The sequence below is a fragment of the Lathyrus oleraceus genome, chromosome 2 (assembly GCF_024323335.1).
Source record: "Lathyrus oleraceus cultivar Zhongwan6 chromosome 2, CAAS_Psat_ZW6_1.0, whole genome shotgun sequence".
Classification (NCBI taxonomy): Eukaryota; Viridiplantae; Streptophyta; class Magnoliopsida; order Fabales; family Fabaceae; genus Lathyrus; species Lathyrus oleraceus.
Window position 1 is genome coordinate 441454621 of NC_066580.1, and position 72089 is coordinate 441526709.

The window sequence follows — 72089 nt, forward strand, 5'->3', positions numbered from 1 at the left end:
TTGGTACTAAGGTGTATCTTTTGTGTTTTCCTCTGTTATAGACCATAGCAATCAATAATGGGGAGTTGTGCCAAAAGAGAAAAAGGTTTTCTCTCCATTAAGACCATTTTGGCACATAGAATTAGGTGGATTAGTTTACAACTTAACTGGGTTAGTTTACAAGCAAGAGAACCAGATAAATTGCTTTATCCTACTTTTAGATTACAGATCCTTCTCCCAACATGAATCAAGATGAAGCTAGTGGGAGCAAGATTGTTAAAGAGATTGAGGCTTCATAGGAGTTTATCACTATGTTGGAGTTATGGTTGACCAAAGCTGGGGAGGCTAGAGAGGTTAAGAAGTACAATACAATTGTTGAAACGTCTAGTGAAACTGGAACCAAGAAGATTTTGGTCAAGAGTATGAATGTTGAACAGATAAGGAAGGTATAGGCTATTGCAAAGGACCCAATGAATCTGGATGCAACTGATTCTGAATCAAATTAAGTCCTTGAGAACTGCATGGATTCAACTAGGCATGAATGTTTAAGACCGCCCTTCAAGGATCTTATGATCCTATCGGGTCAGATTGGTGGTCCTTGTTTGTTGGACATGTTTTTTTACTATTTTTTCTATAAGGGATTTATAACCTTTTGGGACTGGGTTGTGTAATGATGATTGTGCATTTGTTGATGTTGATTATGGTAGTTTTTTTTCATGATATAGGTGTGTATGAGTTAACATAACCCTTGCACGACTTACCTTGTGTATGTTATTCTATATGCATGCTGACTTCGTTAAATGACTAACCATTTTCCAAATTATGGTAAAAAGGGGGAGTAGTGAGATAAATTCGTGTATCTATTATGTGCAGATAAACTTGGTGATTGTTTAGTACTGACTTTTCAGAAAGTACTAATGTTATGGTCCATGCTAGATCATCGGGCAAGACATTTGTGTGCATGACTAAGTATGTGAATCATTGTGTACTGATATATGTTAGTTAGTAGGATTGTATGCTACTTATCATGTGATACTAGATTCATGCATGACTAAGTTTGTGAATGATTGCATGATTGTCTGTTTGGTTTGGAGCAACTGAATAAATTATATGTAAGCATTCGTATATTGATGCTTCTGACTTCTGTTGTTGCTTGTGCTTAACTCTGATAAATGAAAGTTGCAGCTGCTACTGGCTGACACTTGTTCTCATGGAAGATTTGTTATGTATCTTGAAGAGTTGTTTTGCCACAATTTTCCAAATGGGGAGATTGTTGTTCCTAGTGGATTGGTCATTTGGATTGGCTGCATTTTAGCAAAACAAGAACTTGGAGAAGTGTCCAAGTATTTAAGATTGGTCTAGTTTGCTAAACTTGTATGAAGCTGCAGAAAGGACACGTGTCAGGTTCGATGCTCCAACATGTTGGTACAACATATGAGCCTTGCTCAACAAGGGCCAAAATGTTTCATTTTGGGATATGTTTTACAGAAGATTTGCTCAGGATTTTATTGTTATTGATTTAACAATATGATTAGGTGATTTGTTTGACAGTTGGATGAAGATGAACTCAGATTTAAATGAAAATTTGAATTTGAATTTAAATTAAAACAAATCATATATTGTTGGAGATATCCAAGGAACAAATCAAATATCAAACAGATTCTGCATTAATTTTAGAAGAAATTAAAGACATTATTCAATGAGAAAATCTCATAGTTATTTTGCCATATAAGGAGCTCAAACTTACATTGGAAAGCAAGCACTCCCATTGAAGATCTTAGAGTGTTACATTTTATTCTGTTATTCTACGCTAGTGCCCCAATAGGATTAGTGTAGAATTGTTTATGTACACCTCTATGTCTCAGTAACATGGCATTGAAGGTTTGTCTAGTTGAGTTGTAATCTATAATTTTATGTACACCTCTATCTTGTAGTAACTTGGCATAGAAGGTTTGTCTAGATGGGTTGTAATATTCAATATTCTTTCATCTTGTTAAGATTGAAGTTGATCACTAAGGGTTTAGTGATTGTTTGCCTCTGTCACTGATTTTGTGGTAGAGAAGAAAGTGAGTAGATTTTCATATTTAGGAGGAGACTTTAAATACAAAGTCATTGGGTAGTGTTAGGTAGAGGCATTGAACAACATAGAATTTGTTGTTGCTTGTAAATCTAATTGTACTAAACTACTATTAGTGAATTTCTTTTCTTTGATTGTGGACTCAATTCCCCAAATGTAGGTGTAGTTTCACCGAACTGGGTAAACAATTGATTGTGTTCTTTATTACTTTTCTGCTCCATCATATATTACTTGTTAGTGTAGTAGTTCTGGTGTATCTTGTCGAACATGTTGTTGAAGCATCAAGTTCGACATTTGTCCCCTGAGAAACAAAATTTCAATCATCTTCAACATCACATGATTTAACATCATCCTCCATTTCATCTGCTTTAACATCCATATACACAGTAATTTTAGAAAAGTATCAGGGTGCACCATATTTATAGTCAAGCTTAACAAAAAAAAATAGATTTAAGATCTAATATTTAAGCTTAACATTGACAATATCTGAATATGCATTTCTTAAATATTTTTAATTAATTTCGGAGATACATTTTTAAACTCAACGTTCATATCTACAAACAAAAATCATATTAATGCAAGTAATGCATAAGGAAAAGCATGTTCTTCACTTGAAATTATTGATGTGATCAAACACAAATATGATATTTTGGAGTGCAAAAATTGATTGAGAATGAATGAAATTTTTTTTAAGAATTTTGATAGAATAGTTATCTTTGATCAAGAAGAATATGAAAGTGTTGTTTCATTTATTTTTTCGCCATTTATCTCCATAAATATCATTGAATTAATTTAGTTAATTAAGGATGACTCACTTGCCACATTCTTTATGTGTATATTGAAAATACTATATAGTGTTGATTCTAAATATGTGTCTCTTAAAAAAAAATTACCCAAATAAAATGTGACTCACTTGCCAAACTCTTTATTAAGTGCATCCGAAGATACATCTCCAAAATAGGAAAGAACAAAATCAGATTCCAAAATATTCACTCACACCCCGTAGAATGGATAAGGTAATGCCCTCAAACCCAAAAATGTAGTTGCAAGTAAAATGGCAAATAACAGATGAATGAATTGAATATGAAGATTCAGTTTATAAAATAAAACCTTTATGAAAGACCTATCATCTCAAATTTAGGATTTTAGTTTAATATTGAAAGATGGATCATTCACTTGATTGAAATTCAATTTAAAGAATTCAACCACCTTAGAAATGTTGTGATTGTTGAATCAAAATCAAACTTTAAAGTTGCATCTCCCGAAAGAAGTTTAACATTATGTTACAAATATTCTAAATTTATTTATAATCTACTGCTATATAACAAGACAGATTATATTGACTTCCTTTAATTTTCAATTGAAAATAATTTTTAAAGAGCTTTTGTCATCAACAAATTATTGTTGATTTTATTTATTTTTTAAATGAAAAAAAATAAAAAATAAGAGCATAATTTTATATATTCATGTTGGGAAGTCAAAATCACAGGGTCATCCATGTTTATGCATGCCATATAGGTATAAGCATAGTGTTCTTTACTAGAGTAAGCAATCATTCAAATTATACACATCAAAAAGGGTAAAACCCCACTACATTTCCACAAAACAATGATCTCTACCTACCTACTCAGTCATATTCCTGTAATTAATGTTCTACAGCGGATTCTAACCCTTAAAAATAGGGACCCAAGTTTCAGATTCACCCTTGGGTTTCAATTAATACTAGTATTGCTCACATTAGCTGGAATATGTACACATATGTACACAGACAGTACTGCTAGATATATCTTAGAACCAGGGATGCCATGTCGGATCCATCATGCACAAGTTCCTTGGGTTTAAGGCAGCTTCAACCAACTCAGTAACACCCCGCTGTACAGATTGGGGTGGCTCCATGACATTCTCCTCCTATATCAACATCAATTAAAGGTAAATACTAGACAATGTATAATCTAATCTACCATGTTAATTGTGATGTACTTCAGAACATGAAATGGCAAACATGTTGGTCAATAAAGGAGTGAGAAATTTGGAAAAGAAAAAAAGGATAAGTATCAATCAATGAACTGAAAGTGGCAAGACAAGAGAAGGAGACAGAAACTTGTACAGTAGAGTTTATTTTAAAAAGATTAAAAAAAATCATCCCCTTATTTTAAAAAGATTTGTCCAGAAGATCAAACTGGATCGTTGAATTTTTGGTAGAACAGCGCATAAATGTCTTGGAAATTTGTTATATAACCATTTATCTCCACTAATTAGCAATAAAAATGGAAATCTGGTCTTATTATTTCCAATCATATTAGAACAATGCATAAAAATTTAGAAAAATAAACAATGGCACAATATTTTAGTTACTCACCTCGTCAGAAAAATTCTGCGGTGCTATTCCCTTAACCCTTGCAACGACATGTTCCACATTTGTCATAACCTTTTGTTTAAAGTCAACAGGACTCATGGTACCGCCTGCAGCCATAGGGGCCATGGGCATCCCAAGTGGTCTTCTCCAAGACCAAGACAGTAGCTCATCTCGGAAAAACATTGCTAGATGATGCCATAGATGTTGACTTTGCTGCAACACAGCAGTTTAAGAACAAATCAGTCGTATGTCATGCATTGTATGACTAACATTAAAATAACTAAAGCATCTAGGTTTATATACTGTGTGTGTCATATAAGTTCTCACTTTAGGTGAAGCCACAGCCTGTGCAGCTGCACACATCGAAGATACAATAAGGCCTTCGACTCCATGGGAGAAGAATGCTTGCATATTCCTTGTTAGCCTGAATGGGACTGGCTCATTAAACTCGATCAGTCCATTTGCATCATATGCAGGATGAAAATCAGTTTGAAATATTTTTCCAGTGTTCTTTGCAAACAAAATTTTGTTGGGAGACCTCCCACCAATTTGTAGCATAAAGGACATGAAACTTGAAAGAGCCAACTGGATGGCAAATTGCTTCTTGAAAGCCCACGTATGGTTGCCACTGGGTAGGGTTTTGTACATGTACTGTGAAAAGATGTTGTCATTAACAAGATTTTTTGTTATTTCGTTATAGGCTTGCAGACGAAGATCAACAACAGCTTCTGGGGATATTTGCCCAGATATAGCCTGATTCAACTGCTCCTTGAAATAGGTTATTGGAAGGTCTGCTTCTCGGTCGTTTCTAGAACAATGGTTCTCATAGACCTCAAGGAAAGTACTGTACATCAAATCATCTTCTACCATGCGAACCTGACCATAATTTTTCAAGCAAGATTAGTGGAACCTTTTATAAGTAGGCAATGACCGGTGAATGAACATAAAAAGAAAAACAAGAAACACTGTGCTTAATGAAAATTGTTCTAACCTGAGACCAAACAGGAATAATTATTGGTGTGTGAATGCATATGTGACGGCGTCTCGATTCCTTGTGCTTCTCAAACATTTGGTTCATCACACGGAAGAGCTGTAATATGCGCTCATCACTTCGGGCATTGGGAGTCAAAGACGTCTGTACAATAAAATGGCGTTGGGAACCATCAGAACCAATTAGAGTCAGACGCCGAAAACTGCTCCCATGCCTCCGCACAATTGGAATATCAGCTGCAACCCTATCCAACTTCACAGTATGATCAGGTGTAATTTCCTGAAACATGGTAAAATGAATAAATGAGAATAAGTATAGGAGGCACCATAAACTCAGGTTAACTACAAGTTATTTTATCCCAATCAATCCGATAATATCAAACAAATAAACTTTTAAGGTCTTGGCATTGTTTGAAAAAATAAATTCAAAAGTAATCACCTGATCAGTGAAATACTGCCCTGGAACTTCAACATCAACAACATGGAAGTCCCGCAATACCCTACTCTCTTCTTCTAGCTTTAATACTGCTGGAAACCTGTCCTCAACATTACTTTGAAGTACATTCTTCCAGTGTTTCAACCTCTCAGTCAGTTGAGAGAGGGTAGATGGGAAAGTGGCAGTGCTTTCTGGATCAAGATCACGTTCAAAATCCTGTTTGTATTCCCTAACAAAATCAACATGCTTATTTACAGCGTCTGCTGAAAAGCAAGCCCTGCAAACACCTGAGAGCTCTTTCTTGAGAGATTGAGGAACTTCTGCAGTTGTAGCTGTTGGATATTTGTAGCAGCGGTGGAGCAAAGCGTTAACCACAGCCAAAAGCCTCTCCTCAGGCAGAGTAACAAACCTTGAACCAATTTCTGTTAATAGAACCTGAAAAAGAACCGTAATCTAGTTTAGGAAGGACGTGGTTTAAATCTTATTCTCAGATAGACTGGTGCAATTCACACCATATATACAAATCATTTTTATGCATGGCGGATTGGTGGTAGTTTAATTGATAAAATACTACTTATTGCCAACAAACATGAAAGATGAGCTGCCGGGAAGTATTTAACAAGTATACACTAAATATACCCCTCCTTTTCATGGGCATGTGCATGTGTTCTTAGAGTTGTTATATCTTAGAATTAGAGCTGGGTATAAATCCAAAAAGTTAGCTCTTGAGGTGAAGATTTTCCAAGCCTTATAAGGAATATACTGTGACCATATCCTTAATCAATGTGACATCTCAATTATCAACAACGCCAATGTCTGCTATACAGATTCCTAGGTCCATTCAATAAATGCATACAGCCGTTTCATAGTTTATCCCAAGTGCTACTAGTTCTAGTCCTAGGGCCACCAATTATTACCTTTTTTTAGTTTGCTCTTATCATTTGGTATTTATTTGTTGATAAATTATCTTACTTTACTTTTATTGCATATGAAACCTCTAACAGCATAAAAAATAATGTTTCAATAAATAATAATGGCATTTCTTCTAAATTTTGAATGCACACCTTAAAAGAGATTAAAGGTTTATACTTTCTAAATTAGGTTTAGCGGATATAGAAAATTAGGTAGATAAAATTCAAAATCAGCCGTTTGTGGCTGTTAACAAAGGAGATGTCAGAATGGTTATTCACTCAGAAAAACACAAACCAAGCTGGTTTGGTTTATTAAAGCTCACCAAACTGAACTCCTAGAAATGTGCAGTTAATAAACCTAATCAACATGACAGTTCAGTTTGAAAACTTTAATTAAAAGTTTGGTTTATTTAGTAATGGTTCAGTGCAGTTTACATTTGGTTTGGTTTGGTTTTTGAGTGAATCATGAACAGGCCTAGATACTACCGCCTATACCAGAAATAATATAGTTCAATTCTGAGACTGAGAGCAGACCATTTAAGTATGGAGCCAGGAGAAGTGGTGGTCGGGTGGAGAGGGTGAGGCTGTATAGATTTCCTATTAGTTATACAAAAGCAAATAAAAAAGTCTTAATAAAATCACCTCAAGTTCACTGGCCAAATTGGCGTGCTTTCCCCTAAGAGCCTCCATTATATCCTTTGCAGCATCAAAGGCACTGGCAGCTGAAGCCACAAAACCCAATGCCCCAGCACGCCTTAAAGTGTTCTGATCACCTTCACTGAGGCTTGCAGAACCTTGCTGCGATCGTTGGTCATTTGCATTGTGAATGTTGCTTTCTGCACTGGTGGACCTTTCAGGTTCTTGCCCATGCGAGTTTCCACCATCATGAGATCCAATTCCACCAGTGGACTGGGAGCCTTGGTGAGCTTGATTATCAGATGATAAGGTACTCCCACCTGGACCTTGCACTCTTGTATTTCCATCAGCAATACCACCATGAGAACCTCCACCAGTACCAGAAACACTTTGCTGTGCTCTTTGCTGAGCCATTGCTATTCTTCCATTTTCAGATTTATTGGCAACATCACGTCGTTCCAGCAAGTATGTGCGCAGCCAATAATAAAGAGCCTGACATTCGGGAGAAGAAACTCGAGATAAAAATTTGGGATCCATATAATTTGCAATGGGAAAAAAATAACACTTACTTGAGGATACAAGGTTGCAATCTTCAGAAGAACAAGTTTACAGTGAGGAGCTTCTGTCCTCTGAAGGGAGAGCAAGAGTTGTGGAATCCAAGACAACCAAACCCAATGTGGAATGTGTTCATAGTACTTATCAAATGCCCTTCCGACAGGCTCATTAGGAGTATCAAAACTAAGAAGATAAAGAACACGAGCTAAATGGCTTCTTGAATTGGACACGCCAAATTTTATACCTTGCAAGAAGCAGCTGACAGCATATTCCAACCAAACTTCTTCATTAGATTCTTTGTAAGCCTATTCATAGTTGATGGTGAATAAGTATCAAGTTCAAGTTAATGGTAATAAAAAGTAAAAGCATGAAAAGTATGATAGTGGATACCGATTCACAATAGTTTCCCCAACTTATCCATCCCTTAGGCAGGTTTTTAAAGAGACTAATTGCATTTGAATAAGCAAGATTTGCATTCTCAGAGTCATTCAACTTTAAGAAGAAGTCCCCTTTCAGCCGGAAAATTTCAGCCTTGTGCTTTGCAGGAAAGTACTCCAGATTAGTGCTATTGATCAAATTAAGACCGGCCGTAACTTCTCCTTTTGTTTCTAAATATGCCTTTGCCTGCTCAGCTATCTTAACAAATGCTTCCTGTAAATACATAAAAGAAAAAGATCAGATACACTTAACAGATGTTCCCAGACAGCAGAGCTTGCTGTAGTTAAAAATAATGCAAGATCAAGAAAAAACACAGGTATGATAATACTATTTCTGTATGAGTATAAACACAAATATTGTGAAGTACGACACTAATTTACAAATACTGTTCAGATTAATCAAAACCAATACTTGGCATTTGATAATGATAAGGTCCAGAATGTATCAGAAGAACCACCCAAAAGATGGTGGTGAAGTCAAATCACACTAAAGACTAGCCTCATCTATAATTCAAAAGACTTGAATAGATTGACATAATAGAAAAAATAAGCAGTTCTCTGTGAAACCTTTAACCAGAAGTTCACAACAGAGGTAGTTATCATCATACCTGTACTTCCATGGTTGAGTATCCATATAATTTTTCGAGTACGTTGACACAAACTTCAAATAGGCCTTGTTTGCGGGCAATATGAGCAAGCCTGTTGACAGTCCAAGCTTTGTCACGGTATCCAAGATGATGAAGTGCCGAATTTGTGGTGCTAAAATCTTTGAAAGCTTCGATGACAGAGTTGTATGTATCATTCCTCCACTGCAGCAAATCATACCAAACAGACATGTTATCCCATTCATTTGGAGTTCTTAACCTCCATGTTTCAAGGATATCCTTCAGATCAGCATAAAGGTTTCCTTGCACGCCAACAGCTGAATTCCCAGAGAGTTTATTTCCATTAGAAATATCTATTAGGACCCTAGCTGACTCTTGAACTTCAACTAATTGTTGGAATTGCTGCAGAAGGGGGATCCTGGAATGAACAGACATTTCTGGCAGCTGCCACCATTGTTCTAAAGCAAGATCAACCCCTTTACCCACCATGTTCTCAGCATCCCCCACTCCATTCGTATTTTTTTCATGAAGAGCAAAGTATGCTTGAATCAAACGAAGTTTCGGAGTCTCTTCTACTTGAGCTTTAGGAATAACTTGCTCCTTCATATATGTCCAATCAGGCAATTTCCATAGACTATCGAGCAGAATTTCATAATTATCAACACTCTTGCCAAATTCTACCAGTGCATCCCATTGACTAAGTTGACTGGCACAGCATAGCCATTGCTCTTCCCATAGACACATCTCGGCCTTGGGTACAGTGTTGTTATATGTTCCTTGAGTTGCCTTCACCATGGCTTGATAAAAGAGACTTTGAGCACGTTGCCAGTAACCATGCTGAACAAGAGAGAGCCCTGCCCTGGTTTCAGCAGTGATTGACCTCTTCTTCCAAAGCCCGCATCTCATATCCTCTTCATTTAGCAATCGATAGAGCTCAGCCAGAGACTCACAGCATTTGGAATCATTCGGGAACAGCATAACATGACTTTCCAGCAAAGCCAATGCAATGTGCCATGCATTATATGTCTTCCCAATATATTTAATGAGCTCGCTCGGCATTCTAGGTTGAGGATGGCTCAACTGAAGCCCTTCTAATAGTGCCTGCACAACATTTGGCCTGCTGGCTTGCTGCCTCTTATGGTAATCTTTAGACAGAAGTGTAATCATAGGTTTAGCAAGTTGTACTTGTTCTTCTTTATGTAATGTAACCCAGACAATTGGAAATACCAGAACCCACAAATGGTATGCAACATTAGCATCTGTGTGGGCCAATTCTCTCAACGGAGTTAATAGATCGACCACCTGAAAAATTTGTTATCGTTGTATAAGTACAAAACTGTAAAATGCCTTCCACTAACTGCAATGCAGAAAACTTATCAACAACTTGTCAAACTCAAAGGCAAAAAAAAAGTTTGACTTTTTCTATGTAATACCATATTGTTTCCTTTTATTTTTTGCTAAGTTTTGATAGTTTTTACATAGATAATTTTAGGCAGTTCCTGATTTCATCCTTAAAGTATGTGTTTCGACTCTGCTCCCTTCATAAATATATATACAGTCTTACTGTGAATAGCATACAATATTAAGATTTGTGTATCATCATAAAGTATTCTATAAATATATGACATGTTCTCCACATAGTACAACTGTACAAGTGTGCCACCGGCATCTGTTAACACATTTTTGATGTAAGTAGTAACATAATAACCTGGGTAAGAAAATTAAAAATATAGTAGAAAAACCTCAAATATGACAGTCAATCATTGAACTGAAAAGAAAAAACTAAAAAACAAGTGGTTTACCTCGAGTTTGCTCATACTGTTAAGAAACTGAGTATGCTTAACCACAAGGGTCTCAAATGTTAGTGGTGCATCCTCAGCTCCTTCAGATGTATCATTAACCTTGTGCTGCATTCCAGATGTTTCAAGAAGAGAGCTGGATACCAGAAGTGGTTGAACCCTGGCAGAGTTTGGAGCTAGTGTAATAGGTTTATCATCAACTAATATTGCCAAGAGAAGATCAAGACCTTGTTTGAGCCAGAAGACATCACTCAAAGCTCCCCAGTCTTGAACTTGGATGATGAATTGAAGCCTGGTGAAAAGAGTTTTCCCAAGAGACTCATGATACAGAGAGAAGAACTTCATCCTAATGTCAGGATCTCTAGCTCGTAAACCAAGCATAAACATCCTTTCTACCTTCTGGAAAACCTCTTGACGCAAGGATAAAGGGTACCTGGAAACCAATAAAAATTAATAAAAAACAATACAATTCAAGCATAACAAAATATACTTAAGATGCTTTACTTACTTATCTGAATCAGAACAAATCCCAAAAAGAAGTTCAAGATATTTCCGGTCCCATTCATCCAGATGACTTGCTGTGAAATTTTGTTTATCAACTTGTGAAAGCTTCTGAAGAAAAGAAACTATCTCCTTTGGAGTGAGAAAGGTACTTGTTGTGACTGAAGTTCCTTGTTTAGTGAAATCATCTTCAATCCACCCTTTAATCACATCAAGTATGCACAGAAGTACACTAGCATCAATACCTTTCTCTGAGAGTAAAGCATTCAATATTTGAGATACAGATCGCTTGCACTCAGGAACAATCATCACTCTTTCTGTGATAAGTTTTAAGATCGATTTTAGATTTGAAATAACTGCTCCAACATCAACACCTTGACGAGAAGATGTGACTGCTGAATCTGGATCAGTTCTTTGACCCTATTAAAATTGGACAAAATTAGTCAAGCAATGTTGGCATAGATTAAAATTGAAAACCAAAAACATATCATGTAATCAGGCAAAATATGTTATAAATAACAATGAAATGACTTCAATAGACTTGATTTAACATGTAGTCATTACTGTCAAAGAAAAAAAACATTGAGGGGACATCAAAAGAGCATAGGAAAAGGTTGCATTACCTTAAAAAAAAACGTATATTATATATAGTTAATAGAATCAACATGTCTTTGTTTTAAACCAATGTACAGATCACATTTCTGTGCTTACCTATGAAAGTCAGATCGCAGGGAAGGTATTACCAAAATGAACCATAAAACTTTATATGAGTATTTAAAAGATGAAAAAAGAAATCAGCACGAATCTTGAAGAGGAAAATTGGAACGGCATGACGAGAGTGGTGCATTATCTGATATAGACTAAGTTGATTAGTACCTAGAGTCTACTGAATTAGTGATAAGCTCTAATATACAAGAACTATTATACCTTATCCCACTAAGTACGGTCGGCTACATGGTCCAACTTCTGCCATAATGTTTTATTCAGGACCATCCATCTATCCAAATCGTTAATCTTGATATCTTAATAACTTCTTTTATAGTCTAGTTGTTTGACTCCTCTCAATCTGATCTACTATCTTTATCACAGAATCTAAAGGTCTTCTCTCTACATGCACAAACCACTTAAATCTATTTTCCACCGTCTTTTCTACTATAGGTACTACCCCAACACTCTAATATTGTCATTTCTAATCATATCGTGTCTAGTCTTGTCACACATCCAATGTAACATCCTTATCTCTGCTACACTTACTTTATTCTCATGTTGATTCTTAACAATCCAACATTTTATTCCGTACAACATCGCAGGTTTACCACAGTCCGATAAAAATTTCCCTTCAACTTAAGTGGTATCTTTTTGTCCTATAAAATCCTTGAAGAACTCATCCATTTCAACCACCCAACTTGAATTTGATGGTTTACATCCCCTTCTATTTCTCCATCGTTTTGTATTACGGACCCAAGATATTTAAACTGCGAGACTTGTGCGATAATATGGTCTCCAACTTTCACCTCTAGGTTAGAAACGCTTATTCTTTTTTTGAACATACATTCCTTATACTCCACCTTACTTCTACTTAGGTGAAATCCATGTGTTTCTAAAGCTCGACCTTAAGTCTCCAAACTCTCATTTAAATCCTCTTTGACTCTCCAAATAGGACTATGTCATCTGCAAAAAGTATGCATATCGGTCCTATCTCTGGAATGTGTTTCGTGAGTACATTCAAAATTAAAGTAAAAAGTTTGCTTATCCACTATGTGTTCGCACATTAGTCGATACCCCTTCATACATATCTTGAATAGCTCGAATATATGCAATCCTAACTCCTTTCTTCTTGCTCAATCCGAATTGCTTCGAATAAGAAGTTTCTTTTTCTTTTTTTTTCTTCGGAATAGATTTTTACTTGTTCATGTTCTGGAAATAAATAAAATCCGTCAAAATTAAGATACTAATTTTTCCGAAAATTTACTGATTAAATTTTTAAAAAATCCAATTTCAGTTAATAATAATTTTCTATCAAATCGACCTTTTTGTGTTCAAATTCTGAAGAATTACTATTAATATAAAGAAGGATACCATGAATCTTATTTATGAAAATGGAGTTTGTTGTGTAAGTTTCATTTGTTAGGGTTTTCCACAAAAACTCTCTAGGCACTTTATCATATGTCTTCTCCAAGTCAATAAGAATTAAGAGCAAGTCTTGTTGGTCCATCCGAATACTGCTCCATCACACGTCATTGTAGATAGATTGCTTTCATGGTCGACCTCTCAGGCATAAAACCAGGTTTTCAGTGACTTGACTCTCTTTTCTTAATCTCTGTTCAATCACTATTTCCCATAACTTCATAGTAAGTCTCATAAGTTTAATTCCTCTATAATTTGAACAATTTTGTATATCCATTCATCTGGCTTTTACTTTAACCTCATAATTTCTTTAAAGAGTTGGTTAGCAACTTAATGCCTCTATCTCCAAGAATTTTTCACACTTCAATAGATATGTTGTCTGATCCAGCCGCCTTATTGATATTCATCATTTTCAACGCTTCTTTTATTTACCTCTTATTTCTGAATCTGACAGTAGTAATTACAGTTTTGATACTCTTCTCTAATGTCGAGTCAGCTAGAGTATGATGAGATATCATATCCTTCATTTAAATAAATTGTAAAAATATGTCTTTCACTTATCCTTTATATCATTTTCTTGAATCAAGATTTTGTCTTCTTCATCTTCAATACACTTCACTTGATTCAAATTTCTTATCTTTCTCTCTCTTCCTTGGTGTTACATGGTGTGAAGCACCTAAATCAAGGTACCCCGTGATGTTACATGGTGTGAAGCACCTAAATCAAGGTACCCCGTGATTGTTGACGTGAAGATAAGTAATAGTGAGAAGTATGTGAGTTTGTTGAGGTCGTTGTGTAAAATTTTAGAAACAATACGAGGGCCGTTGAAATTACCACCATATTGTGGGGAATACAAAGGCCTTGGTAATGGAAGTGCACCCCAAGTAGCATAGTGACCTTGGCATGTGCTGTTGTAGTAGCAACCTTTGGCATCATGAGCGATAACCATTTCCATAACTACCCGTTATTCACAGCGAAATGACTTATTTTGTTTAGGAAATTAGGTCTTTGAGACGAACGAGAATGATCATCATTACTTGAATCCATAGACGGACCTTGAGAAGGATCTTGAGCAAGATTTATTGTAGCCACGTCATCAAGAAGAAGACTTTTCTTGTTCTTTTCAAGCTTCATTTCACGCGCAAGAAAAGTTTCAAGTTCATCAAGTGCAAGGTTTATCGTTGCTATTAACAGCTGCAATAACCAAATTATAATCCTTTGGAAGTACTTCAAGAGCAATCCCAATGAGATTGCGATGAGGAACACTCCAGTCAACTGAAGCGATTCTTGAATTTGTCAAATATGTAGAATGAATTCTTCAATGGTGAGAGAACCTTTAGTGAGACAGCGCAGTTCCAATTGCAGCTGACGCGACTTGGTGTTAAGCAAAGTGTGAAAACATTTGTAATTTTTGCTCAAACTTCCCAAGAAAAGTGACAATCAACAGCTTTCAGAAGAATTGAAGCAGACAGCAGACATTGTTGATAACAACCAAGTGCGTATGAGTGCATCATGTTGTTCCCATTCAAGAATCAAAGGATTGACAAGATCAGCAACATGATCTTGACCTGTGATTGATCAGTGATGAATCTATGCAATTTGTGGCCTCTGATCACACCATCAATTTGTTGTTTCCATTGCTTGAAATTCTTGTCTTTAAGCTTTACAGAGTTTAGATGAGAGAGTTTTACAGAGATCAGATGAGAGAGTTTAACTTGAGAAGAGGGAAAGCTGTGGATTGGAGAAAGCCATGGATACATGCTAAAATCGAGGGAGAACTAAACTGATACCATATTGAAATTTCAGAATATAATATTATGATTTTATTATTACTGAATACAATAGATTCAACTCTATTTATAGAGTTATAGTTAGGCAAAATTAACTTCTAACTAACTCCTTTAAATCAAGGGAATAGTTCCTGAATTCAAGGAGTTGTTATAACAGAAACAAACTGCATGCCAACTGGCACGGGCGCCAGCTGGAACAGGCGCCAGCTGCCATGCCTTTACTAAAAGTATCTCTAACATTAATAATAGCAACACATGAAGGGAAAATTCAACATACTTGTCTTATATGAGAACCGGATGATGAACCCATATCACGTTGCAGCCGCTGAAGAAGGCGAACCAAAACTAAAGGATCAATAAAATTCCTCTGTACCTCGGTCAAGGTTTTAATGACAAGCAATAAAAAACTAATTGCACCGGCATTATTATCATCACTAGATGTTTGAGGAGCTGTGACTGTAGAAACATGCTTTTGTATCAAATCGTCAACCTTCTGGTACAACAGCTTAACGTCAGCAGGTGTTGAAGCTGCTTCTTGAGGAAAAGCAACACAAATCATTCTCAACAGTGAGCAAAAAGACTTGCCAGCATCTAAAAGTTTATGCTTGAAACATGGTTCAAGAATCTGGAAGGAAAAACAATTACATCACTAGAAACATTGAAGCATTTGGAAAATCAGACAAAAATATGGCATGATAATAGGCCTACTTGAGAAATTTGGTTAATGTTGTTTCTTATGAACAGGTGAGGCTGTTTCTCTAAAACTTTGTTCATGACATCCAAACCCTGTGCCAGCGCAGTGGGAGGGTCTTTTGCTTGAGATGGTTGTATACTGCTCAACAACTTCTCCAAATAATTAAATTTTACATTTGCATTTGGCCACACCTCTAAAGCTTGTGAAAGTAGCTCCAAAGCTTGTTTGTACATGGCACTTGCTTCCTTGTCCTTGGGTTCAATAACCAAAGCAACCTAATTACAGAAAGCAGAGTTAATCCTCAATGTCATCTTGACAAACAAAATGGTTTGGGAGGGGGATGTTGAACGTGAAATGAGGAACTTTAATAAACTGATTAAACTTTCGCCGCAAAATAGAAGTGCCCACACTTTCACACATATGCATACCTGTTGACTCTACACCCCAAAATAAAGGTGAGCTGTAATACCAAGATAAAAAACATGTTACCTCAACTATTTATCCATTACAAATGCAGACGTTGGCTACACACGCTATGTAGTGAGATTAGAATAAAGGAATGACAGTATAACAAAGCATTGTTCAACATCATCAAATTCAAACTACAGGTTCGAAAGGCTTTTTGGGAAAAGCAACAGCAATTTATGCAACCAGAGTGTAAAATATTGCATATAGCCTCTTCCTAGATAAAAAAAAGCTTTTTATGAATTAACCTGCCAGCACCAATACTATGCAAAAGGCTAAAAAACATATTAGATGTAAGCCTCACTCTGATAAGAAAATTTATAATCATCTCCTCCATAGCAGCATTTGGTTTAAATTCTTCATCAGGTTGACTAGTAGATCCTGGGGTTTCAATGTTAGGGATTGATGATGGACCACCAGGCGACATGACACAAAGAGGTTGAAGACCGGGTTCTGCTTTAACTCTCTTAGTTGTATCATCGGGAAATGTGGACCCATCCACAGATCGCTTAGACTCAGCTGAGTTAGGATTAAAGACATCACTGATTTGGCTCGGAGCATCAGAATCAGTAACAACTTTCATCTCATTTTGTCTTTGCCTCTCCCAGTTAACAACTAATCCAGCAAGTTCAATGGCAAGACGTCTGTTCTCTGTTGTGGTATTGTATGGCAATCCCAGGCGACTCAGAGAATTCACCATCTGTGGAACAAACTGTGCTCTACAGCTGTAGAAGAGATCCGAATGGCGGACAATAAGTTGAAATATATGAATAAGATTTGGAATTGAGTGACCTTCTTCAACAAGTATTTTCTTAGTGTATCTTATCCATATGGGCATCCGAGAATCACCAAGAGGCAAACGTCGCGGCAGTGCTGGCATTAGAATGTCAAGAGCCTGTCTGACCAACATTCGATTTTCTGGTTGGCAGGTCCTAAGAAGAGCTACAAAAACCTGCAGTTGCAAGTTGCAAATCAGTACCTGGGTGTTGGTGCATCGTCTGGATGGATATGCTCTATCCAGACTCGCTTATACTATGCATATGAAATTGAATTAGGTACACATAATACAGACTTTCAAAGCACGTTGAGATTTCAAATAAAACCGGTGTCTCCTGTAGGTTCGGAAATTTTCAATCTATAGGCATCAACTCATACATACGTATCAAACAAATCACAAAACACAATGATAATGACTACCTCCAACTTCTATATCAAACCCCAAAAAAAACTCAAAGGGAATGAAACTAGGGGATGTTTAAAAAATATATAATGCTTGTCATTGAAAAAGAATAATAATCATGAAAGATATATGTAACATTTTTAACAGTAATAAACCAAAAAACTGAGGGAAATATTGTCTACTAACTAAAAAAAGAATAGCCATAGCCCATAGGGAATCAAATTTTGCAAGAAATCATCCAAACACTAAAACTACTAATGTAGATATTACCGAATTAGTGCTGCAAGCTTGAGTTTGTACTAGGTTCAAAGGAGGATATATTATCCTCGCCTTAGTTACACTTTCAAAATAGGGATAAACATTAAAAAAACAATAGGATATAAAGCAAGTGATTAGACAAAACTGTATTTCCATACGAAAAATATCCCAGCCATCCAAATAATAACAAATTGAAGTAATCCACATGTGAAGAAGACATTGTGTAGAGAGCATGTAAATAAAAGTCAAAAGTTTTCATACCTGAAGTATTATTTTTTCAGGAGCTTGATATGCCTCTAAGAAATGGCAAACATTCACAAATGCCCATTGTTTGCTCGCAGTATCCTCACGCTTAAGATGGTTCCACCCAAACTTTATTAATTCCTTCCTATGATGGACAAGATCATTCTGAAGATACTTAAGAAGCAAAGTTGCAAGCTGCAATAATTCTATTCTTAAAGGCTCGTCGTATTCTGCAGAAATCTACAAAAGAAAGATGATGCATTGAGAGACACGTATGAGCATCAAAAGTTGTATCACAAACATTCAGTTATAAATTATAATGATTTAAAGGAAGGTATGTAAAAATCAAACATAGCAGATATACCTCTTCTGGAGGATCAAGAAGTTTGTCGACGATTGTTTTTATAATTGCAGGATCAACAACTTCCCAACTTTGCCCATTTTGAAAGGCATGTGCAAGCATTGGAAGAATGAGCATTTGCATTACAATCACCAATTGGTCATGCCCAAGTTGCTTTGATTGGAAAAGGTTGAGGAAATGTAACAGGAGGGCCTTTTTCATGCTCGAAGAATAACCTTCTGCAACCTAAAAGGCACCACAGTAGTTCATATGTGAATGATGAAATACAAGAATGAGGTTTGATCACAACAGAAAACTCATATCCAGTTATGAATTACCTCAATGATGTAAAACTCCTTCAGGAATGTATAGTCGATCCGACTATGAAATAAGAATATGGTAAGTATGTCAAAGAGAACATTTACTTCATTTTTGTCATGTCTTAAGTAATTCAAGAAGCACTTCACAAGCCATTTACTTTCTTTGATCTGCAAATCCATGAAGATGACTTGGTCATGCATCTAAAATCAACAATGGTGATAGAGCACTAACTAAATTGAGTTTTGTTTATACTTACTTGCACTAGGTTCAGTTCCTGTTCATTTTCCAGCCGGGATATTCTAGCAGGTGACTTCCATACTAGTACTAATGTATCAAACACAATACGATTACTTTGTAACCAGCCAGGCATTAATTTGACTAGGGTTTTAATGAGTGCTAGACCCTGAAAGTAAGCATCGGAAGTTGCGTTGGAAGTAGGAACAAGAACATTAGGGGCATCGGTTGATGCAGAAACATGGCTTTCTTCACCTGATAAAGTAGTATGTGTAGTCGTGGATGATGAAGCCATTGACCCCTCAGATTTGGGAAGAAATTCAAAGAATGCACTTGAAAGTATCTTTTGAGGTGATTTTGCAAGTTCATCTCTCAACGGCTGACCGGCTTCTGAACAAACTATATACATAAAACTGAATTTACAGCAAACAGCATAGAACAAAGAAACAAAGTCAGCATCCAAAATTATTAGTGATTTAATTAAAAATTAGCATTCTAAAAACTTACCGCCTGAAATATTTTGGTTCACTTAATCGAGCAAGAAAATAATCAACCGCAACAGGTGCATATCGATTTAAAAACTTTGTAATTGGAAGGCGGTATGGACTATTTATTTCACTGTATACTTGTCCAGGAGGAAGAGCTCCTTCCAAATCAATAGTCATGGTTACAAGTTCATCGAGGAACTTAGAAGCAGCGGGAGGAAGCAAGTGAAAAAGATCAATTATAGCTGCAGCAGTAGAGAATAATGCCATCAGTGCAAGAATAAGATTAGGAGATGCATTAGAAAAATTTGCATTAAATGTGTTAGACCATAGATGTATAACCTGCAGCAATCTTTGGTTCTTCACCAGCCTTCCATGACTTCTGACATTGTGCCAACTTTTCAGGCTCCAGCCACCTCCTTAGATGCTCTAAAAGTTTGCCGCCCAAGGTAACATTGAACCAATTGGATAACAGCTCAAGCAGGCGGGCAAGGCCTAGTAGAAGAGGCATGCTGAGATTTTTTGTGTGAGCTAAATTGACCAATATAGGCCTAAGGCTGCTTTGTAAAAGTTCTTTGGGCATCCTTTGATTTATAACCTACGTGATACAGGCATATAGCATTAATTGAGATTAAAATTAATTCCAAGTATACTAAGAGCATCTGTATTGATATCGAGTGTGAATTACTTAGCTAGTCCCATGCCCCAAAAAAGAAGGTTGTCTTAGTCAATCATCAATAGATGTAAAACTTTGCCGGATTTTCATGAACTAAAAATGTATGTCCAAACTAAAAACATGCACAGATAAGATATTGTAACGATATCATTTGATCTTTTAACAACAACACCAAAGCAATAAGTATGAAAATACTGTAATGAAGTGGAATATATAATTAGGACCAAATGATCCCAGAAATAACTAGTATTTATCATATAGGCCCTCACATTCCCAATAATGAAGCTTAAAGTATACAACAAAAAAGCTTACTATACCTGCCGCAGGCCTTCCTTAGCAACAGCAACAATATCTTGATTCCGACATGTTAAAGACTTAAAAAACATTGAGATGATCTTTGCACGCAAGTCAGAATGATTTGGAGTCTTAAAATCAGCCCATGCCATTGTTGTGCATAGCAATTCAATGCAAGCTGTTCGAAGTTTAGTCAACGATGTCACAACTTTGGGGTTGATAAACTTGGCAACCCATGCATTGTCCTCAGACTCTGCTATTTGTAATGCGTCTTGGAGGAAGTTAACTAACTCAGGAGTCAACTTGAGAAGAGGTGGCCGCAAGGCTAGACAAAAGTTCAATGCTGTAACTGTTCCAACCTACACAACATAATCAAGTGAACAAGTGAATGAATAAAAGCTCTCAAAGAAAGAACAAATAAACAACCATAAGGAAATAAGAATTTAAGGATACCTGTTGATCAACTGTCTTCAACTTAAGTGGCCGCACTATGAGAGGCTGGAGAAATGGATGATACAATTGCTCTAGTAATTCAGACACCTCACTACCAGTCCTGCTAGCTAAAAGTGCCAAGCATGATTGTACATTCTTTCTCACAATGATAGAGGCATTCTGGTTGAATAGCTCTTGAGCAAGAAAATCTACTACTCCTTGAAAGCTCTTTTTCCGCGCCTCACTGTTTGCTTCATCAGCATTATTCACTACTCGAAGAACCTGAGTGAGCACTTGACTTGTCTCTTCCTGCTCCTTGCTAGCATAAATTGGAAGCTTTTTAAGGACATATGTTAGACCTCGCACAATTCTTACTTGAAAAAGGCAGAGAGTCTCAACAGTGACCTTTCCAACCAAGGCACCAAGTCCCATGACACCACCTATTTGTGCTTGCCATTTAAGTCCATAGCAACAATGAAGAAGACGGGGCAATAATTGCTCAAACACAGGAACACGGACACTAGGGGGAGGAGAATACACGGGATTCATCGATGGACTAGAGACAATCATAGGTGTGCCAGGCCCTCTGGACATTACGAAATCAGTATGTTTTGAACGAGCAAGAAACACAAGGGTTTCGGCAAACACATTTAAAGCATCAAGAGCAGCTTTGGCATGGAGCCTGTTTTCATCTGCCAGTACATCAACTAAAGCATCCAAGAATACCAAAGGATCCAGCTCCTTCAGATTTGAACAAACATTAGATTTTATCCTAGAACCAACATGCACAGATAGCGATGAACCTATTGCAGCTGCTGATACATTGCTGAATGAAGAATCAACATGAAATATCATCGCGAAATGGCGACATATATTGACAACAAAATCATCTGCAGAATCTGTGAGATCTGGCTCACCATTGGCAGCAATGATAGTCATTAAAAGAATCTTGAAAACAGATTTCTCAGCCATAAGTTGAGTCTTCGTCTTAACTCCTAAGTCAGCCTGGAAATGACATACAATATATTATATGACAGCAACGATAAATAAACCATAGCACAAACCCAACTTAAATACGTAATAATTGAATGCAAAATACTAGAGAGAACAGGAAGAGACACTTAGGAAGAAGCACAAGTAGTTATATCATGTTCAGGTCGTGAATGTCATTCAGCAAAAGGAACATAATGGTAATAAGCTGTGGCAGAATTATTGATCAATTTATGAGACTGTTGTGTAGGAGTGATCTATAAAATGTGGTGTGCAGAAACTAGAGATGGCAAAAAGGGTCAACTCATCCTGTTTTGACCCGCCCCGTCATTAACCCGTCTTGAAAGGGGTGGGGCGAGCCAATTAGAGGTGTTGAATTGAAAATCTCACCCCACTCCTTTTTGTGACAGGTCGGCGGGTAGACCCGCCAATGTTTTTCTTAAAATATATTAATTAAAATGATCACAAACTTAATATAAAAATGTAAGAAATAAATAAAGACACTGTAATATATACTAATGAAGCCCACTAAAAATATGAAAAATAGCATTTATATATTCATATTTAATCATTTATAACTCTATAATAATTCAATAATCTAAAATAAAAAATTGGTTAGTTCACAAATTGAGAAATTATGAGAAATATGAGGTTAAATTCAAGAAACTAAAGGGATGGGATCATATTAAATGACTTTTTTCTCTACTTTTTGGAGGAAAAATTTAGAAAATGAATTGTGATTTATTAGTAAAAAGAAGTGTAAAAAATAGTTTGTTAAATCTTCTTTTAACCCAACGAGTCAACCCGCCTCGCCCGATCAGCACCCCATTTATCTAGCGGGGAGGGCCAACTGGTAGTGGGGTTCAAAATCTCAACTCTGCCCCACCAAAAACAACTGACTAAACGGGCCGACCCAACGGGTCCCAACCCATTTTGCCATCCCTAGCAGAAACTATATATGTCCCCACATTAATCAAAAGCGCTGGTACAGTGTTTTGGAGAATTTGAGAAGCACTATAATAGTAGCAAACTAACCTTTACATCAATTGACTCAGACCTGCGTGACGAATGATCAACCGTAGAAGCCAACAATGTAGACAGCTGTTTGGATGTGCTTCCTTCATCAGTAACAGTTCCAGGTAAATTGAGTTGAGATGATAAGCACACGCGAAGGAACTTTAGAGCCTGCTTCCGATAGAAAGCATCCATGCCACAATTTCTGTTCATTATAGCCTCTACAGCGAGATTTATGCATCGATCAAGTGGCACCAAGAATGGGGTGGCAGGCTCAAATGTCAAAATCAGGCGAAGCCCATGCTCAGGGTTCTCTTTACACTCGAGTGCCAGAGGCTCTTTGAGGAATCGCCTATTTCTCCCACCTAACTTTCCAAGAAGCTGTAATGCTTTGGCACCCCAAGGATAGGGAGCTGGTCTTAGGTGAGACCACAAGGCCAGAATCACCTCAGACATGACATTGGCCATACTAGGTTCTAGGAAGTCGGGATTTAAACTATCGACCCAAAACTCTAGTGTTCGTAAACCAAGACTTACTAGTTCATCACTTCCCTTGAGACATAATACCAGAGGCTTCATAAGACGAGACAGGTATGGTAACAGAGAGCTCAAACGGGCAGGCATGGTCATGCAGAGCTCTAATAGAAGATCTCCCATATCCTCCACAGTTGGCCCTTCCAACATAGCCAATAGCAAATTGAGGCAAGGCTGCAACAAGGGGATCAGGTCCCGCAGCAAAAGCTCAAACTTGCACCCTGAAAGTGCCCGGAACATTGTTCGAAGCAACTGCATGTAACCAAGAGGTCTTTCAACTTCAGTAGAACTTTTCATGCAATTTTCCATTATGACAGGCACATGAGGCTGCAAAATCCGTTCAAAATCTGAAGGTGCTTTAGCAACAGCACCAAATATAAACCGAAAGAGATGTAAGACCAGTTTTGCTGCAGGTGAATCTGGGTTTTTCAACACATCAAGTTTGCTGTTTACAAGAAAATTAACAAGCACATCAGCAAATGGCCGGTACACTTTAGGGGCCGCAAGAAGAGTAGAGAATATATGGACAAGTTGTGTGTTGGAGATCATGCACTCAAAAAGCTCAGGCATACACAGAGAGAACATATCCATAAGATCTCGAGGTTCCATGATGGCCAAAATTTGTGAGAAGAGATGAAGCATTTCCCTCTCCTCATCCTTCTCCTTAAATAGTGCTAAGCAATGAACACCACTTTTCAAAACACCAGAGGCTTTGTAGACCTGCACAAGACTCTAAAGTCAACTTAAAAAGTTAAGCTTAAAAACACCAACATTCAACTTAAACCTATCTGAAGTACCTCATCTTCTCTCATGCCCCTAGATGCTTGAGGTGGTGATAAATTAGATGAAGGTGGGACAAGCACCTGTAATGTTCCATGAATCAGGAAAATATCACACATGAAAAACATTATGTAGCAGGACGGGGGAGGTGAATCCACAGACTGCAATCTTTATACCAAGGATTTATTACCTGGGATCTAGGAGAATGTGCATGAGTGATGCTCCATATGATGGTCTTCATTCCTGAAAGTCATAATAAAAAATGGTCATTCTTCTGATGATAAAAATGGGTATGTTCTTCTGAAAAATATAAAACTGAGTATGTTTACCGGTCAACGAAAAACAATAAAACTAGTTGAAAGCTTGACACTCTAAAAAACCTAGATAAGGAACTTCAAACGGTTTAAAGAAATAAATTACCCATCACCAATGTCTTAATCAGATGCTTGTAATCATTTACTTCCTTTGAATATTCAGGAGGGCCCACAATATTGAAAACTGCCTGCAAAGAGAACGTGGGCCAAAGTCATTTCAAGCAAAACCTTTGTAGCACCGACACCTCTAAAAAAAGGTGTGTCAGTGTCCAAAACGGACACCAAAGTTTAATGTATTTATTTCTTCAAATTATTACCGGTGTCGACGTGTCAGTGTTGGTGTCATGTTTCCGGTGTTTGTGCTTCATAGAGCAAAACTCAAGTTAATGGTAAATAGAACAGTACTTTAACAATGAAGAATTAAAAAACGGAAATAGTACTATTTTCACTTAAAGACATAACTTAAAAACAGCAATAGTGTGCAATGATGGAAAATTACAAGTTACAACTTTTCAATTTTCATCCTTCATTCTTATTGTTGATATTTACATATGTATATATAGGAAGAGAATATTACCTAGAATATTCCTTAGTATATTCTAGAATAGAGTAGGATATCTATGTAATTAATACTACGATCTGTATTTTTTCCTATATAATTCATCTTCCGCTGTGCTATTCAACACACGGTTTAATCTAAACGTCTCTTAGTCTCGTTTACTTCACCACTTATCAATTATGCTTTGATTAGGTCTTGGTGTTTCAGGTTTTGATTAGTTCAGATGTTTTAGGTCTTGGCGTTTCAGGTTTTGGTCAGTTCATATGTCTTAGGTCTTGGAGTAAAGTTATTTAACCCAAGTAGGCTATCCAATTCTCTATAAAATTCTGATTCATTGAACAATTATACAAGTACAGTTTATTCATCTATTCAGAAACTGAAAATGAAAAAAAGAAGTTACTTTATTCTGAAATTTAGTAAAAACATATACACCAGAATGAAAAGACTAAAATCCCAATAAAACATACTTCCAAAAACACACATATATATTGTAGTAACAGTTAGCCAAAAACAACCTTCATTTTCAAGCAACTTACGATAAAAAAACAACCTCTGCTTTAGATGGTTTGTGTTGGGAGAAATAGGAGAGAAACAAAGAATTAGCCTCTAGCTGAGTGTGCAAACAACCTCTGATTTAGATGGTTTGTGTTTGGAGAAATAGGAGAGAAACAGAGAATTAGCCTCTAGCTGAGTGTGCAAACATATAACTGACTCGTAATGGCTCTTAACTAGTTGGTGGGAGAGTGAGAAAAAGGATAAAAGGGTGAGGAGGGGACTGTAATAACCATCGAAATATCATGGAAGACTTCAGATCTCTTGATTACCTGGGGATTCTTTTCATTCAATTGAAATTAACAGTATTCTTGTTTTTATTATTCGCTTCTTTCTGGTCGAATCTTATCGCAGTATGTAGATGGCCTACAATGTCCAACTTAATGACAAGAGCTTTTATTTAGTTAAACAATATGACCTTATTCTCAATTCATAACATAACCTAAATAGTTCTCAAATAAAGATATAAGTTTACTTCCTAATTTTGGAGTATGCTTTCTTATGTTCGCCATCATTCCCTCCTGAGCTTATCAACAAAATCCACAATCCTGATATAAAATGATGGTGTTCCAATGAATTAGATGCATGGGGCATAATGAGGAATTCCAAAAAGCAATGTCCTCAAGTTCTACTAGAATTGCAAACCAAGAATAAGTCGTTACTTTAGAATGTGTGGGTTGGGCCTAACACATACCTACAAAACCACCGACTTGTAAGGTGAGGATTGCCCCCACTTATAAATAGAACACAGGTCATATCTCTAAAGCCTAAATCCACCCCTTCAAACCCAACATAATAAGGTGTTGGATGTTGCAATGAAGGCAAGCCAAATGCCGCAATTTAGGCGACTAGGGGCGGGCCGCAATTTAGGCGACTAGGGACGAACCGCAATGAAGGCAGAAATTCCAATTCACCCCCTCACACTTGGGCCTCAATGAGACCGAAGCATGGACGATGCGGGAAGCCCACGAAATGGTCAAGGATAGGCTATGGTACCATCTTAGAATGTGTGGGTTTGACCTAACACATCCCTACAAAACTTTCTTGTTAGGTGAAGATTGCCCCCACTTATAAATACAACATAGGCCATATATAAACAATGTAGTACTAATTCACCCTATTCAAACCCAACACAATGAAAGTGTTAGAGGATGCAATGAAGGCAAGTCAAATGCCACAATTTTAAGCGACTAGGAGCGGACCGCAGTGAAGGGGGAAATTCCAACAGTATATTGATGAAAATAATGTATTTTTACTATTATGAGTAATAAGTTGTAATCAGATATTTAGTCCATTAGTCGGATTCATTAGATTAGAATAGTCTATATAGAGAGATTAGTGTTTGTACATTATTCATACTTAATATATTATTCAATTTTCACATTAACAATTCCTCAATCCTTTCCTTCCTTTACAAGTGAGTTATAACTTATAAAGCTGTTTCTATCCACCAACGGCAAGAAGCTATGCAAATAATGACATTCTGAAACAAATTTGGATTTGAAGATAAATATCTCAGTGACATTATTTAGCATGAATAAGATTCTCAAGTTTCCTAACAACCTGCACGGGGAGTTCAAGCTTTGATCTCAATGTAGAACGATCCTTTCCTTCATCACCCTCCTCCAAAAGCTATAAAAACAAAAAACAATAATAACATTAACAAGTTAAAAACAAATGTGGCAACACAAACAAGTAACAAGCAAATCAATGAATGTAAACCACTATATTGTAGATATTGCAAGACTGATTGGGGGAATTTATAAGCCATAAGAACAGGAGCTTACTAAGTAACCTGACTCTCCATAAAAGAAATGGGGAATCAGGTTCAAACCACTCCACCCTAAAAGACCTAAACAAAGAAGAACTTCAGAAGTATTCCTCAGTGAGTTATGCATTGATTGAACAGAGAAAATGTTTGAGGAACAACTTCAAACCAAGAAAGAAACAATAAGATGATATAAGAAATTTTTAAGTAGATCAAACACGGAGCAGACTTATATTGAAAGAAAACAGTTGTTAAGAGTCCCACATCGAATAATATATGGCTTGAACATGTGTTTATAAGTGGGGGCAATCCTCACTCTACCAACCGGTTTTGTAGGGTTGAGTTAGGCCCAACCACATTTCTTAATAACAGTAAAATCGCATTATCCAGTTATGACATCAGAAAATAGATGTCCTCGATGATGAGAAGACTGAAAAATAAAAGATGGGGCAAAGCAGTTAGAGTAGCTACAGAAACTAGCTATGTGGTTAAGACTTCAAAATAGTAAGAAAAAAAAACATTAGGCAAACAGCTGTAGGTTGTAAGAGCAGAAGCTAAGCTTAAGTTGACGGGAGTAGAAGTGGACTGATTCTGAATCATTGGCATTGAGGAGCCAAGCAGTAGTATAGCTGTATAAAATAATACAATATTTTTCTGAAGACAAAATGAAATTTTATACTGCATAGTACTACCTATTAAATTTTCCTTATGATGAAATTGACGCATTAAACTATTTCAGAAAAATTGTTGCACAATCTTGGGCAAAACAGAAAATTAAAAAAGGACGTGATTTAGAGAAAATGAGCAGGATAATTTATAACAGTGAACTAAGCTAGTGCAGATTGATACGATTCCAACATTGTACAGCACACACTACGACAAAATTGACTCATGTTAGTAAATCATCACTGATCAAGTGACCAAGAAGACGAAAAGTTTTAAGGTACCATAATCAAGTAGAGCAATGGTTTATGTGTGCTTAACCATTTGTTAAATATTCTCAGAATAATATTGATATTAGTAAATGAACGAGTGATGTCATTCCATAACCTCCCGGTCAAAGGAAGAAATAAGGGAAAGGGGTGGAAAGAAATGTAATGGATCCTTTCATATTCCAGTTCATTCCAACATATTTGAGGACAATCCCAAAAATGACAACTAATGACATTTCACTTGACTCCCTCCAATTTCACTTCTTTCCACCAATTCAAAAATAGCCTCAGATATGATCTGGATATTATAACTTTATAAGATATTTTACGCTTTGAAAGGTTGCAAACAATTAGTTTTCGTATATTCGAACAATTACACTCCCCAAAAAGAAAGGTTGCAAACAATTCATATTAATGAAACTACATGTACACAATTATCACGAGGCAATATCAAACTTTAAAGTAATCCCAAATAACCTGTGGTATTGTCCGTTTGAAAGTACTGAATTTCCCAACAAAAGCATCCAGAATGCGGCCCTACAAAGCAATGTCATTTGTTTCAATCCCAGAAAAAAGATTTAGTACAAAACCAATTTGCCAAAACCTAACAGAAATTGTGCAACAGACCAATAAGATCCTTGCTTCATCTGTAGATTGTTGATCAACCCCTTTCTCAAAAATTGGTTCCACCTGGATCCAATGAAAAGAGCATAACATAAGAAGGCTACAGGAATTTTAAACAGCTACCAAAACCTAAAACTTTCTCTTCAGAGATATGGGGCAGAAAATAGAAAATAAGAGTTCTGTTGTTGACTGAGAAGAGATTAAGAGACAACAAAAGATATTCCAAAAAGTGAAAATAACAGCTAAAAAGAACAAAAAGGATAGAAGAAAACAAAAGAATACAACTATACCTATGAAATACAGAATGTTAACTTCCTAATACAAGCTAGAAACCATGGAAGTCACAAATAACCAGATAAATTTCACTTCACAAAGCTAGTCGGGCAAGAGCATTATAAGCTAATAACAGCACAAAATGAATATCAACAACATTCTCAGTATTTTTTAATAAATCCATTAGAACTAAAAATCAATGGAATGGAGATAGAAATTAGAAAATGAAAACAGAGAATAACATTAACTATATTCTTAAGAAGAGTTAGGTACCAGATTCAACATTAAGCGAGCGCAAGTGGTGTGGATACTCAATGATAATGAAGCATCGTGCATATTACTTGAAAACAAGTAAATTATTCGCGACAACTGCAGCCATATTGAATTCAAATTAGCAAGATTGTGTGCAATGGAAACACTGCAGATGAAAGATATTTGCAGCAATATAATGGGACAAAAATCACATTCAAAACAAATATCCATGGAATGTAGTTACAAATATTAGTGATCATCTTTGCCCCCGTCAAATGTTTAAACTTCTGCCAACAAATTTCCATTTACAATAATATATATATATATATATATATATATATATATATATATATATATATATATATATGTGTGTGTGTGTTTATTTAACAAAATGTTACAAATAAATTTAGGAATAATTATAAAAGTAAAAATCTATCAATTCAAGATGCCATTTAATATTTCAGAACTCCAGTAACCACCCTCTTGTGCTGCAATTATTTTTGTTACATTGAAAAATTAAAGGCACAAAGCACAAAGCATTTTTAAATTCACAACATATTTTTTTACTTTGATGTCTGTTTCCTGTTTCACTCCATACTGTGAACTATATTTGTGTTCTTATGAAATATACATGCTGGCTTGATATTTATCTAATTCGTGTGCACATTCATTTCTTACGAAACATTTATGTAATAGTAGAAAATTTATTAGGTGAGAGAAAAAAAATGGAGTATTGAAGCAACATAGATTATAATCATAAATGAAACCATAAATACAAAAATCAAAATAATAGTATGTCTCAGAATTTGGGTTGGGTCTAACTCATCCTTATAAAACCAGTTTGTAAGATGAGGAATACCCCCACTTATAAACACAACACATGTCATATCTCTAAGCAATATGGGACTAAATTCACCCCTTCAAAGCCAACACAATGAAGGTGTTAAGGGCTGCAATGAAGGCAAGTCAAAGTGCCGCAATTAAGGCGACTAAGGGCGGACCGCAATTAAGGCGGAAAGTCCAACACCCCCCCCCCTTCACGCTTGGGCCTCAATGAGCCCAAAGTGTGGACAATGCGGGAAGCCCAACAATGGATCTAGGATAGGCTCGGATACCATCTCAGAATTTGGGTTGGGTCTAATTCATCCTTATAAAACAGGCTTGTAAGGTGAGGATTGCCCCCACTTATAAACACAACACAGGCCATATCTCTAAACAATGTAGGACTAAATCCACCCCTTCAAAGCCAACAATGTAGGACTAAATCCACCCCTTCAAAGCCAACACAATGAAGGTGTTAGGGGATGCAATGAAGGCAAACCAAAGTGCCGCAATTAAGGTGACTAGGGGCGGACCGCAATCAAGGCGGAAAGTCCAACAGTATGCAATAGCAAATCAACTAACCAAAGCTAACAGATCTTCCATTATATTCAACCAAGTGTTATGAATCCTGGATAGAACAGAGGATGGCATAATGGCCAGCCCCCAAAACACTATAGGAGGAAAGCCAACAGCTGGACACTATTCTAAAGAATTATACAATTTATGTAACTTGTACATATACATAACTGCACAAAAGCTATTTGTGAACAACCGATAAAGAGGGTGGAAAAAAAAAAGCAAGAGCAGTAAAGTTGTAACCCAATTTTGATGTTTTTAATTGCAAAAGTCCTAAAACACCATAACAAAAACCCTAACAATTAAATCTCGATGGTTTTTTAGAGTTTTCAGACCCGCTATTACAGCCACGCTCCAAACCGCTCTCTCCTGCGTGACCTATTGCGTCTGTGGGATGCTCCATTACTAAGCTATAGCGCAATATTGATTTCACTAATTCAATCAAGGAACAACTCTGGAATAGCCACTAGCTCTTTATTACAGAGAAGCTCACAAGACCACTTAATCCCATTCAATATGAAATAAATAAAACATTGTCCATCCCTCCTTACGAGATATCTAAATTGGCATATGATATATTGCTCCAAACTCATTGGAGCCTGGATAATATGTTTAGTTGAATTACGGTATGCTTTCAATGGTAATTCTAGTTTACTCTGACAAAATCTTGTATTAATAGTTTAAGATCACACCAACATTTTAGTCATTAAATGATTATTGAAATACCAATTTGGTCCTTAATGTGTACATTTTTTACTTTAAAATTGTCCAAAAGTCATTGGAACAAAATTAATGTTATGCTGATATGACTAAATATCGTCTTTGTAGGTCCAATTAAATATTATCAATCTTTCAATGACTGTCTCAAAAATCTTTTATGAACCAAATTTTGAGTTTACCTCTTAGTTTAATTATATAGGGTTCGTAAAAAAAATATAATTCTTATTCTCTATAAAAATATAAATTACTAAAAAGCAGAGTGAATATTAAAATGAAATCCAACACCTAGTACTTCTGCAAGAAATCACTAAAAGCGGCAGATAAATCTAAAATGAGATGAAGAGAAGACATACCTGTGATAATGACAGATCCTGCCGAACATGATGTACAATTTCTGCCAGAAGACTATAGGCCAAGGGCCTCAAAGTCTCAAAGCACGCACGCCCAGTCCCAACCAGATTCCTGAAAATTTGAAAATCTATTAACATTAGAGAACACCCAATACAGCTGCATGCTGTCAGGCTTTATTTCCTCTTATTGTTCCACAATTTCTCTATATCCTTTCCAATGTTAACGATAGCAGATGGCAGGTCACGGTGGAAGGTCAAATATTATTAACAGAGGATCCCTATTTGAAATTCTTACATCAAATTTCTGCATCAATATCTTTTAATAAAATATTGTTACCTTTGTTCCAGTAAAGTGTCAATCAGAGGAAATAAGCCTCTCCTGAAATCAGTTCCAAGGACATGTTTCAGGGATATTAATAACTCCTGCATCCAACACTTTTGGCTTTAAATCAGAGAAAGAGAAACTCAATAACAAAATCGCAAAATAAACAATTGTATCACCTTTCTAATGGTTACAGAGTCAGTACATGTTACAAGCAAATTCACAATGCTTTTACATATACTTTCTTCATGTGGCCTTATATAATCAGCATAGCTTTTCAACAGATACGTTAAAAAAGAAACTGTCTGCAATAACAAAAACATAAAACATGTAAACATGTGATAGATAATATTAGGTAAAGGATTAAGGAAATAAATTATTTAACGATCAACAGATAAAATTTGTGCCTTTTCAATTATGCACAGCAAAATAGGCATGATAAAGTAGGATATAACTCCACTTCCTTGTGGCCACTGGAAGGAGGATTAAAGTTTCTAATATTAGAAACATTGCTGGGTTAACCCAAGGAGAGAAGCAGAAACATATAAAAGACTGAGAAGTGTTTGCATATGTTTAGCAACCAAAATACATCCACCACGTCTTTTTGGATGCAATGGGCTTATCTTAATATATATTGAAATAAATCGAGTAATAACAATATTTTTTGGGTTTCTTTACAACTTCTCTCCTTCTAAAATTACATTTAAATAGCAATATCCCATTGTTGCAAGAACAGTGGGATATAGATAATAAAGTAATTCATTCGGTACATCCTGGCATTCAAAATCAATGGTTCATTGAAGTGACTCTTCTTGGTTTTGTCGTATAGATTTTTCATCTTTACATTTCCACCATAAAAACCTACCTTGACCTGTGCGCCCTTGAGTTCGGTGAAATGAGTTCTCAGATGAGGAGGAACCCTTTCAGGGCCAGGAACCGATATAGCAGTAACCATCAAAGGCAATAATTGAGGAATATTTGCTTGGACAAAATGACTATACAATTGAAACAAAAACATCACCACCAGTGGACTCTCCGTAACTATCTTGAATGAACGGGTACTTGGATTGAGCTGCGAGCCAGTGGCAGTAGCAGGGTTTATACCTTGATCCGAAAGTGAGTTATCCATCGGCTTGACATCCTCCCCTGTCATCGCCATGTTCTCAAAGAAATGACTAACAGTCAATTTAAAATTTTGGTAAATCTTGCATACAAAGTCGAGAAAAGGCTGGACTTCATTTTCTAAAGTCGGCCTAAAGTTCCTCAAAAGATCAAAGATTATACGAATACAAATCAACCCATTTTCTTCATTATCCGTTGTAAGCACCTGCATAGCAACCTTCAATAGGTCTTGTACAAAAGGCCGGAGAACTTCACTGTGTGGGAGCCTATTCAATATCTCAACCACAATATTCCTAAGCTTATGTTCAGGATTGTCCACAAACTGTGGCTTTGTAATTTGCAGTAGTATCCCCGAGAAGGCCCGAAAATAACACTTCAAAAAATTCAAATACTCAGCAGTATGGGCAATTTCAAGACTATCCCTAACCTCCATCACCATTTGCAACCTCGCCTGAATAGCTGTTTCCATCCCAAAAACAAAACCAAAAATACATTAACCAAATGCAACGCGGAGGAAAAAAAAATTCAAACCAAAACCAATTGAACAACACAAACACAAACACTGTTGAATCTATTTTCCTACAGCAAGTTATTAGAAAACAAGAACAATTATATTATTCCATTTCTAACCGCAATCAAACAGTAAAGAAAAAGAGAGAGAACATACTGAGGTCTGACTCAACGAGATGGCGAGAATGTTGCTCGAAATTCTGAACGGGACTCATGTTGGCGATGAAAAGCTTAAACCCTAACTACCTATGCAGAAATAAATAGGAACAATTTCCCCTTTGATGTAATTACGTGAATGTGATCATATTTCTAGGGTTCAACAAAACAACACTGATCTATAGGTTATGTAACCGAACCAAACCGGTCCTTCTACTGAGCTCTAAGCGAGTTGAGACTGCGACACGGGGAAATTGATACAAGGAGCGATTGATGAGGTTGAAGAAGGAGAAGGAAGAGGATTGAGGCGAAACTGATAGCTACAGGGTTAGAGTAAGGTGTGTGTATTTGTTAGGGTGAACGGTATTTTCTCTGTTAAGCTGCGCACTTCAACTCGTCGCCACCGAGATATAGTCCTCCGCTGGGCTAGTCTTTTAGTTTTATTCAAGAAAAAATATGCAAACACGTCCACAGTTCGCATCATTAAGAGCAAAATAGTAATTAGCAATTATTTTTTTTTAGAAAGATTATAAAATTTTAGTTTGACTTTCGTGTCTAGGTTAACTCTTCAATTTAGCATTAAGAAATTTAGGACTACTTCCGATCCTATTTAATTTATGGGAAATTGATCTTGATCATTTTTATTGTGATAAAAAGATAAATAAAAATTTATTTGAAATTATTTTATTGAGGAGGTTTTTTTTAATAATTTATCAATAAATGGAATTTGTGAATCATTTGTATCCCAATCACTTGATTATTTGATTTTTTTAAAATAATCATTATTTTTAACTTTAATTCTTAAATAATTATTTTTTCGAAAAAATACGAAAATAACCACTATTTTGAACTGATGCGTCAGTTGAATTGGCGCATCCAATAAATTAGAGAGGAGACGTTATTATCTTTGCCGCATGTATGCAAAACCAACGCAGATAGGCGCCACATGCATTGGCGCATGCATGTCTTTGTGCCACATGCATTGCCGCATGCACTACATAGTGAATGCGTCAATGCATGTGTCACATGCACCTTTAATTTTTTTTAATTTAAATATTAATTTTACAAATAAATTTTAAAAAATACTAAAAATAAAAATTATATTTATGTTATAATCAAAAATTACACGAAATTAACAAGAATTTCAATGACTCGTCCGATTGAAACGCTCCACTGTTCCACATCCAGGTGCGTTAGTCTGTCTTCGAGGTCTCCCACAATTTTCCTGTGGTGTTTGGGGTCTTTGAGTGCTGACATGATCCAATTGTGGTTGGTGTGAAGGTCCAGCGGTATTTGATAGATGTGTCATCATTTGTTCCCAATAGCGGGGGGGGTTCTCGCCAGCGGCGCTTCCGTAATTGAGTTCCCCATGTTGTCATAGTTGGGTCGAGATGATTGAGTGAATTGCGGATGGTATGGTTGCCAGAATTGGGACATTAAATCGGTTTGGAAACGAATCAATGATTCCTGGGATGTACTATAGTCAAACAATAGTTGGGTGTTGTGGCGATGGGTGTTGTGGCAATGGTTGGGTGTTGTGTACGATGGCATGAATTGTATGAATCACCTGGGCTATAAACTGTTGTATCTGTTTCGTATGGTTGTTGGTGGGAAGGGTTTGATTCTTGGTTTTGAGGTTGGGGTGTGGCATGAATGGGTTGTGAGGTTGGGTGTTTGGTTGTTGGGTGTATATGGTAGGGTGATGGTGTGAGGTTGGTCGTTGGATTTGGGTGAGTTGACATTATTCTTGGACGGGGATTTATTGTTGGGTGTATGATGACAAAGCTAGTTGGCATGGATCAATCAAATACCTTGACCCAAACACAAATTGTGGCGTTGTAACCGATCTAAACCATGTCATATATTGTTAAGTTGGTCTAGCACCATGTATGACTGGTTCGTTTAAGATGTGTTGTTGTTGATTCCTCTAATGACGACACATCTCTTTTGCGAAGTCTCTCAAGTCGGAATAACTCCATTGGGCATCAACTCTTTTTTTATGTCAATCTCCCAAACACGTCGGAGGTTCTGGAATTTGTTACTGCATGCTGAACTGTAGTTTTATCCGGATAATTTGTGTTTTTATTGTCCAAATTGTAGCAGCATCGTGGTTAACCTGATGATCAAGACCCAGATATGGCCTCCATATAAACTGGACAAGAATACGACATGATTAGATGATAAATAATTTGATAATTATTTTTAAATCAAAATAGAGTTGTGTAGGAGTATTACATCGTCTGGTCCGATGTGGTCCAATAGATTGCGATAGACTACTATAGCGTGTTTCAAACATCTGTTCTAGTTCATCCCTCTAACTGACCACATAGATCAAAAACATTTGAAAATATTATTTACAGTTAGTTGTAATATAAAGTCTAATAATTATATGGTAAAGTTTTAAACTTACTTTGTTGCAAAAGGGAATAAGAATGACTTCTTGTTTATCGGGGTGAGTGACGACATTCTTGACCAACCCCATGCTTGTAGCAAATATGCGCATGAATAAAACGTACAAGTATTTTTATTTTTTTTGCATTTTTACACATCGCATTATATAAATGGGCCAAAACAGTTGAACCCCAACTATATGTGCTTACCTTATTTATGTTTCGTAACAACGGTAAATACATAATATTTACCATATTACCAGTACTTTCGGGAAATAAAAAATAATTGAATAAAATCATAATATAGCACTGAGCTTTAATTATTTTTTCATACTCGGTAGATTCTTCTGTCAATGTCATACTCACATAATATTGTTTGAGATATCTTAAGTTAATACCTTGACCCCTATCTTGACCAGATGTCTCTCCTGCATCTTGGTCGTCACACAAAGGGGCATCCAACAATTCATTGCAAATAGAGTTATCCTGGTTAAATCTACCATTTATGGTCTTACCATCCATACGTAGACCTAACAACATATAGACGTCCTCAAGTGTGACGGTACGCTCACCGAAAGGAAGATGAAATGTGTGTGTATCGGGTCTCCATCTCTCCAACAAAGCAAGAATAAATTTGTAGTCAACCGAGTATGAGACTATGTTGAGGAGATTACCAAAATCGCATCCTCGAATATATGGTTCTATCAAAGGATCGCGAGGTACATATTCATGGAGACGACATCGAAATCGTTTTGGGTCCTAATAAAACATAAGTAAGAAATAAAGTAAGAAGAAGTAATAAACAATAAAAACATAATTAAAAAATATGTACGAAATAAGTAAGAGGAAATAAGTAAGAAGAATTAATAACATACAAATGTCGTGATATTGTCGATTGTTCCTCGGTGTTCATCACACATAGTCAATAGAGACATAATGTTAGAAATGTTGAGTAATGCAGAGGTTTAATGTTGTAAAGGTGAAGTGTTGTAGAGGTTGATTGTCAGTGTTGCAGATGTTGAGTATTGTGAGTTGTTGCATTATTTATAGATGAGTAAGGGTTGCAGCATGTGAATAGGTACGCAACATGTGAAGCATGAGATAGGGCGCATGCATGTGAGATAGGTGTAGGCGCCTAAGGCTAGGGCGCATGCCTTGCTTTATGACATGCATGGTCACATGCGCCAAGGCTTGTGGCGCATGTATGCCTTTTTATGCATGCAAGGAAGAGGCGCATAAGGCTAAAGCGCATGCCTTGTTTTATGCGCCATTAAAATGGGCTCCTGCTTTGGATTATTAGGGCAGAGAGATTCCTTGTGTGCATGCGCATACTTATAGTGTTATGACAGAGATTCTTAGGGTAGAGATTCCTTGCAGGCGCATGCATTGTATTATTTTATCTTTGCATGGATTCTTTGCATTACATTTTCTTGTCTTTGTAGATTAATTATGTGATCAATACATACGCCATCTCCCCTATTTAACTGCATATGAATAACATATCAATCCATTCACCATCAGTAGTCATATAGATCAGTAGAAACACTAAACTTACATTTAAAAAATGTCTTCATCACCATATTACATGATCAGCTCCCATACTGAATGTGGAATATTTGAGCATAAATTATTTGGTTTTGGTTTTCGCAACACAGGAGTAACTCGGTTTACAATAAATCGACGATCAAATTTTTCACATTTGAAACAAAGAATAGAAAAAAATTACAGTGTGGTCAGGTGGGCTAAATCATCTATAAAAATCTGGTGTGGTTTGTAGACAATCAGGTAAAGTTTTATCAGTTGAAGATTCGAGATGATGACAATGTTCATCATATGTTTGTCAGTCATGAACAATTTGGGTACAACGATATAGAGTTATATATATTACCACAACAACAACAAGTGTCTCAGTTTATTGATCAGTCACAATTATTTTGTGAAACTGATGATGACGGACAAGCTGAAGTAAATGTTATTGATAAGGAAGAAGAAGAAGCCAAGTTACTGGTTGATTCAATGGTGAACAATGAAGAAGAAGAGGAGCCATTACCAGCTAATCGTGTATATTGTACACCTCAACACATGACAAGCTTGAATTTGGATGTCGATGAACCTTCATCAGATATATTTTACAATCCTAATATGAAAATTCAAGGATCATTAAAAGAAGGAGACACATAGGGCACAAAAGAAGATTGTGTAAAAGTTATTAAAAAGTATCACATGGATCTATCAGCTGATTACATAGTTGATCGAACTAATGCAATAAGGTACAAGATTTATTATCGAAATAAGTGTTGCCTTTTTCGGTTGTTAGCTTCTTACCGGAAGATGAGTGATTCTTTGGAAATTGGATCCATGGGTCTAGTTCACACATGCATGCTCACGAACCCAATGCAAGACCATCAGAAACTTAGCTCTCAGTTAATATGCGTTGAAATTTTGTATGTCATTAGCGACAATCCGTCGTTAAAGGTGAGTACAATGATATTGCATATTGTAAAACAATACAACTATACTCCATCATACAGGAAAGCTTGGATAGCTAGGACAAAGGCGGTTGAAAAAGTGTATGGAAATTGGGAGGAGTCTTACAAACAACTTCCAAAATACTTGGTGGCTCTTAAATAGTATGCTCCATGGACTATTGTAAAGTTGGAAACATTGTCGGCGTATACCTCAGACGGGACTCGTGCTATTGGAAATGGAACATTCCACTGTCTCTTATGGGCGTATCAACCATGCATCAAAAGTTTTGCTTTCTGTAAACCTATTATACAAATTGATGGTACATGGTTGTACGGGAAATATAAAGAACACTACTGATGGCAGTGGCACAAGATGGCAATAATAACATTTTTCCAATCACCTTTGCCCTAGTTGAAGGGGAGACTGTTGAGGGATGAAGTTTTCTCCTTAAAGAATCTCTGGTTGCACGTTGTTTCTCAACCTAACTTATGTTTGATCTCTGACTGACACCCTTCAATAGTGAGTGCCTACAAAAACATTGATAATGGCTGACAAGATCCTTCGTCGATGCATGTCTACTGCATTAAACATATCGCTCAAAATTTTATGCAGGAGATCAAAGACAAAACGTTGCAGAAGAAGTTTGTCAATGCCGGATACGTATTAAGAAAACTTTCTTTCAAACACTACCGCGAAAACATCAGATTGTCAAATGTAAATGCAGTATGGTAGATCGACAATATTTCATTGGAGAATTGGACTAGGGCATACGACAACGGTCAACGTTGGGGGCACATGGCAATAAATCTCGTGGAATCAATGAACTTTGTCTTCAAAGGCGTTTGAAACCTACCTATAACCGCTTTAGTGCAAGCAACATATTTCAGGCTATGGGCGATGTTTGAGACCAGACGCTCCAAATGGAGTTCATTGTCGTAACTTGGGTAGTTGTTCAATGATGCATCAATGAAATTCGTTAGACATGAAGCTTCCAAAGTTAACACACACGTGGTCACGGTGTTTGACCGTACTAAAGATTGATACAGTGTTGCTGAGTCCATGGATCACAATGAAGGCATGCCAATGGGATAATACATAGTGGAACTAGATAAAGGTTGGTGCAACTACGGAAAGTTCTAAGCCTTTCGTATGCTCTGCTCTCATGTCATTACGGCATGTTCAAAGGTTCGAAGGGATCCATTCCAATTACTATCTGACCTTTAGAAAGTCATAAACATATCCAATATTTACAAAATTAGTTTTTCAGTTGTTGCAAAAGAGGATTACTTGCCTGAATATCAAGGAGACATTCCTTTACAGTTATGTGAATAAAGAAAAAGGGTCGCCAAAACAACACCTGTATTCGAACCGAAATGGATACGGCGAACAAAATGGTTCGCCTATGTAGTTCATGTCGCCAGCCCGGTCATAATCGTACTAACTGTCCCAGTGTTGGAACAATCACAACAAGATAGTTTTACATGTACATCTTTTGCTTTATATTAAAAACAACATTTATTTCGTATGATAACTTTGTGAGGAAATACCATCACAAACAAATACAACACATTCAACACACAAGCAACACATAAACAACAACACAACAAACTACAACAAATAAAATACCATTACTATAACTAAGCGATTACAACCATCAAAACAATCTTGAACATATTATACATCATCTTGTGAATGTTTTTGTCAATCTTAATATCCACTCATTCACGCACTTCTCCATTTTGGTTGAACGTGGACTCAAGCCATTGGATTCTTCTAATCCTTTCAACATCTGCGGCTTCTCCATCTAACAAACGGTTCAACGTCTGATTAAGACGTTTAAACAAATATATATTCCAAAGTCAAATCTTAACAGAGGTGCGACTGCTGAAAAGATTAAATCGGCATTTCTCTTGTGAATGTATTCATATATGATTAAAGAAAACAAAATTGAAGGAAATTGAAGAAATTGAAGGAAAATAGAAGGATGGTAAGAAGTTGTATGAAATAATATGGGAGATGTGCATGGTGGTATTTATAGAAGAACGAAAGCATGCATGCACCAATGTGTCGCATCTCGAAAAATACGATTCCTCGCGATGGTCGCGCAAAATATTTAATATTCAAACAGAGTCGCCACCGAACTTTATTTATCCCAATGAAGGAATAGGAAAATATCGATAAAACCTTTAGGAAATGGAATAATGGTCGTCGCAACCATATTCGGGTACGGGAGTGGATTACGTAAGAGGAAGGTTATAGTACCCCTCATGTCCGCTGTACTCAGCGAGAACCTTTTAGTTCTAATGTGCGTTTCGAGTGTTAATTGTTTGTTTGTTATCTTTGGGTTATAAAATTATTAAAAATAGAAATGGATGAGAATCTCAGAAAGGGAACGAGGTTTTTTTTATTAGTGTGCTCGCGAAGATACAGCAATCTCCTGCCTACGTATCCTTATGGTATAATAAGGAAATCAGAGCATTCGTAGTTCGGGCAACTACGGTTTGTCGGTGTCTTTTAATGAATGACTATTTAGATCGCGTTCTAAAGGCTAAACGTTGGCTTGTCTACTCTCGGCGGAGGCTTTAAGCACTAGTTTGTTGTGCGCATTAGAAAGGATTAAACAATGTTCTTTTTAAAGAGAGTTTTGGTCACACGTGTAACACCCCAATTAAACTAAGCTAATTATTTAATTTAAATTAATATTTTATTTATTAATTTAATTGAATAATTGGGAAGTTTGGATTATTATTTTATTATTATTTTGGAATAATAATTATTGGGATAATTATTTATTGGAATAATATATAAGTTGGAATTTAGAAAAATCCCATTTTTTGGTAAAAAGGTTATTTTCACGTGAAAAGGAAAAAGAGGCAGAAAGGGCAAAAAGCCAGAGAACGAAGGTTGAAGGAAGGAGAAGCTTGGAGCTCGGAAGCTGCCGGATTAACTCAGGTAAGGGGGGTTTATCATCAATTAACGGGTAGTATGGGAGGATATGTACTGGGTAGTGATAGACCATTGTTTTACCTATGATTGGATGATATATGTTGAATTGAGAACTGTTGAGATGAACGAAAATTGGAATAAAATTGAAGAATTCGTAGGAATTTAGTGTGGAAATGTTAGACCTTGTGGAATCGAATAGGATCTGTTTTGAGTTAGACAATAGGAAGGAATTTTGTGTGAAAATTGGACTGTAGAAGGTTGAATTGGGTAGATCTCGTAACAGAGAAAGCCATTGCAGATCTGAGAATTCTGGTCTCTGGTCATACGCGTATGGCACTAGGCAATACGCGTATGAGATATTGGTACGCGTATGGGGGGAAGCCTTACGCGTATGGGAGAGAAAGATGACATTTTGAACGTGAATTGGTCTCTGTTGGTACGCGTAATGGGAAGTTGTTACGCGTAGCGTACGCGTATGGGATAGGTGGTACGCGTATGAGTTGGGCGAGGAAATGCGCAATACGCGTAAGAGAGTGGGCATTACGCGTATGGAGTTGGCCAGGTTTGGGCAATACGCGTATGGCATGGGCAGTACGCGTATGGGCAGAGTTGGGATTTTCCTGAACTGTTGTTGTGCAGTTTTGGTTGTTTAGGCTGAGTGATGCGACTTAGCTGAGGTATGATGTGATAGGGATCATTTCCCGTTGTTTTGAGTAGCATAGGTATTAGTAGAGTGTGCCAATACTGTGTTTGATTATGTGGCATGATATAATATGCTTTTGTGATAAATTGTGTTGACAATGTGTGATGGTATACATGATGTTGTGAATGTATGCATTTGTGAATAGACTATCTTATGGCTTAGAGTGTGAGCATGTGTCTATTCTTGATTATTGTTGATGTTGCATTGCTAGGTGATTAGCATGCATATTGTGGCCTTCGGGTGGTAGCTAATTCCCATGGTGAGGAATTAGTGAGTTTAGTCATTATTGGACTGTTGTTGATTGTTGCATGCTAGGTGAGTAGCGTGCATTTCATGGCCCATTTGGGGTGGTAGCTAATTCCCATGGTGAGGAATTAGTGAGTGAGTCACTATGTCTCAAATGAGTGGGACTAGTGAGCTTGGTAGCCGTGCCTGGATTTGGACGGTGAGGTTGAACTATATGTTCACAACATAGTCGGTACCGCATGCATAGAGTCTCATTGCATAATGGATGTATGGCATATGATATGAATGGATGTATTCCAGTATCATATGTGTGTTGTGTGTTGTATTGTTGTGTGACGTGTTGTTGATGTTGATTATGGTTGAGAATCTCCTGTTGAGTATGATGTTGAATTGTTGCTGAATGCGTAGTCTGATTAGGGTGAATTAATGTGTTAATTACTCGGCATTACATGTTGTTCTATAATGCTTATTATATTGATTGAGGAACTCACCCTTACAACTCTTTTTCAGGTAACGAGCAGTGATGTTGAGTAGAAGCTAGTACTATGGAGTCTAGTGTCGTCCTTAGTGGGTCATGCTCTGGTAGATGTAACATCGGGAGGGGATGTTTGACTATGTTTGAATTGAGTTGTTGATTAACTTTACATGTAATGTAATACATGATTTGAATGTTGATATTTTGTATCCGCTGCGAATTATGCAAAGAATCTTATTTTGATTAAATAAATGAGCATGACAGGATAATTTGATGATTTTTGTGAAATGATTGTGTGACACCCTTCGGGGCATAATTACTCTGATTAATATGTTAATATTTTTAATTAAATAATTTGGGGTATTTAGAAGGGTGTTACATTAGTGGTATCAGAGCATAGTCGGTCGTGTCGAGTCGTAATTATTCTGTTTCCCCTGTACGGGATAGGTGTTGTGTAACCCTATCAGTACTTATTGTTTAGCTTGTTTGGGTTTCAGAATAGAGATGGCTGGAAGAGGTAGAGATGATGCTGCGATTGCTGAAGCTCTGGGTATGCTGGCTGGAGTACTTGGAGGGAATCCGAATGTTATGGGAATGGGAGCTGCTCGTCAGTTGAGTGAGTTCCAGAAGAACAATCCTCCAATGTTCAAGGGAGCATACGATCCAGATGGTGCTCAGAAGTGGTTGAAGGAGATCGAGAGGATCTTCAGAGTAACTGAGTGTGCTGATAACCAGAAGGTCAGGTTCGGTACGCATATGCTGTCAGAGGAAGCTGATGATTGGTGGGTTGCTACCCGCACTGAGTTGGAATCTGTTGGAAATGCTGAGATCACTTGGGCTGTGTTCAGAGAGAGATTTCTGAGGAAGTACTTTCCAGAGGATGTCAGAGGAAAGAAAGAAATAGAATTCTTGGAATTGAAGCAGGGTAACCGGTCTGTTACTGAGTATGCTGCTAAGTTCACAGAGCTGTCAAAGTATTATACTCCCTATAGTGAGGCTACTGGGGAATTTTCCAAATGTGTGAAGTTTGAAAACGGGTTGCGTCCCGAGATCAAGCAAGCGATTGGATATCAGAGGATTAGAGTGTTTTCTGATTTGGTTGACTGTTGCAGGATTTTCGAACAGGATTCCAAGGCAAGAGCTGAGAGCTATCAGCAGAGAGTTGATAGGAAAGGCAAGAATCAGATTGATCGTGGAAAACCGTATGCAGCTGGCAAAGGTTTCCAGAGGCAGAGTGGGATGAAGAGGCCTAGTGGGGGAGATTCTAGTGCTCCTGCTAAGTGCTACAGATGTGGTCAGGCTGGACATCGTATCCATGAGTGTACCAGTAATGAGAAGAAATGTTTCAAGTGTGGAAAAGGTGGTCATTTAGCTGCAGATTGCCGGTTGAAGACTGTGACTTGTTTCAACTGTGGAGAGTTGGGTCATATCAGTCCACAGTGTCCTAAGCCAAAGAAAGAGAATCAGTCGGGAGGCAAGGTTTTTGCTTTATCAGGTTCTGAGACTTTTGCAGATGATCGTTTGATCCGAGGTACGTGTTATATTAATGGCTTTCCTCTTGTAGCTATTATTGACACAGGTGCGACTCATTCCTTTATATCCTTGGATTGTGCTGTGAAACTTAAGTTAGAGATATCTGAGATGTTGGGTAGTATGGTGATTGATACTCCTACGAAGGGTTCAGTGACTACTACTTCAGTTTGTTTAAGTTGCCCTTTAAGTATTTTTGGTAGAGACTTTGGGATAGACCTTGTGTGTCTTCCACTAGTGCAGATTGATGTTATCCTGGGTATGAATTGGTTGGTGTTTAACCGAGTCTCTATCAACTGTTTTGATAAGACTGTGATATTTCCTGGGATTGAGGAAGGAAAGAGTTTGTTTCTATCAGCGAGGCAGGTGAATGAGGAAGTAGCAGATGGGGCAGAGTTGTTTATGCTGTTAGCGACTTTGGAAGCTAAAGATAAACTGGTGATTTGTGATCTAGCTGTGGTGTGTGATTTTCCTGATGTGTTTCCGGAAGAGGTTAATGAATTGCCGCCAGAGCGTGAAGTTGAGTTCTCGATTGATTTGGTACCTGGTACTAGACCGATATCGATGGCTCCTTATCGTATGTCTGCTGTTGAGCTAGCTGAATTGAAGAGTCAGTTGGAAGATTTGTTGGATAAGAAATTTATTCGTCCGAGTGTGTCACCGTGGGGTGCACCAGTGTTGTTGGTTAAGAAGAAAGAAGGTACTATGAGGTTGTGTGTGGACTACAGGCAACTGAATAAAGTGACGATCAAGAATCGGTATCCTTTGCCGAGGATTGATGATCTGATGGATCAGTTGGTTGGTGCAAGTGTGTTCAGCAAGATAGATTTGAGGTCTGGGTATCATCAGATACGTGTGAAAACTGAAGATATTCAGAAGACTGCCTTCAGAACAAGGTATGGACATTATGAGTATTCTGTGATGCCTTTTGGTGTGACTAATGCGCCTGGAGTATTTATGGAGTACATGAATAGGATTTTCCATCCGTACCTAGACAAGTTTGTGGTAGTGTTTATTGATGACATTTTGGTGTATTCGAAATCTGAAGAAGAGCATGCTGAGCATTTGAGAGTGGTTTTGGGAATTCTACGAGAAAAGAAGTTATTTGCTAAACTGTCTAAATGTGAATTTTGGTTAGAAGAGGTTAGTTTTCTTGGTCATGTGATTTCAAGAGGAGGTGTTGCTGTTGATCCTTCTAAGATAGAAGCGGTATCTAAGTGGGAAGCTCCGAAGTCAGTTTTTGAAATAAGAAGTTTTCTTGGACTGGCAGGTTACTATAGGAAGTTTATTGAGGGATTCTCTAAGTTGGCGTTACCGTTGACAATGTTGACTAGAAAGGGGCAAGCGTTTGTTTGGGATTCAAAATGTGAAGAAGGTTTCCAAGAGTTAAAGAAAAGGTTGACTACTGCTCCTATTCTGATATTACCGAGTTCGTCGGAATCATTTGAGGTTTACTGTGACGCTTCATTGTTAGGTTTGGGTGGTGTGTTGATGCAGAATAAGCAGGTTATAGCTTATGCTTCGAGACAGCTGAGGGTTCATGAGAGGAACTATCCGACGCACGATTTAGAGTTGGCAGCTGTGGTGTTTGTTCTGAAGTTGTGGAGGCATTATTTGTACGGATCAAGATTTGAGGTTTTCAGTGATCATAAAAGTTTGAAGTATTTGTTTGATCAGAAAGAGCTAAATATGAGACAGAGGAGATGGTTAGAATTTCTGAAGGATTACGATTTTGGGTTGAATTACCATCCGGGTAAAGCAAACGTGGTGGCTGATGCATTGAGTCGGAAATCATTGCATATGTCTATGTTGATGGTTAAGGAATTGGATTTAATTGAACAGTTTAGAGACTTGAGTTTGGTGTGTGAGAGTACTCACAATAGTGTTAAATTGGGAATGCTGAAGTTAACGAGTGGTATTCTGGATGAGATCAGAGAGGGTCAGGAATCCGATATGCTTTTGGTTGATAAGTTGACTTTAGTGAATCAAGGTCAGGGTGGCGAATTCAGAGTTGATGAGAATGGTATTTTGAAATTTGGTAGTCGGGTGTGTATTCCGGACGTTACTGAACTTAAGAAGAGTATTCTGGAGGAAGGACATCGTAGTGGCTTGAGTATTCATCCTGGAGCTACGAAGATGTATCATGATTTGAAGAAGTTATTTTGGTGGCCAGGAATGAAGAGAGAAATTGCGAGTTTTGTTTATTCTTGTTTGACTTGTCAGAAGTCAAAGATTGAGCATCAGAAGCCGTCCGGGCTAATGCAACCGTTGGCTATTCCAGAGTGGAAGTGGGATAGTATCAGTATGGATTTTGTTTCTGGTTTGCCAAGGACAAGTAAGAATTTTGAGGCTATTTGGGTGATTGTTGATAGATTGACGAAGTCGGCTCATTTCATTCCGATCAGAATGGATTATCCGTTAGAGAGACTAGCTGAGTTGTATATTGAGAAGATTGTAAGTTTGCATGGTATTCCGTCTAGTATTGTTTCGGACAGAGATCCTAGATTTACATCGAAGTTCTGGGAAGGTTTGCAGAGAGCTTTGGGGACTAAACTGAGATTGAGTTCTGCATATCATCCGCAGACTGATGGTCAGACTGAGAGGACGATTCAGTCATTAGAAGATCTTTTGAGAGCTTGTGTTTTGGAAAAAAGAGGTGCTTGGGATTGTTATTTGCCTTTGATTGAGTTTACCTACAACAATAGTTTTCATTCGAGCATTGGTATGGCACCGTTTGAAGCTTTGTATGGTAGGAGATGTCGGACACCTTTATGTTGGTACGAGTCCGGTGAGAGTGCTGTGGTTGGACCGGAGATTGTTCAACAAACTACAGAAAAGATTAAGATGATTCAGGATAAGATGAGAATTGCTCAGAGTCGTCAGAAGAGTTATCATGATAAGAGGAGGAAGTCACTTGAGTTTCAAGAGGGAGACCATGTGTTTCTTCGTGTTACTCCGATAACTGGTGTTGGTCGAGCTTTGAAGTCGAAGAAGTTGACACCTCGATTTATTGGTCCTTATCAGATTTTAGAGAGGATAGGAGAGGTAGCCTATCGTATCGCTTTGCCGCCGTCGCTTGCGAATTTGCATGAGGTTTTTCATGTGTCTCAGTTGAGGAGATACATTCATGATCCGTCGCACGTTGTCCAAGTAGATGATGTACAGGTGAGAGATAACCTGACTGTTGAAACATCACCTATGAGGATCGAGGATCGAGAGTTGAAGCAGTTGCGGGGTAAAGAGATTGCCTTAGTGAAGGTAGCTTGGGGAGGACCAGCAGGTGGCAATGTGACTTGGGAACTTGAGAGCCAGATGAAGGAGTCTTATCCGGAGTTGTTCGCTTGAGGTATGTTTTCGAGGACGAAAACTCTTTTAGTGGGGGAGAGTTGTAACACCCCAATTAAACTAAGCTAATTATTTAATTTAAATTAATATTTTATTTATTAATTTAATTGAATAATTGGGAAGTTTGGATTATTATTTTATTATTATTTTGGAATAATAATTATTGGGATAATTATTTATTGGAATAATATATAAGTTGGAATTTAGAAAAATCCCATTTTTTGGTAAAAAGGTTATTTTCACGTGAAAAGGAAAAAGAGGCAGAAAGGGCAAAAAGCCAGAGAACGAAGGTTGAAGGAAGGAGAAGCTTGGAGCTCGGAAGCTGCCGGATTAACTCAGGTAAGGGGGGTTTATCATCAATTAACGGGTAGTATGGGAGGATATGTACTGGGTAGTGATAGACCATTGTTTTACCTATGATTGGATGATATATGTTGAATTGAGAACTGTTGAGATGAACGAAAATTGGAATAAAATTGAAGAATTCGTAGGAATTTAGTGTGGAAATGTTAGACCTTGTGGAATCGAATAGGATCTGTTTTGAGTTAGACAATAGGAAGGAATTTTGTGTGAAAATTGGACTGTAGAAGGTTGAATTGGGTAGATCTCGTAACAGAGAAAGCCATTGCAGATCTGAGAATTCTGGTCTCTGGTCATACGCGTATGGCACTAGGCAATACGCGTATGAGATATTGGTACGCGTATGGGGGGAAGCCTTACGCGTATGGGAGAGAAAGATGACATTTTGAACGTGAATTGGTCTCTGTTGGTACGCGTAATGGGAAGTTGTTACGCGTAGCGTACGCGTATGGGATAGGTGGTACGCGTATGAGTTGGGCGAGGAAATGCGCAATACGCGTAAGAGAGTGGGCATTACGCGTATGGAGTTGGCCAGGTTTGGGCAATACGCGTATGGCATGGGCAGTACGCGTATGGGCAGAGTTGGGATTTTCCTGAACTGTTGTTGTGCAGTTTTGGTTGTTTAGGCTGAGTGATGCGACTTAGCTGAGGTATGATGTGATAGGGATCATTTCCCGTTGTTTTGAGTAGCATAGGTATTAGTAGAGTGTGCCAATACTGTGTTTGATTATGTGGCATGATATAATATGCTTTTGTGATAAATTGTGTTGACAATGTGTGATGGTATACATGATGTTGTGAATGTATGCATTTGTGAATAGACTATCTTATGGCTTAGAGTGTGAGCATGTGTCTATTCTTGATTATTGTTGATGTTGCATTGCTAGGTGATTAGCATGCATATTGTGGCCTTCGGGTGGTAGCTAATTCCCATGGTGAGGAATTAGTGAGTTTAGTCATTATTGGACTGTTGTTGATTGTTGCATGCTAGGTGAGTAGCGTGCATTTCATGGCCCATTTGGGGTGGTAGCTAATTCCCATGGTGAGGAATTAGTGAGTGAGTCACTATGTCTCAAATGAGTGGGACTAGTGAGCTTGGTAGCCGTGCCTGGATTTGGACGGTGAGGTTGAACTATATGTTCACAACATAGTCGGTACCGCATGCATAGAGTCTCATTGCATAATGGATGTATGGCATATGATATGAATGGATGTATTCCAGTATCATATGTGTGTTGTGTGTTGTATTGTTGTGTGACGTGTTGTTGATGTTGATTATGGTTGAGAATCTCCTGTTGAGTATGATGTTGAATTGTTGCTGAATGCGTAGTCTGATTAGGGTGAATTAATGTGTTAATTACTCGGCATTACATGTTGTTCTATAATGCTTATTATATTGATTGAGGAACTCACCCTTACAACTCTTTTTCAGGTAACGAGCAGTGATGTTGAGTAGAAGCTAGTACTATGGAGTCTAGTGTCGTCCTTAGTGGGTCATGCTCTGGTAGATGTAACATCGGGAGGGGATGTTTGACTATGTTTGAATTGAGTTGTTGATTAACTTTACATGTAATGTAATACATGATTTGAATGTTGATATTTTGTATCCGCTGCGAATTATGCAAAGAATCTTATTTTGATTAAATAAATGAGCATGACAGGATAATTTGATGATTTTTGTGAAATGATTGTGTGACACCCTTCGGGGCATAATTACTCTGATTAATATGTTAATATTTTTAATTAAATAATTTGGGGTATTTAGAAGGGTGTTACAACACGAGGGTGACAAGTTGGATTAATATGTTGGATGTTTTGATTGGTTGAGATGTTTTTGGTTGGATGACGATTACTCGGATAGTCGAGTAAGACAACTCGTATCCTAACAGTCGGGAAAGGGAATAGAAGACTCTAGACCACTTTCTTTTTCATCCTTAATTATAGGAAAGATTTGGTTAAGGTATTTTGAATGGATGACGAATACTCGGATAATCGAGTAAGACAACTCGCGTCCTAATAATCGAGAAAGGGAATAGAAGACTCTAAATCGCTCTCTGTTTCATATGAGTTTTTATGAAAATAAGGTTGTATATGGTTGACGTATTTTTATAATGAACGATAAGTACTTGAATGACTGAGTAAAACAACTCATATCAAAGCATTTGAGGAGAGGAATCGAAGGCTCAAGACCATCTCCCTTTTCGTATAATTTGTTACGAAAGTGATTTGATTAAGTTGTATGTTTGCGGAGAAATGACAGTTGTTTGACTGACCGAGTAAGAAAACTCGTATTCGACCAATTGAGGAGTGAAGTTGAAAACTCAAAGTCACCTCCTTTTTCATTTAGCTTACTGTGAAAATATTTGATTTAATTGGGGTTTGGAGGTTTGTAGAGGAACGATAATTATTTGACTAAACAAGTAAGAGAACTTGTACTCAAATAGTCGAAGAGAAAAATTGAAGACTCAAAGTCATCTCCCTTTTTATTCCTTATTGTAAAAGAATTTGATTTGTTTGTGCTTAGGTAGATTAGAGATGACGATTGTTCCATTTTATCGAGTACAAGAGTTCGTGTTTAAATAATCGAGGAGAGGAGTTGAAAACTCAAAACCATTACCTCTTTCATTCTTAAGTGAAATAGTATTTGATTATGATTAGGTATTTTTAATTCTTAATAAAGAATACTCGATGTTGGATCGAGATTTTAAAATTTGTATTTTTTGTGAATGAATTGAATTTATTTAGTGAATAATTCATCTAATCGATTAATAAAAACTGAATAGGTCTCATTGTAAGAAGGCGCAAGAGTAAGCCATGTGAGGTTGATGGCGATACTTTTACAAGTAATCGACTTACAAAGGTGTTTTGGAAATGGGCTCGACTTTGAATCGAGAAATATGTGATTTATTTTTGAAATTGGTTTGAACGATTTTAAATCGGTGAAAGCGACATAATTTCGTCACAATTATAACATGTCATTCATGTGCACTCAAGGCTCGGTACAAATAAATAAATAAAGAATAATCATACACATACACTCCACAAAATAAACAATTATCTAAATTATAAATGACATTAATAATAATATAATTAATTAATTAAATATTTAGTAGATTATTTTAATTAAATAATAAGTAATTAAATAAATGAATATAACCAAATAGTTGCATATTTATTAAATATTATTAATAATAATAACAATATAATTGCATATTTACTATTAAGTATTAATAATAATAATAATAATATATAATTATATAATTTTTAAAGAGAGTAAATAAAATAAAATATTGTTTTATTTTTGTTTGATAGCCATGAAAATTTAATGAATGTGTTTTATATGTACATAAATAAAAGAAAGTAAGTTGAATAAATAAATAAAATAAAATAAAATGGGCCAAGTAAGAGAAAAGCCCAACTCTGGGCGTTGTTGGGAATAGAACAGCGGGTTTGAATAGAGAAAAGGTCTTTGGGCCCAACCAGAGTTGACCCAAAACGAAAATACGAAAGCCCTAAATGGCTTGGGCAAACATTGACTAAACATGGAGATATATGGGCTGGCATGAGGTGCCATGTGGCACCCATGCGTCCACCACCAACAACAAATAAAAATAAAAATTCAGAGAGAGAGAATTCATTCTCTCGTTCTCACACTCTCTCTTCTCTTCAACACTTAAGTTGCTCTGCAACTTCTTCATCACCTCCGCCATCATTCTCCCGGCCAACCTTGCCGGAGAAGACGGTGGCGGTCGACCAACCACGGCGGTGCCACCCTTTTCTTCGGCGACTACACCTCCAAACCAAAAAAAATCAAACACAAACCCTACTTGTTTTTCGTTCCTCTATCCAAATCTGACTCTGGTTTTTTCAAACTCTCCCTCAAACGACCGGATCGGTACTCCCCAAAAAACCTAAACCCTAAATTCTCTCTCTCACACGGCCAAACGAAACCTAGTTCGTTCTTAACTTAAACAACAAAATCCTAGCTGTCAAAACCCTAACCCTAAAATCTCGAATTAAGTCTCCTATTGCTAAGCTTTGAAGGAATTAACATGGGGGTTTCGCTCAGTATGCAAAGGCGAAGATAATGATGTAAAGATTTGAAAGCAAAAAAAAGGATTTACTTGAGTGAAGTTCAACACCGGCGACGTTCCCCCTACTGTTTCAGATAAGTCTATTTGTTCTTCGTCTTTCTCTATTTTCGTTTTTGAATCCTGTTGTAGTTTGGTTCGAAACTTAGGGTTTGGATGAATTATTTTTTATTGTTGCTTTCTAGGATTTTTGAACGTGTTCTTGTTGTTTTAGGTTAACATAAGAAAAATATTTGATAATTTTTCAATGATTTTCCACACTATGTTCTATGTTTTGTTTGCTGTTAACAAAAAAGTGTTTGGATAATTTCTTCTTGGATCTCAAAAAAGCGTGTCCTTCTGTTAATTTTTGTTGTTGTTATTTATATGAATGTTGGTTTTTGAGGTGACTTGTTGGATTATCTCTTTCTGATTTCATGGGATCATTAATCTATGGATTTAAGGTTGCTTGATTTGGATAATGAGATGTGTTCTCGAGCGTTTTCTTTGATTCATCGTGTAACCAATTAATCTGTTTTATTTTATCATTATTTTCCAGTTTTTTTAAGTGCTTATTTGATAAGCTGTTTGATCTTTTGAATTGGTTTTTGCAGGTTTTATGAAGTGATGTTGATTGATTGAAAAGGGGGGTGCTACTTGCTTGGAATTGGGGGCTGAAACTTCCAAAAGAGCTTTTTGGAAAAGTCTTTGAAACTTGCTTCAAACCGTTGGATTTTACATCTTATTCAATTTCTTCAAATTTATATAGATGTAACAGATCTTTTGGATTGTATAAGAATTTGGATCATGTATTGGTTATTTGCAACATGTAAATCTTAATTTGAAACTTTTTGGACAATTATGTAACTACTTTGAATTATTATGTAAACTTGAAATTAATTGGAATTTTGGACTATTCGTGTAAGCCTCTCTTTGATTAGGCCTTGGTCTTTTTGGAGTAATTTGTAACATTTGGATTAAAAACTAATTATGCAATTAATATTTTTAACATTTGAACTTTGTCTCAATAATTTAATTGTATTAATCAAAAGAAAACTTAAACCATATCTCAAACTAAAAATGGGTTGGGCCAAGAATGCAATTTGATGGATTTTCAACTTGGTTAACTTTAGCACATTAATATTAATCAAAATAAAATGTGCCAAAAGGCCTAAAATAAAACATGTCACAAAAAATATTGTAATTTCAAACTTTGATCATAAAAACTAATTAAATACTCATGCATGTGGTATCTTGATCTTAAGCCAAAATACTCATACTTAGAAAAGATGCAAGCTTAGTTTAAGGTTTTTTATGAATGGTTTAGAGTTTTGGCATATATATTTGAGATATGCAAATGGGTTTAGTGGCAAGTGATCATCATAAAAATAATCATGTCTCTTAATACTTACTGATAATCAAATGGACTTTGGATCAGTGACGTAAAAAGATTTGAACCACACTTGGCAATATTAATTATGGACATGTCTATGTGAATGGGCCTTGTTAACCAAAAATGCACATACCATACCATGTTTCAGTAAGAGACAAATGCAACAGATATCTTCTTAAGGATCTCAACAGATGAGAATGTCATTGAAGACTTGATGTCACCAAGGGCTGAGAAACCCTAAGACAAAGCTTATGTCTTAAGATAAAATACATGTCTTATAACATTGGGTAGTGAATGCTGGTTGAAGATTTTTCCTTACCCGGACAAAATTGGAGTATAACACAATGCACTAGGCTTCACGCACACATAACACATAACACATGCATGCACCAATGCATGTGGAGCCTACATGCATTGGTTTTGCATGCATGCGCCAAGGCTCTGAGCGCATCCTTTGATGTTTAGTTGGATGGCACATCAGTTAAGAAAGGTGGTTTTTTTAAAATAAGTTATTTAGGGATTTAAATTGAAAATACTGGTTATTTAAAAAAAATCAATTATTTTTGTAGTTTATTAAAACTAAATTAGTTGTTTTAAGTGTGTTTATTATTTATTTTAATGGATTATTTGTTTTTTTTTATAATTTAGTGTTACGAGTGGATTTTATTCAATTATGTGGAACCATATTGATCTCTCAACTTTGTGTCATTGGTGATGTTAAAAAGAATAAAAAAAATTAAGTTAGTCGTTAATAGTAAGAGTAAGATGAAGATAGGTTAGTGTTAAGAGAGGTTTCATGGGTCTGAGGACATTAAGATATACCTTTTTGTTGATGTATGGTACTCGAGGCTCGGGATGTTTTGTATTTACGTAAATATGGAGTTAAGTTTTTGTTCCTATCTCAACTTTCAACTTTTTATATGAATATTTATGATCATTTTTTCATCCTTTATTGTGGGGTTATGTCTAATCCACTCATTCACCTCCATTCAACCTAATTCTTTTTTATCATGTTATTAATTATCATGGTCGTGTTTTTTTAATCTTAATGAAGTAAATCCATATGTGCGTCTTTCAATCTTATGTACTCGGGTTATAATATAAAGTAGGTTGTAAGAGATGAACAAAATAAAATTACATTTTGATTACTTAAAACTTGATGGAGTGAGACATAATGGAATGATGTTTATTCCATCACATTTCATCATTTATCGTCGTTTATCTTTTCCTCTGATGTAGAAAGAATGAGAAATTGGTTTTGCTTCGTCATAGAATGTTCAAACAATAGAATGGAGCCCTTAGTCCGCCATGTACCATGTTGTTAAATTTCTCCCCCCTTCATTGTATTCATCTTCATTTATTTTAAGACATCTAAATTGAGTCTAACTTTTCCTTTCTCATGTCATTATCATGATCGTGTTTTACAAGTTCTGATCGAGTAAACTCGTGTATGTCTGTGTATGTCATTCAGCCTTATGTACACATGTTATTTAGTTCTTGAGTTTTTTATTGTATGAGTCTAACTAATCATGATACTTACAATGGTTCACAACCCTCTAAGCATATAACCATTAAGTATTTAATGCTTAAGTTCATGCTAAAAGTTTGTCATAATCTATGGCATATCATAACCTCGTAAGCATGAGACCTACATAAGCATGAGACTTACATAAGTGGGACACTTAAGTGATTTGGTTTGAAACGATAATAAGTTTATGTACAGTGACCCTTCCTCCTAACGTGAAAGTTGTGAAGGTGAAATTCTTCAAAATACCCCATACACTATAGGGAAACTTCAATAATCATGTGGGATAAATCATCAATGTATGATAAATAGTGAAGTATTTTTTGTATGAAACAACTATATTTTTAGTTTTTGGTTGAAACAACATTTTTTCCTTTCTCAAACTATTGAGATTTTATCTTCTACTAAGTATAAATGGTTTGATTTCCCTTGTGTATAAGACTTTTCTTATATACTTCACAAAATAACCTTTTTTGCATTTTGAAAATGCAATTAATGAAACTTGTCATGTCTGTCTGATAACATAGCTTTGTACCCTTCGAACAAATGACAATTAATGTGTCTTCTTTTCATTAGTTGGGTTGTGACTTTGAATAAACCTTGTCATTGATTTGGTTGTGTTATTTTAATGTTAAAAGTATTGAACCAAAAATAGTTTAAATATAATGTTCTTTAATTTGGTTTTGATGATGATATAATGCAAGAGAATAATTTTATTGTTTAACATTTGTTAGTTGTGTAGAAATATTTTAAATAAACTAAAGGTAACATATCATTTGGAAATAGTATGGAATTTCTACAAGTGACCTCTCGTATAATATATGAATATGGAAGATTTCATTCAAATACGAGTGATAATTAAGCATCTTTGTATTGCACTTATTAAAATATCCCTTATGAGTGTGCCATGGTGAATATCTCGATAACTTGTTGATACATGTTGGTAATGTTGTCATAAGGTAATAGTACTTAAATTATTAATTGATTCCTCTTGTTAACTCTAAACTTCAATTTAATGGTTTGATCCTCTTATAGAAGATCAAATTGCCATCCTTTACGAGGTTATATCCTTGGAAACCACCAATCAAGCTTATTATTGGAAAGAATAACTCAATTGTTTTCCCATTCAACACTTAAATTTGAGACATATAAGCAATGACATGCAAGGTATAATGGTATAAGTTTTACGTGATAAAGGATACTACATTGTGCACCACAAACCTGCTATGAGCACAAATGTCGTGAAGTAGTTTGTTGCAATAGTACAAATATCACAATGTTCTTTAACGAAAGATCGAGATCAACCAATAATCGTTAAAAATGAAGTTATATAACGATGTGTCTTCTCACTGTCTTATTCACCACACTAAATAACATCAAAACAAATTTATGAATAAACTTTTGAAAATTATTTTGAGAAGAGAAAATAAATTTCAAATAGATAACATCTAAAAAATAAGTTATACTTAAAGAAACAAGTAAATATTACATACGGTTTTTGTTGAAAGATTCATACTATTGTATTTGTGCTTAAATTTGTTTACTTTCTATGTAAAGTGATATTTATAAACACCCCTTCAATCATTTGTTTATTTGAATGTAATTCCTTAAAGGGCTAAGTGCTAGCCAAATTCTTTGAGGCGGCAAAGAGATCCATTTGGGACCAATTCGTTGTGTTTGAAATCTAAGATATGGGTCAGTTGGACCATAATATATCTTAATGATATTGTAATATGTTTGACTATGGTGGAAAGATTTGTGTGAGGGAACTTGGCTAAATTTTGTGTTTGATATCTCTTTACTATATCCTTATTATATAAGTTTTGATTGATTTGAGTTTCATTTTAAATAAATCAAAAAAGTTTAAATCAATTAACACAATCCAAACCTCAATTTCTAGTGTTTTTCACCTTTAAATATATCATATGGTATTGTCGACTAGAAAGCTAATATGCTTTTGAATGACCTTAGCTATTATGATTTTAGTGTTTTTATTTAGTAGTGGTGAGAGTAACATTGACAATTCCTCTTTCTCAAGATTTAGACATGGAAATGTTAAAATATTTATGGGTTCAATTGGTTTCGAGTTTGATTAGGTGCATTATAAAATATTCATTTGAGTACTATAATAACAAAAAAGTTATGGCTTTTTCGAGCCAAATTTGTTGTTTCTTCAATTAGGAATTATGGCGGTGTGGTTTTTCTTATCTTGTTATGGTTGGAAAACATGTGGTTATGCATTACCCAATTGATAAATTGGAAAAGATTTTACATTCATGTGATTAGCGAGTTGCACATCAGGGTTATTTATACTTATTTTGAGTGTGAGATTCGCATAGTAGTTAATGTAGCTCATTCTCAATTTCACCCCAACAATTGAGTGTTCATGAAACCTTTCAAATAACGTGTAAGGGGTTAAGCATTGACCCTATTATAGGTGTGTTTTTATCTTTTCACAATAAGACGGGTGTAGATAAAAGGAATTGGATGTGTGTTATACAGCCCAATAAAGTTTGTTCTAATCATTTTGTAATTATTTCGAACATTGGTTTCTATGTGTTTGGGGTACTAAATTTTTATCTCAAATACTTTGTTGTCATTTTAGAGCGTGTGTTCAATTTGGTCTTTGTATTTTTACGCTTAGGGGATTTTATTTAATGACTATGTTCACGACTTTTTGCGATTTGTTTATAAAATTCTTGTCAACGTGTTTTTTTTGTTATTTAGGGCTTAGGTCAAGTCGTTTGCCAATATGAAAATAATTTCTTATTTAGTGTTAAATAAGTAGCCTATTGAGGTAGAAAGGTTCTTTCGGTGAAGGTCCAACAGTGTGATTGCCTTGTAGGGTAATTAGGATGTTCATGTGAAAGTATAACATTTGTATCACCTCTAAGGGTGGCAAGGATATTCATGTGGAAGTCCAACATTTGTATCATCTCTAAGTGTGGAAAAGATTTTCCAGTGGAAGTTCTACATTTGTATCACCTTTAATGGCGGAAATGATCTTTTTGAGGAAGTCCAACATCTTAAATAGCATAAGGATTCCTCTTACCTTCAATGCACATCCTGCATAATTCATACAACGTAAAAAAGAGATGGGCGCCTCTTTAAAAACCTATGCTTGTGCAGAAAAAAAAGTGATACCCCATTATTCAAACGTATAATTTAAATAGTTCTTATAGGAATTACAAACGGCATAGGCACTAGCTTGACTTATCCAATAATAAAAATAAATAAATATAGCATAAACTTGTACTTGTCGAACCTTTTGGTTTTGTCGGTGCTCTCACTTGATAAATCCATGCTTTCAAGATTAGTTTCGTTTGCTCGTATTTTGAAACTCGTGATGTAGTTTGACACATTTAACATCTTTGTGATTGGTTGTTGCTCTTTAACTTAGTGTGTGATAACTTAGTTATTATGATTCCCTAAGTCTGTTTAATAAACCATCCATGTGATCAACCTTGTCAGTTATAATAGTTCGCCAATTCCTCTTGTCGGTTAGCTTGATTAAACATGATTAAAGAATTAAGATATGAATTTAGTTATTCCTATTTCCATAATCATTTAATAATAACATAATATACATGAACAATATGTATAGAGTAAATAGGGTTGTTATACCCATTTGCTAATAGATGAGGGTCAAGATTCGTAAATGGCAACCCTTATAGCATTTTTGCTATTTTTCTAAAACCAAATGTAATCATAAACTATTACTAAGTATATGTATTTTTATGGAAAATAGTAACACAGATGTGGCGGCGTGACTAATTAATACATGAATGTATAGTATTTTGAGTCAGCCAAAGGTCCCATACAGGTAACATCCAAGTATCAAGCACAATAATGCAACACCCAAGAAAATTGTCCATCATAAATAAGTGACATACGTCCGACGTAAGGGACACTTTCTCATATGAGAATTACATTTCACTCATTTTTGGACTCTGTAATTGATCTGGGTATTGGAGTGTTAACCTTGTAGGTTCATCCTCGTGTTGTTGTATCAGAGATCCACACCATTGTTAGGTGAGAATATGGACAATAAACGGTCTAGATGAGGGTAAATAGACCTCCTAGGTTAAAAATTTGTTTGAAAAAGTTTTATCAGAGTTTAAAAAAAATAGAATTTGCATAGCGGAAATGATTTTGGTGCATAGAGAAATTATGCTTATCGATTAGAATTAACACGAAGAGACTTAAGCAACTCACAATAGAATCAATATTGACAATCAAATCAAACCAAATGAACAAACTAGTTTTGTATTGAATAGTTGACCAATCACACAAGTAGTGTTATCATACAATTGTCAATACATATAAGATTTTACAACCACAATTTTTAGGTTTAATCGACACTACAAAGTTGAATGACCAATTCTAACCAAACCTCCACTTTTACAATTAATTACTACCAAGAGAAAATCATAATGTATGCAATTCTAGAAAGCAATAAAGAACAACATAATCATGTGATTAGTTACAAAATTAAATGAAAGAAAGAGATAGAGAAGAGAGTACACTGAAATTTATAGTGGTTTGACACGTTCATCTTATCTTTGTGCTTAATACACTCTCCAATGGTTGCCCATTAAAAATTTATTGGTTATCCAATAATATTTGTAACAAAATTACACGAGTTCGTGCAATCACAATATCTGAAATAATGGCTTAAAAATAAATTTCTTCCTTTCAGATTGTTGACTTGTACACAGCTCAACAAACTGAACTTTATGCGAAATCTTTACTCAAATTTTCTTCTTGAATTTTCTAGCCCTAACAACTTTCTTCTTGAATCTTCTAGTCCCAACAACTTGTTCTTGAATCTTCTAGCCCCAACAGCACAATAAAACATAATTATAAGATCAAAACTTATATGAATTGGAAGATTAAATAATGCATCAAATGCACATGATTAACAGGATGCGTTCAAAAGGATTTTAAATGCAATAGATGAACAATCTTACAACAGCTTATGAGTGGATGAATGAAATAAGGAATGTAAGAAGTAAACAAATGAACATATAAGAATAAGATACAAGCAATGATATAAGTGATTATGAAAATGGTGTTTGGTTTCTATATATTTAGTACATGAATGAAGTACATGATTCTCAGTGAGGAAAATCGTGCAATGTTATCGCATTTGATTGTAATGCAATTGAGTTTTAAATTGTAATCCAATAATTTTTACTTTATCCGTAAGACTTGTGCGCAACAATTATCAGCGGCTACATATTCAACATCATGGGTAGAAATAGCAACATTATGTTGCTTTTACTATGCCAAGAAACCAAATAGTTTCCAAACAAATGAGAGATACTACTAGTGTTTTTCCTATCCGACTTACAACAAGCAAAATCATAATCAGAAAAAAACTTATAAGCTACATTCTCTACCTTTGGGAAACCAAAGACGGTGATGTGAGGTTTCGCTAAGATACCTCAAAATTATTTTTACGATCTTAAAGTGAGATTCCTTATGCAATTCATGAAATCTACCATACATACACACATTAAACATAATATATGGTATACTCGAAGTTAAATAAAGTAAGGATCATATTATACCTTTATATTTGGCAATGTTGATCTCTATGTCATTCTCATATTTGTCTATTAACACTTTTGATGCCATTGGGGTTGACGTGCTCTTTGAATTTTGTATATTGAACTTCTTTAGAAGCTACAAGCAATACTTTGTTTGCCTTGTGAAAGTTCTATCTCCGCTTGCTTGATTTGAAATCCTATGAATTGTGAATAAGGTGTTCTTCATCTATATTAGCTTGATTTTGACGAAGACAAAATCCAATCTTAGAAGAAAGACCAAAGAAGTAAAAAATTGGAATCTTATATGAAGTTTTTGGATTTCAATGGAATTTGATCATATATCAAGGTACAATGTGCAAATTATTTATTATAAGATTTATGTGCTCAAGAATTAATCATAAAGTTTTAAACATACATAAATTCCACAATTGCATTTTAACTTAGAAAAAATGCATGCTTTTCAAGCAGCAATTGATTGACCTGATACAATAATCGATTAGCATAAATCTCTGCCAAGCGAATTTTAAAGTTGAATTTGAAGCAATTGATTTTCGGGTGTCATACCCCAAAATTTACCCTACCCTATACAACTTTCATCTGGTTCATGCCTCTACTACACATGCACACATTCATCATTTCATCACCATATTTGCATTAACATTCATAACCAAAGGCATATTACACTTACTCAAGGCATGGTGATTACACCTGAGGAAAACTAGGGTTTTTCTGAATAAAGTTTCAAAGAAAAATGTGTAACATAACAAAAATTTCATTTTTTAGTCTGTGTAACCGGTTACCCAAATCGTGGTAATCGATTACACCCTCTTTTAAACATGCATCCAAGGCAAATTTCGGTATGTGTAGATGGTTACCCAAATCCCGGTAACTGGGTATACCTGCGTTACACAAACTTCCAAGACCATTTTCGGTCATTGTAACTGGTTACCCAAATCCTGATAACCGGTTACCTGCGCAGACAACGGTAGTAACTTTATTTTTTTTACACAAAGTGATTCCTTTTTTCATCCACCTACCCACATATTTTCTCTATAAATATCACATTATTTCCCCCTCATTTTCACAAGCTACGAGCCTCTAGAAATTTTGGCAAAATCACTCAAACCCTCTTCTTAAACCTAAACCCAAAAACTCATACAAATCATTCCCTCTCAAATCACCACCCATAACTTTTTCCTCATTTCATTTCCCCCTCTAATCCTTCCATTCTCTAACATTCACAACTCAGGACCTTCACTAAGTTCCAACCATAAACACCTTTATTCCAAACCTATTACTTCATATTCAAACTCAACACCACAACAACTTAGTTTTTCCCATAACACATTTGGTAATGATTGTAGCTCAAACTCATTAACATTTTGGTTCTGTTTTTGTGTTAAAAATGGTTGGGTATTCATGGGTTGTTTTTTTTAGAGGGACTTGAGTTAAGTTTGAGACAAATGGTTTTGTTTGGTTTATACACTTTTTTTTTGGATTTTTGCTCTTAATATTTTTTATTTATCATTTTCAATCAAACTATATTATTGTTATCATTTTCTATTTATTATTTACCTATTGTTATATTTATATTGGTTGATGAGATCTTTAACATCATTGATTAATGATACCAAGGTAATTGAATCTCCTATATTTCAAATATGTTGATGAATGACCAATGGATCATTCTTGACACTTTGAGGTGTTGATATGTTGCCCCTGGTTGATCATTTGTTAAATCTTTGATTATGGAGGAGACCTTTTGAAACTTTGTAACTAACCATTAACTACTAACTTCTAACATTTATATTATTGCGCTTTATTTATTTGCCATTTAAATTCTTGCAATTTACTTTCCGCATTTTGTTATTATTGTTTATTTTATCCTAAGCACTTTATGTTTATGTCCATTATCATCCATTTACCTCATATATCATTTACTTTGTGCCATTTTATTTCTTTGTGTTTCCTTATCACTTTGCATAATCAAAAAACATGATAAAATGAAAATATAAAAAATATACATTCATTTATGACCTAACGTTGGACTTAGAGGACTTATTAGAGCATTTGCATTTGGACCTTGAATTATTGTATTCGACCTATTGTTTGACTTGGAGTTTCTTTGGACTTATAATCTTTTAGTATAAGAATGACATTCATGGAACTACCCTAGGGAGACATATTCTTAAGCCCATTATCCACTTGTTAGCTTAGATCACTTTACACACATAAGGCTTATCTTGGGCTACCTACAATGAGACCATTTATTTCTCGTATTATTTCCCTTGTAATTTTCCATGTATCCCTCCTATTTTGGTTATAATTTTCTTTTCCTTTGTTTTTCTTTTGAACTCTTAGGAATTAGATCGACCAAACCATTTCAAAATTATAAGCAATAAACCCTTGACCCAACGTTTAGCGGTATTTTTTCAATCAAAACTCAAAAGGTAGTAAGGTGCGATTAGGACTGCGTATTTTGTGTAGTAGTGAAATCTAAATCAATCACCTTTTCACAAAAACATTAAAAATAACATCAACTCATCAAACTATTTTTTCGCGCCTTAGGGCATCACTCCAAAAACCTTTTTTCAAGGTAAAAACAACCAACAAACAATATTTTTTTACTCCAAACTACGGAGCTTTGATTATTCATCCCCCGATGATGATACGTAGGCACAAGGGCTCCAATCCTTGGCGAGCACAATAATAAAAAACCAACCATTTCCCTTTTCTTTCCGATAGTAGATAAGCATTAAGATATATAAACACCCACGCACGTAGACAACTTAGATGGTTCCCGTCGAGTATGATATATGTGAGGGGTGCTAATACCTTCCCCTCGCATAACCGACTTCTGAACCCTAAATTTGGTTGCGAGACAATATTACTTTCTTTTTCTTTAGAGGGTTTTATCGATTATTTTCTCTTTCATCTTTCTTATGGAATAAATAAAATCTGGTGGCGACTCTGTGTCATTGAGTCAGTTTTCGCGTAGCGACAGCTGGCGACTCTGATGGGGACGTGGTTTCCCTAAGAAAGTTAAGCCTAGTCTAGATTGTATTTTTTTTTTGCATGTATGGGTGTTTATCTTTTTGTTTTATCTTACTATCTAATTGCTTTCTTTGTTTCTATTGACATTGTCTCATCCGCTACATGGCTCTTTGAGGATGGGGTAAAAAATGGATATTATTGATTGTAAGAGAAACCTTGGGGGAAAGACTCTTTATTCGACTCTAGAGAGTAAAATTAAGATATGACGATGGTTGAGTAGTGAGGGTACCTGGGATGTAGTTCTCTTAAGGGTCGACACGAGAACCTCACTTAGAGTTGATCCTTTACTTCGATATTTTTTATAAGGATCCTTGACTTTAAGAACCTTTATAAAACCTTTACCCTTTTGGCCTACTAAGACGATAATCACGTAGTATAGTTCCCTGAGATGTAGTTCTCACTAGGGTTGGTACGAAGACCTCACTCAGAATAGATTCTCTTGAGGGAATTGACGCCCGACATGTAGTTGCCGTAAGCGACAAACATTCTCAAGGATCCATGACTCTAAGAACCTCGTCTAGAACCCATTGCCAATGGTCGCATAGTACGGGTCCCCGAGATGTAGTTCTCATAAGGGTTGATACGAAGACCTCACTCTGAATATATTCACTTGAAGGAGTTGTCAACCAGTATGCAGTTCTCGACACTGACAAATATTCATATGAACTCGTGACTCATGGGTACCTTTTGTTAAACCCTAGTCTATACACAGTGAGAACCTTTGTTGGAAAAGCAATCAATGTGATCCTTTATTCGCACCTCGAATTTATGAACCCATTCTTGAGTATCGTTCATCCATGCATTCATATTGTAAGACCCTAATTTTGACCCCTAAAATCCCTCATGCCATCTCATAGATTTGCATTGGCATTGGGATCACACCTTGGTATTCTCCTCACCTATCATTCATTGGATTTGAATTGGGAGAGATCACCAAGCATATATGATTGTATCATACTTTATTTTCTTTGTTTACTAACCAAAATACAAAAATATGTCTAGTATAACTTTGTTTCTTTGGTAGGTAGTGTGTGTGTCCATTTGTGCCCCACCAAGCCCACAAATAGGGGTTGAGACTCTCAATGCAAGAGATAAAGAAAGAAAATGTAAACATTGGTTCTAAACATCATATATGGTTCCCCATGTTCTTTATTTGTCATTTTGATCAAGAGCTCATCAAGAGTTTGAAGCTTGTTTGTCAAGGAATCCCTAATTCATATGGGTATCTTGTGTGCTTTTCTCAACAAGATTCTTCAACAATTGGTCAAAGATATCAAGGTATACTTTATTTTACACCATCAGAAGCATATAAGATCCTCTTTGAGCCCCTAAGAGCAAAGTAACCTCAAGTATGAAAGTTTATCCAAGGAAGTTGATCAGAAAAGTCAATTAGTCAAATCTAGGGTTTCCTAGACCCTATCTCCTATAATGTTTGTCATATGAAAATGGTTCCAAGATAATTTACTCTTTATGAAATTCCAAACATCTTTCATGTTGGCCTCAAGATCTAATTTTGCTTGGAAAGTCATTGTTTATGGTGAAAGATTATATGTCATCTTGTTTGTGCCCTAGATAGAATGTCAACTTCCAAGAGCCATAAGCTTCTCAATTTTTATAATATGAAGATGATCCAAGTTTCATTATTAATTTAAAGATGTCTTATTCAACTTTTCTTCTTTGAGGAAGATCAAATTCTACTTGTAAGATCATGTACCATAAGGAAACATTATAGGTCCATTTTGGCCTTCATCATTGAACAAGCAGATTTCATCAACTTCTAAAATCCATAACTCCATCATCCAAACTACAACTTTGTGGTCAAATTGAATAGAATTGAAATATATACAACTTTATAGAAGGATCCAAGTTCATTTGAAGCTTACATCAGAAGTTATTCAAGGTGTAAAGAGGGTTCATTTGGCTTATAACTTAAAAAAAATTCTAAGTATGTTTGATACCTCCGTCTTCAAAGCCAACTTTCTCCATTTTCCAAGCTTCAAATTGAAAAATTCACAACATCAAAGTTGTTCCTTATGATGAGAGCTTTCAAAAGAGTCTAAGATTACATCATTTGGATGAGAATTGATGGACACGCACATGAGGTCTTTCCATGGATTATTTTGGCAAGTTTTGAACTCCAAACATTGCACAACTTTGCATGGCCTTATGTGATAACTTCAACAACATTCTTGCACTAATTAGAGTGGATTTCAATCATGAATTACGCCTGTATATGCACCCATGCACCCATGTATCAAGAATTGCTCATTTTGATTCAAATTTGGAAAGGTGCATTTATCATTTCCTTGGCCTATAAATTAAAGATCATTTACTCAGAATTGAAGGAGAACCCTGCTTAAACTTTGCCAGCGATTGCCATAAAAATCAGATCATAGAATTCCTTTAATATTTCTTGAGAAATCGAGTTTTTGTTCAACTCAAGTTTCTGAACAAAGACTCCAAGGATTCAATCCCTTTTTCCATTCCATTAAGGTTCTGCAAGCAAAAGGAAGCGAAAGCACAAAGCATTGCATCAAGAATCAAGCTCAGAAGCTGCTCACAGAAGGTGAATTTCTCAAAACTTCATCTCTTTGATTCTCCCTCTACACTCTAGATCTGAACTGAATTCTGTGTTGGCTGAAGTCCTACCAATGTATGCAACATGACTGAGTTGTTTTGGACTTGATTTGAAGCAACTCAGGTTGGACACCTCGATTTTCATCTTCACTTTTCTGATTATAGAGTGAGAGATGGAACAAATGGAGGTCATATTCGTGATCCTTGCAATTTTTCCTTTAAAATGATGTATGATTCATTGATTTCTAGACAAGTTCGTGGTTGACAGTCCGGTGACCATCACCGGAGAAGATGATCGGAGTTAGGGCTCCGGTGGTGGCGTGACATTGCTCCCACCCTTGAATCTCTCTTCCACGTTTTAATCTGGGCCTTTGTTTCTAATTACATTTTGTGTGGCGCGTTGACTGAGGAACACCATGGAACGCATGTTTTTGTCCATCAGATATGCCACCTCAATTAATGAGGGAGATCTGATGGCTCCAGTTTTTTTGTTTTATTTTATTTTTCTAATTTGTTTTTTTAAATAGCTTTTTCTTTTAAAATTCTCCATAAATTCATTTTTGATCCAAAAATTATGGGACCAACGCCAAAAATTCACAAATATTTTCTTCTTCCTATTTATTATTTAAAAATATTTTTTTGGGTTAAGTTTGATATTTTTGATGAATTTTGTGATTTTTAACTTGTTTTAATTAGTTTTTAATTACTTATAATTTTTGAAAAATACCAAAAAAAATAGTCAATGGTCCTTTGGCCTTGCTTGACCTATGATAAATCCCTTGGCCATTTCTTGGTGTTTTGAAGGGGTTTTAGGTTTTTGACTTTTGACTTTAAAAAAATCATTTTCTTCATTTTTTAAAAATGTTTTAAATTAGTTTAATTGATTTAATACTTTGGTGAACTTTTGTATTGCCTTTGTGTTGATCTTACTTCTGTTCGACCTTTATCTTGGTTGAATCGTAGCTTGACTTGGTCAATACCATTGGATTTAGGACGTTGATAAAGTTTAAAACTTCATCCCTCGAGATGAATGAATGATATTGATCAAGTGAGGTTTATCCCTTGACCAATTTGGGATACATTTCATTTCATCTCTTCATTTTCATCTCATTTCTTCCCCAACCATCTTTTGGAGAATGACTTCTCATGGATCATTAACTAGTTGATGCATAAGTGACCTTGTGTCAGATAAATCAACATGAGCTTGATTGAGATAGACTCATCCCCTCTTATTTTTGTGTGTGGTATGCTTTAGGAGTTTGGTCTTGGATACCTTGTCTCTAGCATACATTAACACCAACATTATTATTGACCGACCTCAGATAGGTATGGCTTCTACATAAGCCTACTTACTGTTGTACCCCCAAATTTGCCTCCCCTTTTTTCTCATATTTCCACCCAACCACTTGACTTGGGGATCAGTTGCATACATTAATAACTCATGCATAAGCATCATTAATTCCATTAAGGGATCACCATGGATTCAATATTCTTGGCTTGTGGAGTTAAGGTTTACATGTGTAATAACTTAAAAGGTGTGGCTTGGACTTGCACCAAAGCTCAAGGGCCTTCAAAACCCTAATTTCTTGATGATGGAGGTATGGATTCAACAAGGGGGTATCCAGGAAACCCTCAAGGATTTCTAACCCCTAATGCTTGATGATATGGTCATTAAGCTTTGTAGAGTTCCTCCTGGGCTTTATCTTGGCTATCAAAACCCTTATTGCGAAGGTTTATCCATTTAGGATTTGTTTGTGAAACATCTTGGTTGATTCAAAGACCCTGGTTGAAGGGCATGCCTCAGGTAACCCTAATCAAGGAGGATTTGGTCCAAAGGTATCTTATAACTGGACTCTTCATCTAGATAGTCTTCAAACCCTAGTTCCACCCAATTCATCACCCATTGTGTGTTTGACACTCTTGCTTGCCCCTCATAACCTCTTGTATTCGGTTCATTCATGTTGATTTTGGTTTGGTTCCATTCATTTGTGCTTAAGTCCATTGCTTCTAGCTCAAGTCTTTGGTCTTATAACTTCCATTATTTGCTTCTATTCCATGATATTTCATTTGGACATTTCAAGTGCTTAGTCCATGATTTGCTTGGTTTCATCTGGTCAAATTCATCCAAGCCCATTTCATGACATTCTCAATGCTTGGTGTTTGGTCCATGGATCTTTGATTCATGTTTATCATTGTCCATTCAACTTTTCTAAAACCTAATATGATTCATCCAAGTCATGCCCATTGATTCGTGTTAATGGTTCATTCACTTCAATACCTTTCATCATTATCCATTTTAATTCATTTCAAGTCATGTTTATCCATTCAAATTCCATAAAAAGTATCATTTCATATAACTTCAATTTCCATTCATTACATATTCACTACAAGTGTCCATACATGAGGAAAAATGAAAAAAAGTTGAACTTTGACCAATTGGTGACTTTGGTCAACACTTGACTTTTTTGTCAATTTTGACCAAAGTCAACCTGATCCCAAAAGATCCTAAGTCCAAGTTCTAATCCTAATACTAAGGCCTTTTTTTTATCTTTGGTCCTTGAGTTTCTCTTGGTCCATGTTGCTTTTAATTTCAAGCTTGGTGAACCACCATCCTTCATGCACATATGGCCTACAAAACCAAGGCAAAACATGAAGCAAAGTCTTAATAGAAACATGGAAAAACAAGGCATAAACCTGCAATCAATCAACAACCAATACAAGAAGCAATACAGGTCATGGTCTACTGCATAACCATGTAAGAATACCTACACAAACATTGGCAAGGCTCCCTGCTTTAACCAAGTCAAGATCACGCAGCAGAACCATGAACTCACAACCACAAACCTGCCTTAAATCCAGGTCAGAGTTGCAGGTGATCCTAACAACAAACCATACCAAACCTGCAGAATACATATCAAGTAAGGCATCAAAACAGTTCATGCCACACAACACCAAAATAGTATACCAAGTCATGAAACTAATCAAGTGCAAAGGCATAACATAATCCTGCAGAACCAATGCATTCAGAAACTCAGTCATGAAAATAACGAGTCATCACATAACACCATCAACCTAGCATATACACAGCATACACCGGCAACAAAACATATATACTGCAGCCACTCATATCACGACAACAACATCATCATACAAACTACATCATAAATGCAAAGCAATGGCAACACACATCTGTAACATATTCAGTAGCAGCAGGGCAATTCACCAAATAACAAGGCAATGTAGTTCCATGAACACCATCACATAACATAAAACAGCAGTGCAACAACAGGGAACAAGTGTACATGAACATAGCTATTAACAAGGTCAGAATAGACTAGCCAAGCACTACATTTAGCAAGTCAATATATGCATACCAAAGCACATATCAATTACAGCAAAGTGCATACTGATCTGCTACAATAAGGATGCAATCATCATGCACATTCAGCAAGTTAGAGTTCAAACACATCAAATCCATTTTCACAAACCTGTAAACATTAACACAGAACCAGTTCACAACCAATCAATAATGCAAGCACTTACCACAACCCATAACCTGATGTCATTCTTCTATTAACAAAGCTTTGAACCAAAGTAAAGACAAGTCATATACCTACATCATACCAAACTTGGTGTCATTCATGCATCCATGTTCATAATGTCGCAATCACCCAAGCATATCAGTACTTGTCCATTGGAAATGCAGAGTTCATAACTCAATTCACCAAGCCATTGATCCACCTGCATCCCAATAATACCAACCTATTTCAATTCATAACCAAGCAAAGCATAGCAGTAAAAAAATAACATTGCCCACAAATCACTAACAACTGGCAATAGACAGAAACTTGTTCAATAGGTCAGGAATAAAACTTCAAGGCCAATTTCATTTAAGGAACAACCTGTTGCAGCCAATCATTCAAAAACCAACTAATTAACTTGAATCAACTAACTTCCCCAACTCACTGATTTAACTGCAAACTCGCTGAGTTCATTCTAACTGTTTCTTAAGAGTTCTAAACCTAATCATAAATAATTCCTAACCTACACTAATCCAAAGCTAACTCCTATAAATTAACATCACCTTCATCATTTCAAGGCCTTGGAAATCATTACACTCTCATTCCAATCATTTGTGAATCCTCTCCCTCACCCTCACTACGCGCACTCTATAGAAACAGTTAAAGCTCACCATTGGAGCTTTAAATCTTTTGTGCTTAAACCTCCTCAAGAGCTCACTCTCAATCCAGAAGAAGAATGAGTAACAAGCGAACCATAGGCAAGGACATAGAAGCATTTACCTGACTCTAGTGAATCCGGTCACGATGAGTTCTTTATCCCCTTGATTCCTTCCCATTCTTGTGCATAGACGGTAGGGTTTTAGGAGAGGAACCAAAGCCCCAACCCCAGGGGCTTTGAATCAACGCTTACAGGGTGTAGTTTGGGATTAGATGGCTAGGGTTCATGATACATATTGCTTCAGTTAGGATCCTAGGAGAATCTTTATTCAGAATTGATATTGGATTAGGAAAGAGCGTATTGAGAGGAACATTTTGATAGCTCCATTTCTGATTTTGGTGGCCACCGCCGCCGGGAGCGATGGCCGGCACGGTGGCCCATGGTGGAGGTCCGGTAGGGTGACCTGGGATTGGCCGTGAAATAGGAGCGCGCATTTGAGCAGTTCAAACCTGCTGACTTTAGCTAGGTCAATGGATTCACTTGGATTGACTTGTGTTTGGGCTTGGTTTATTCAACTCAAGCCCATTGTTTTTGCTATATCACTCTACATTTTCATTGTTGCACCCCCTGGCCATAACAACTTGAGGATTGAGCTTGGCATAATGCCCAAACGCCTGAATTCGTATCCATACCCCTAGACTTGTGTTCTGCACCCCCATCCTGAAACCAATTTCATTGGGCTTTTCAGCTAGGGCCCAAACGCTTGAATGCATATCCACACCACCAAACATGAGTTTTGCACCACTTTGGCCCATTCCATGTTTTAATTACTTTTTTGATTGCATTTTTTTAAATTCATTTTATTTGGTTTCTAATTAGGGATTAATTAGGTTAGGTTTTATTAGATTTTAGAATTTAATTAGATTCTTTAGATTAATGTAGTTTTAGTTAACAATTAGGAAATAATTGGATTTTGAACAATAGTGCAATTTCTAAACATATGTTAATTTTAGAATTTTTTGGAATTAATCCATCTTGTAGTTTTCTAATTAGATATTAAATAAATATTTAATAGATATTTATTTTGTACTCATAATTGAACTTTTTTGTGAAAAGACCATTTTACCCTTTAGAATTGATTTTGGGTATTTTATCCATGTAATCACATGCTCCCTTAGGAATAGAATTAACATAGAATTTTAATCAAGACTTTGATTAACATTCACATGCTCCTCTAGGATTTTTACATAGATTAGTGATTAACCATAACATGTACCCTTATGT

The 72089-nt window shown here is 36.1% G+C and overlaps 1 protein-coding gene across 2 annotated transcripts; it reads right to left on the reverse strand.

The window, feature by feature from the left end:
* Positions 1 to 3492: 3492 nt before the first annotated feature.
* LOC127120150 (uncharacterized) lies at positions 3493 to 34451 on the reverse strand. Of its 2 annotated transcripts, XM_051050550.1 has the most exons (36): positions 33993 to 34451; positions 33069 to 33784; positions 32383 to 32508; positions 32219 to 32304; positions 31885 to 31993; positions 29435 to 29530; positions 28892 to 28954; positions 28742 to 28801; positions 27128 to 27196; positions 24771 to 24815; positions 24560 to 24641; positions 24330 to 24382; positions 24157 to 24222; positions 22847 to 24079; positions 20843 to 21826; positions 20413 to 20748; positions 19762 to 20017; positions 19442 to 19664; positions 18957 to 19347; positions 18718 to 18867; positions 18404 to 18625; positions 18058 to 18279; positions 16663 to 17310; positions 15908 to 16168; positions 15477 to 15824; positions 11290 to 11702; positions 10785 to 11214; positions 8986 to 10284; positions 8331 to 8591; positions 7955 to 8245; positions 7392 to 7877; positions 5842 to 6273; positions 5404 to 5682; positions 4740 to 5288; positions 4416 to 4625; positions 3493 to 3964 (listed from the first exon to the last, which is right to left on the reverse strand). In XM_051050550.1, the coding sequence occupies exons 1-36, from the start codon at positions 34048 to 34050 to the stop codon at positions 3845 to 3847; spliced, it is 11673 nt and encodes a 3890-aa protein (XP_050906507.1). In that variant the 5' UTR covers positions 34051 to 34451; the 3' UTR covers positions 3493 to 3844. The 2 variants fall into 2 exon arrangements, with proteins under 2 accessions (XP_050906507.1, XP_050906508.1); XM_051050551.1 differs by lacking the exon at positions 24771 to 24815.
* Positions 34452 to 72089: the final 37638 nt, after the last annotated feature.

Excerpts from the sequence above, each read along its gene's own strand:
- LOC127120150 (XM_051050550.1), bottom strand. The coding sequence starts at position 34,050 with ATGAGTCCCGTTCAGAATTTCGAGCAACATTCTCGCCATCTCGTTGAG. Across the intron at positions 17,311-18,057 it reads CTGAAAAAATAATACTTCAG|GTTTTTGTAGCTCTTCTTAG; the intron begins GTATGAAAACTT and ends TTGCAACTGCAG. Across the intron at positions 3,965-4,415 it reads CGCAGAATTTTTCTGACGAG|GAGGAGAATGTCATGGAGCC; the intron begins GTGAGTAACTAA and ends ATGTTGATATAG.